The sequence below is a fragment of the Medicago sativa genome, chromosome 2 (assembly GCF_051527215.1).
Source record: "Medicago sativa cultivar Bolivia chromosome 2, Bolivia_mono, whole genome shotgun sequence".
NCBI lineage: Eukaryota > Viridiplantae > Streptophyta > Magnoliopsida > Fabales > Fabaceae > Medicago > Medicago sativa.
In genome coordinates, this window is record NC_140750.1 from 8,736,626 (window position 1) to 8,808,194 (window position 71,569).

Here is a 71,569-nt window from a genome sequence, read left to right on the forward strand (position 1 = left end):
ATATAAGTAACAAAAATATGGACGTAGAAATCAAATTTTTGCGATATTTTTTTCAGAGGACCTTTTAATAACGTTCTTAACACGCCTGTAAAAAATTGTTGAAAAACTTAAGAGTTTAAGCATAAATTAAACAAATTTGGATTGAGTAAGGACTAATATTGAGTGCAGAAATTTTTTATAGGGATTAAAAAAGCTATTAAAATTAAGTAAGGACTAAACTTACAAGGTCGCAATTTTGTATGGACAAAAAAACATAATTAACCCTAAAATAAAATAACTCTGATTTTCTTACGTAGTCTTTTGTATGAAAATTTTAATGAATACATTATAAATATTGTCCAAATCATAAATGAGACAAATATTTGAAATAGATAAAATCGAGGTTACAAATAAATAAAATTGATGTTACAAGTAAAATTACAGGGTTTGAGTATAATTTTGTAACTTTATGCTTTCTAATCGATGTTTCTAGATGTATTATATATTTTAGTGTGTAAGTATAATTTTACAACTTTATAATATTAATGGATGATTTTAGGTCAAATGATTGATCTCTATGTTTATATTGTCTTTTTATAATCATGTATAATGTGAAGAAACAGGGGAAAAGTTAAAAAATAAAATAAGAGTAAATTATTCGTCATTCCCCTCTAAGATGTTTGAATTACACTCCCCTCCCTTCTTATGTTAAAATATACAACCCCTTCCCCTCTTATTCAAAATATATTAGAAAACTTTTCACCCCCCTCCCCTAAGAGAAGCTTGAATTACATTCCCCTCCCCTCTTATGTTAAAATCTACACTTTACTCCCTCAATATTTTTTTTATTTCTAATAATCTAGCAAATATAATAATAATCTAACACACTTCGAAAAAAATTGTATTACGGGTCTATTTTAATATAATAAAAAATTGTATACATATTTTTCGCTATTTTTTATTCACAATTTCATTAACATGTAGTTTTAAACCCTATTATAAAATATGAAACAACCCAAAATAAAATTAAAATATGTAAAAAATTACTAAAGACAATAAAATAGGGTTATTTAAAAGTTAATTTTATACTCTAAATTATAAAATCAATAGAAAAATAATTAAATTTAATTATTATTGACATTTAAATTATAAAGAAATGGATTATTTTTTCTTAAATGGTGGTTCAAAATTATAATATATCATAAAAATATTTATTTACGTTAAATAGATTAAAGTGTAGAGCATATTTAATTATTAAGGGATGGGGTTGTAATCTAAGCATTTTATAAGGGCGGGGAGTATAAATTTTACTTTGCAAAGGAGGAGAGTGTATATTTTAACATAAGAGGGGAGGGGAGTGTAATTCCAACATCTTTGAAGGGAGGGGAGTGTAATTTACTCATAAAATAAATAGAATTTATACCAGGTGAACCTATTTATAGTGTGATTTTAAATCAGATAAAACTTGAATATTTTCTAAACAATTTTTAAGTGAGGCTGACCGATTTAATTAATAGACTTTAAATCGGTTTACCCAACTTAACAAAAATATTTTAAATTGGATCAACATAGACTTAAAAACGAAACAATTACTCAATCAATTACCTATAAGTTGGATACAAGACCGATTTGAAAAGTCATTTTCACCTGATTTAAAAAGTGTTATTTATACTTGTCTTGAGTGAGTGCATTAGAACAAGCCAGATACATTTAAGTATAATTTATTTTTGGGTCATGTTAACCGGTGTCTTCAGGGTACTGGTGAAGGAAACTAAAAAAAGAAATTTTAAAGTGGAAATAACACTTTTTTATGTTTTTTAGGAGTAGGCAACACAAGTTTCAATGTAAAATTTTCTACATTTAATTCTTTAACCGGTGTCCCAGGGACATCAGTTAACATTTCCTTTTATTTTTTACAAAAACATTTAGGTATGAACATTTCTTTCAAAAAAATTTTAGGATGAATGTTATCTGAAAATTTGACTTAGTATAGTGAAGTCCCCAAATCCAATTGTCAAATTCTTACTCCTGCGCTGGCGATGGGCCTCACGTTTTAATGCGTTATGCAATGATGCAAGTTGCGTATGGTGGCCAGGATTCAATTAATATTGTTGTCTATATGTTGATGGCAGCAGTCACGTGAAGGAACCTGATAAATGTGATGATACCCCCCTAGGGTGATGTTATTTACCTAGAAAGTTAACTTTTCAAATTTATTTAATAATCGGTTAATCTAATTTATATTAAGATTAATTTTTGACGGAGTTTATATTAAAAATTAGATACATTATTTATTAAATTAATTTGTAAAATGGATTTTTTTATCATAAATGAGATTGAAGAGCAATGTTTAGATGAATAAAACCATGTTCTATAGTGCTTGAGAGTAGTGTATGTACTAGTAATAATTTAAGCATATAATTGAAAAAATAATTGATTATAAGAAAACGATATTCATTTTAAAATAAATATTTTTTGTTAAAACGACTCATTCTAAAATGGATGGAATAAGTAATTTGATAAATAGAATAACACATTAGTTGAAAGAATGTTAAATCAGAGTGAAGCCTCAAATGGTCTAATTTTTACTCGTCCACCGGTGATGGGCCTCACATATTAATGCATGATGTAGGGGTGGCAAAACGGGTCTGACCTGTCGGGCCGGTCCGTTTGGCTCGCTATTTTTGGTGGGCTGAGTCGATGTTTTGAACTCGCTTTCTATAGTTGGCTCGGCTCGTCTCGTCTCGTTAAAATACGGGGCAGGCACGAGGCGGGGCGGAGCGGGCCGGCCCGCTTAACTCATTGGAAACGGGCATGGGCACGGGTGTGGTGGGGCCGCCCGCTTAACTCGTGTTTCAATTTGTTATTTCGAGTCTTATTTTATGTTTTTGGATTTATTTTGGTTGTTAGATATATTTTTAGACTTATTTTATGCTTTTGGATTTATCTTGGTTGTTGAGTTTATTTATTTTGAGACTTATTTTATAATTTAGTTGTTGGATTTATTTTATGATTTGTTTTATGTTGCGCATTTGCCTTATTTTGCTATTAGTTATGAAGTTGAATTCGACAATTTGATAATTATCTTGTTTTTCAAAAACTTACTTGTTACCTATTCTTTTATATTTTTTTACGATAAAAGCAACATAGTTTTTTTGTAACAATTAAGTTGTAAAAAAAAAATAAAAAAAAGTTTTTGTTTGCCCACCACTAAACGGGACGGGGTGAGATTTTGGACTCGGTCATAAAATTTGACTCGGCTCGCCTCGTCTCGTTTTTAACGGGCTTAGACGGAGCGGGCCTAAATGGGGCGGGCCGGCCTGCTTTGCCAGCCATCCCTAGCATGATGGGGAGTTTTTCAATTTTTTCCCTTGTGTATGTAGGTCTTGATCTGGAGAAGAAGTTAACTATCGTCGCAGCCGTTATTTATCATTGGGGCATTTTGGTCTTTTTTTGTGCCTGGAAGCAATTTTGTGTGACAAGATTAATTTTCATAAAATTTTCCTTAAAAAAAAAGTAATTTTCATATAATTTAGCAATGAATGAAACGTGATAAAAAAAAAAAAATTGGTAGAATGATAGGTGATAAATGATACAACGTAGCCGTTTCTTCACCCAATTATCATAATCATTTTTTATTATAGAAAGTCATTATCATATCCCATTTCGTCCATTGCCTATATTATTGTCCCTTGTTGTATGCTACTATGTCTTCCAACACTCTACTTTTGACATCAACGACAAAGAAAGGGAGCTGAGTGACATAACAAATAAATGGCAAAGTTTAGATTTCATGATTTCCTCTTTGGAAAGGTTCCTTTTCTTCTTCTTCTTCTTCTTCTTTTACTATCACATATTTGCTTTCAAGTTGCAACATGCGGCTCTATTGTAAAGTTTCTTCCTGGATTCCAAGGACCCCTTCCTTTTGTACTTAAAACCGGGTCAGTTTTACTTAGCTCTATAGTTTTTAAGTTTTTTTTATTTTTAATCTATGGTTTTCAAATAATTTTATATGCATGTTTGTTGATTAGGTATGTTGGAGTAGGTGAACAAGTGGATGTGCAAGTGTTCTACTACTTCATTGAATCAGAGAGGAATCCAAAGGATGATCCTCTCTTGCTTTGGCTAACTGGTGGACCTGGTTGTTCTGCTTTATCTGGCCTTGTGTACGAAATAGGTAATTCCAACTTCACTTTTGGATAGTCTTACACTTATTACAAAAAGTATTTAGATCCAAACCTTTGATGACAATGTGATAGTAATCTTATAGTGTGAGTAGTCTTTCTCATGAATTTTTCACATAGCATTAGCCTATCTCCTTCATGATTGGTGAAGATCTAGATAATAGATATAATTCATTTCCTCAAAAAACATCTAGATATAATTCACCTTTTTCGAAAAGACATTCTAATTTAATTTCATGTAATTATTTTATATTAGTTTAATTATAGTTTTGGTCCTCCTAATTTTACTAATTCACAAAATTGGTCTCTCAATCACAATATTATATTCAGAAAATGGTGAAATTGAATTTGAAACTAAATTTTTTAATTTATTTTCTTGTAATTGCATGAGTGTTGATCACTCCACATCATCATGTTGTATGTCACGTAATTTAAAATACATCAAATCACCAATTTTAAGTTTTAAAATAAAGGGATAAATTCGGTGAATGAGTGAAATATGAAGACTAAAGTTGTAATTAAACCTTTCATATTTAATTATTGTAAATTGAATTTAAAATTTAATTTAAAGCACCCAACTAAACTTGGTAAAATGAGACTTATTTGAAAGAAGTGTAAATAAAGGATACTCATTGAATCACTACCAAAAAAAAAAGGATACTCATTGAATAATTGAGGGTCAATGCACTTCTGATTAATATTTAGGCTTAAATGCACTTTTCACCCTATATGTTTCAAAAAGTTGCGATTTTGGCCCCTTTAAAAAAAATGGATATTTTGACCCCCTAACTTTTGGTCCTCTTTTCATTAGCTGATTTTAATGGAGATTATGACAATTTCTCAGTCTCTGATGGTGTAAACTGGCATGAGGATAGAAGGATGCTGATAAGTGGAGTTCAAACTGGCATGGTGTAACTTTTAGCACCCCTAAAGAAGGATCCACTTATCAGTTTGGACTCCATTTATCATGTCAGTTTGGACACCATGCAAGTTTGGACTCCACTTATCAGCATCCTTCTATCCCCATGTCAGTTTACACCATTAGAGACTGAGAAATTGACATAAAATCAGCTAATCAAAAGAGGGCCAAAAGTTATGGGGTCAAAATATCCATTTTTTTAAAGGGGCCAAAATCGCAACTTTTTGAAACATAAGAGGTGAAAAGTGCATTTAAGCCTAATATTTAAGAACTACATATGAGGTCCACATTCATGGATAAAACAATTGAAACTTGAGATATTGCAGGTCCAATTATGTTTAAAAAGGAGTATTACAATGGAAGCGTTCCTAATCTGATCTTGAGGCCAGCTTCTTGGACAAAGGTGGGGGTTATAAATCCACAATTTTTTCTATAATTTATCTTGGAAATTGGTTGGCTACCTGTACTTTTTAGGCTTAAAATTTGAATTTATTTTAAGATAAATTAATATAAAAATATGACATGATATTGAATAATTTAATGATTATTACATATCAATTAAACTTAAAGGGTACGCGAGCGTTCACCTTTATTGTATCTATATGTCATCAAATACTTTTTAATCATGTATATATTTAAAAATATTTATAATAATATTTTTTGGTAGGTGAGCAGCGTTATATTTGCAGATTTGCCTGTTTCCACAGGCTTCACTTATGCCACCACAGAATCTGGTGCTCAACGAAGCGATTTGATACAAGTTAACCAAGCCCATGAGTTTCTCAGGAAGGTACCAAATTTTTTGCCTTTAATTTTGTCAATAATCACTTTTTTCTTTGTTTTTAAATTTTGTTTGCAATTATGAGTCGGTCAACAAAATAAATAACAAAAATTACGTCGTAAATATAAATCTTTGTAGTGGTTGGTTGAACATCCAGAATTTCAATCAAATGAAGTTTACATTGCTGGTGATTCGTACTCTGGCATTACTATTCCGCCAATTGTTCAAGAAATTGCACAAGGTACAAAACTCATGGCTCAATCATATAGAAATTTGTTGTCACGAGGAGGAGTCGGGACATCAATGACCACCCCATATAAATTTGATGGCTAAAAAGTCATGGATTTAATTTTAATTGTGTACTTTAAAAAACATTAAACTTAAATTTGGATTATTTGATTTTGATTGTGTCGATTTGTGGAGCGCAACAACTTCAGGTCCTATCATGTATGACAAAGTTGGTACCATAAAACAATTTGTGTTACTATACCGATTCTTTTAAGGTAATATACCCATTTTTTGTATGTGTAAGGATTCACAAATTAATTAAATTGTTTGTAGGAAATGAAAAAGGGTTCCAACCAAAGATAAATCTCCAGGTTAGGGTTTTAAAGGATATCACTCTCTTACAACCCATATTTTATTCTTATCATGACTCCAATTCTATTGAAATAATATTTTCTTCAGGGATACGTGTTGGGGAATCCTCTAACAATTAGAACGGAAAAGAATTATCAAATTCCTTATGCTCATGGAATGGGATTCATAACTGATGAACTATATGAGGTAATTGAATTATATTTTCTCATTACCTTATTGAAGTAAAATTGATCACCGGTCTCTATTTTGTAGTCGCTGCAAAAAAATTGCAATGGAGACTATACAAATGTAGACCCCAAAAATCTTTTATGTTCCAGAGATATCAACTCATACGACGAGGTATTTATATGCACCCGTTTAATTTTTTTTTATCAAATTATACTTCATAAGTAGATTTCATTGGGAAAATCCGAGTCTCAAATATGAAATATAGGACTCATGATAACAATTTATAAAGAGAGTTCAATATAAAGAGAGACATTTGTCATCTTACAAGGTAGTTTTGTAAGGATGAGTTAGATCCTAATTTCAAAATGACAGTAGAGTCTACCGATTTATCAACCCATCATTTATATCATGTATCAAACCCAATGGTGATGGATGTGATGACTCAAATCCCACATAGAAAAGATAAGACTCTTGACAATAATTTATAAAGGAGAGACATTCATGACCTTACAAGTTAATTTTGTAAAGAAAAGTTAGACCCAAACTTTAATTATTTATGACCTACTACATGGATATTTGATAGGCAGTTGCGGATTTAAACTTACGATTCTCCTCTTCCCAACTCTATGTGTGAATTTTGTCACTAAAATATTAAAAAATAAATAATATCAATCACAAAGTCAAATGCTATTCTTGTATATTTTTTTTTTCAGGTAATAAAGGGAATTAATACAGCCCATATTTTATACCCGACCGAATGCCGCTGGCTTCGCCCTGAAAGTACTCCAAGGAGATCTCTAATTAAGAAATATCTCTCCAGAGTACCTCCCTTAAGCTGTCCGGTAATATTCATTCTGCCCTATTTAATTATTATAGATTTTTTTTTTGTAAGATTAATTATTATAGATACTTACTTAAGGATTTAATTTATACATATAGAAGTTTTTATAATAGCATTATCTAAATCACGACCATCAGATCATTACAAATATTCAACTTAATTTGATTGTGATTTAAAAATAGTGTAAAATAGTTTACACTCAATTTATACAAATTTATAGATATTATTAGATATTTACTTAAGGATTTAATTTATACATGTAAAAGTTTTATAGTAGCACTGTGATATTTTTTTTTGTCCGAGATTCGAACTCAGACCTTACATTTATTATGCATTGTTTTTACTAATTGAGATAAACTCACGGATCAATTGATTATGATTTAAAATAGTGTAAAATAGTTTACACTCAATTTATACAAATTTAAAAGTAATAATGAGAAACGAAGTTCATAAACTTGTGTAACATAGTTTAAATTGATTGTGTCATAGTATATTATAGGAGAAATAAATAAAAAATAAATAAAAATAAGACGGACAATCATCAAGGCCATTCCAATAATTTTTAAGAGTATGTGATAATTTTTAAGAGTATGTGAGGCTTCAAGAAAGTTTTAATATGAGTTTTTGTTTTTAAAATATAATAAAAAAAATTGTTGGTGGGCCTAAAATGAGGATTTTAGTAGCCTTATCCTTAGGTCGGCCCTGACAATAATAGTCGATCATCCATAACAAACTAATTCTTGGTTCTATCCAACTTTCATGCCTCGTCACTCTCTCCATTGTGATGGTTTTGAGTTATTCTTCTAAGGGTCTATTCGGTTCAACAGAAGGGAAAAGAGGAACTTTAATGGAGGCAGGGGCGGTTCCCTTCATTGGCATGAGGTAGCCATGGCTATCCCAAAAAAAGTATTGTTCTTGAATAAGTTGGTATGTTTTTATATTTAGCTACCCCAAATAAAAAATATTTAGCTACCCCAAACAAATTTATTTATTAAAAGTTAACATAAATAAGATAGTTAAGAAATTACTACGGGACTAATAGATTTATTTGTATTAGTTTAACACTTTCAGTCTCAATAACAAATTTGGAGAAAACTTTTGTAAGAATAAAAATTGTCAAAACAATAGTGAGAAACAAATTAAACATACAATGAGTTTTTTTGCAAATAACTTATTTGTTTACATCAAAAAAGACATTATTTGTCTATTCACTATACAATCAATTATGAATAAAATTAACTTTTTAAAACATGTTGTGCCCAACTTTTTTAAATAGTTATTGTCAATTTTATTTTCTTTGTTATTGCTTTAATTTACATTTCATGTAAGTAAAAATTATTGTGTATTTTTAACATATTAGTTAAGTTTAGGGTTAAATTTGGTTTTACTCTATAGAACACTCTCGATTTTTAAGTTAAGTTCCTAATATTTTATTTGATTATAGTCTTTAATTTTCTCTTATCAAGATTAAATGACCAAAAACAATCATTGTTTAGGCAAAAAATGAATAATTTTTTTGTAGTGACGAAACTTAAAAAATTATAATTTATTGGACTAAAATTAAATTTTTCTTTAAATTTAATATGTTGGTTTTAAAAACAATTTATTTTTTCTTTAAATTTGGCCCCTGCAAAAAAAAATTATGCTAGCTTCGCCGCTTTATTTTAAATAAATATATATTTAAACCAAAATAAACCCACTTGGGCCGGTTTGTGGTGTTGGCTTTGGACCTTAGAGTGTGTTTCTCTCAAGGTCTATGGTTCGATTCTCTTTGGTACCAATTTTGAGGGGTTGGTTTGACTTCTAAAAAAAAAAAAATAGAAGAGTAGATTGATTTTAGTTAAATATATGTTTGACATAAAGGAATAGAAGAATTTTAAAACTAATTTAGTGTTTTACCCTTCAAATCTTTCAACACTCGTGTTTTCATCCCATGTTAAGTAAAAGCCAGTTTTTGGATGACAAGGTTTTGCAGAGTAAGATGCAAAGGTTCAAGTTTGACGAGATTAAAAACATGTTTTTCTTTATTATTATTATTTTGATTTATTATCTCGTGAAGTTCACGAATTTTGACCCATGTAATGAAAAAAATTGAGTTAAAAAGAAAAAAGGAAAATTGACGTGAAACAAAAAATGGAAAGGAAAAGAAAAACGCAAGTTGAATTGATTTTGAGATGACAAAGGAAAAAAAAAATGAAGTTGACGTGAAAGAAAAAAAAAAAGGAAAGGAAGAGCAATTGGACATGAGACCTAAACTTTTATTATTTCAAAAACGATAAGATTTTAACAATAAAAATGAGGGTAATTTCACCAATATAGTAAGTTACAACTCCCCTCTAAAATCTCTCAAAAAAAAAAACTCCCCTCTAAATCCTTCCAACTTAATTTGGAGGGAACAAAAAAATGCTCTACGAGGGATTATTTATTTTTTTGGCCGGAGTTCGAGCTCCGGTCTTTACATATATTATATATTGTCCTTACTAACTGAGTTAAGCTCACGAGGAACTCTAGGAGGGATTATGACCGCCTCCCTTCCTCTCCCAAAAAATTGAATTAAAAAAATATTTAAAATATTACCCCCTCCAAAAATTCATAACCACACAACCCTCAATGTCGAATGAAAGGAAAAAATTGAGGGGAGAAAAGGAAGGTAATCTCATGACGGTCTTTCTTGATGTCAAAGTCACTTGATTATTTTAATGAATATAATTATCTCAGCCTTAATTTTAATCAAACGATCATGATTAATATTTTGTATTTTTCACGATAGGTAAAAGTTCTTATTTCATACACTCTAATCTTCCCCTAATCTATATATATAACCTCGAAACATTTTGTTAACTTGATGTTTGTTTCCTCGGATGTTAGAATTACCCACAATTACTTAGTGATTATTGGGCCAACAATAGCACTGTTCGCGAAGCCCTACACATACGCAAGGTATGTAGTTTTTATACCCATACATACATATATAGACACACACACACGATAATACTCGTTTGGTTGCATGTGTTGCAGGGAACTATTGGAAAATGGAAACGTCGTTCTGATAAAATACCTTATACGGGAGATATCTCTAACAGCTTCGATTATCATGTAAATCTCAGTGATAAAGGCTACCGTTCACTAATCTACAGGTCAATAATCTTTCTCTATGTTCATAAATTGCATATGGACGTATGATTGCATTAGCACTGATGAACTAGTTTCATAATCTCTCATGTCAATTTCTTATATATATGATTTGATTTGTTATATAAAAGTTTTACATTGTCACAATATGCAAATTAATCTCAATTTTCTAACGACAAATAGATTTTATATATTGTTAACAGTGGCGATCATGACATTTCTATTCCATTCTTGGATACAAAAGCATGGATAAAATCTTTAAACTACTCCATTGTTGATGATTGGAGGCAGTGGCATACAGAGGGCCAAGTTGCAGGGTATTCACATAAATTTTACTAGAATTATTCTATTTTTTCTTTAAGAAAGTGTTGCTAACATTTTTTTTTTCTTTTTTCTTTTCTGAAATGGTCTTTCTTAAAGTAAGAGTTTACAGTTTAATTCAAAAAGTGATCAATAATTTTTACTCCCTTCAACTATTTATAAGATATATTATATATATTTAGTCAACAAACGTTAATGTATTTGGTTCAAAATTTGAATCAAATATATCAAATTTTGTTGATTCAAATGTCATCTATCTAAAAAAAACAAATTAATTTAATATTTATTTTATTTTTGTGCAAGTATAGATACACAAGGACATACTCGAATGGGATGACATTTGCAACTGTGAAGGCAAGTCACTTGTACCTCAACTGCTACAACTATAATTTACAAACACATATTTCACTTGATTAGTCTATTGAAGATTTACAGCCACACTGAGTTTCCCTAAAAATTTAACAATATGCAATTTTTGGCTTGATCAAATTTACAGGGTGGAGGACACACAGCTGCCGAGTACCGGCCTGAAGAATGTCTTGCCATGATTAGTAGATGGATATCTAAGAGGCCTTTGTAGGAATAGCCAAAAATAAACTCATATGTCACATAAATGCAGATTATTGAGCATTATTTATTTTCTTAAATAAGAGGAGTTGGTAATTAATTATATTACCTTAACTCCTCATTAGTTTATTTCAGTTTTTATTCTTCGGGATGTTAAAAAAAAATTATGATTCAATTTGACTTATCAATAAAGCAAAATTGAACTTTTGCTCTTTTAATTGATTTTTTTTAATTAGTCCTTAATATATTTTTTTGAGCAAATATTTTTTTTTTTGTTAAGTTAATGTTTATGTTCCTAGACATTTACATAATTGGCGAGTTCAATTTCGCCTATCTCACAATAAAATGAACAAAGTAATATGAAGAGAAAGATACCACAATCTTCCTTAAAAGGAATTTACAAATCTGATAATGAGAGGGGTATGAGAAGGGTATATGTAATACCCCGTCCATTTATATTGCGAGTAACGTCAGTTAACGAGGAGAGTGCGCGCGTCTGAGTTTAGGGGCGTAATTGGAATTTGAGTTTTAGGGGTATTTAAGGGCAAAAGGTCCCAAAATATTCATTTTCATGGGAACTTTCTCTCTCTAGGTTTTCAACAATATTTCTCTCTTCCTTCTCTCTACAATTTCGGTCCCAAACTTCTCTCAAAATCACCCACTCTTTGTGATAATTCCTTGAGGCAAGCATCATGAAAAGGGATAAGAAGTTCTTGATGGAAAACACCTAAAGATTGTAGAAGCAAGCTCTCTCTTTTGATTCTTGTCTACCTAGGGTTTGGTTTAAGCTTAGAAACACTTGAATCTTATTTCTCTTGGGCAAGGTGAGTTCTTAGTTAGAAAAACCTTCCTTTGGTTTGAGCTTTCTTGGTGTGTAAGCTATGATTTGTGCTAGATGTGTTTATGAACTTCAAAGCTAATTCTTGATGAATATTTGTTAAGTTTGCCATGAAATATGTTATTTATTGCTTTGGTATGTTGCTGGATGTTTTGGTGCATTGCAGGAAGCATTAGGATGCGTTTTGGGTCAAAAATTGCAATTTTGGTACCACAGGCCCGAAGAACTACGCTATTAGCGAAATTCTACGCTAATAGCGTAGCTCCCCAGAAAAGCCACGCTCCAGGGGCGCTATTAGCGCAGCCTTCTGGAGTGGCCAACTTAATTTTGGCCTTTTGGCCCTCCCTTGGGTCGGTGGTGCGTTCCGAAGTATTTCTTTCATCGTTTTACGATCCTATAACCCCAAAACGACATCTAGGCAATGCATCTAACACGTAGCGATTCTCGAATTAAAAATCATGGCAATCATAACATAATCATTAAGGATTTCTTGTGAACGAATCACTTGAATGTGAAAGGGAAAGTAATAGTTTATCAAGGGAAGAAACATAGAGACTTGACATAATGTGTCGAGAATAGATTAGCATCATTTAGACTATGAATGATAGATTGTGATACGATTAGATATTTTTTTCACTAAGAATGTTTTAACAACATATATGTGCCGTGTCTCTTGCGATCACACTAGGTTGGTTTCAAGAGGTTTCCATTAGGTGAAACGGGAATAGCCGTAAGGGACCCACACGTCACTAGGGAGTTCCGGTGGTTTACCTTAGATAGGTTTCCATCGAGCAGATAGGGTTTGCGCTCGGGTTTACTCCACCCCGGGGCTTTCCATAAAATGAATTCAGATATTGTTGTTGTTCAACACTAACTCTTAATTCAATTATTGTTGACTATGATATGACGTTAGATACGTTTAAACTTCAGAATAGAACAGTTAAAGATAGTTTTGTCGATGACGATCGTAGGTTTTCCCCTAATCGTCCGACTTAGCAATGTGGCATATGTAAAGGCCTCGATGCTTAGAGAGTATCTTGGATTAGCGGACTTAGATTTACCCCTTAACCGCGATGTCACATTTAGAGATATTGAGCCTATAACAAGTAAGTTGAACCTATGACGGATTTAGCATGCACTGCCGTCTAGGAAAACAATCCCCACACACGTATAATCAACCGTCAGGTTGTAAAGTAGACACGTGGTAACCATAGGCCTTCCCCGAGGTTATCACTAGCTAGGGTTAGATAGAACTCACTGAGGCATTATGTCTCATCCCTCTCCTTATTTGTTCAGGTTCTCAGGCTTTCCGCGGAAAAGGTAAAGAAAAGGTTCAGGAGTGAGGTGCTTGCAAGGACTTCATCATGGTGTTAGAATAGTTGATGCATATGTATAATTATGACACTTGTTGTAAAATGGTTGTATATTTTTAGACTTGTACGACTAACTTCTAAGTGGAACAATGTATCTTAAAACTTTGGCCGTTGGAGTGGTTGATTTGTACCTTGATGACAATGTTGTATTGTAAAAATTAATGTATCCAATATCAGTTTTAACGCACTTTTGATTACTCTAGACACTATCAAAGTGGGCGTTACAATTTGGTATCAGAGCAGGTCGTTTCAGATCGTGCCTTGGGTCATTAAAATTACAATCCAAGTAGCCGTTCTTTTGAGTTTAGGATATTGTCCTCATTGTTATATTTGGTTGAAATTGATCACTTTGACTTAAATATGACTTTTAGAGAGAAGATGTCCGGAGCGAGAAGAGGACGAGGCCGGCCAAGGAATAATCAGAATGATCAGGAGAATGAGAATCCTAGTGCTCAAATGTGGGCACAGTTGATGCAGCAGAATCAGCAGATGATGCAAATGATGCAACAGCAGATCCAGCAGAATGCTCAATCCCATCAGCAGTGGGTTGCAGCTATGCAACAAGGTCCGGGAGTGCATCAACAACATCCTCCACCTCCAGTTGTGGGAAACCCGGCTTTCCGAGAGTACAATCGGAACCATCCTCCAGAGTTCGATGGTAGCGGTGAACCACCAGAGGCTAAGAGGTGGATTAAGCATATGGAAAAGATTTTCCTTATGGCCAACTGTACCGAGGAGGAAAAGGTGATCTTTGCAACTAATCAATTCCGAGGTGCAGCCCAGGATTGGTGGGAAACTGCTCGACGTAGGATGGAGGCTAGTGGGGTAGAGTTGACTTGGGAGAATTTTAAGCAAGTGATGAAAGAGAAGTACCTTCCTTTGACATTCAAGGTCAGAAAAGAACAAGAATTTCTTCACTTGAAACAGGGTAACATGTCCGTGACTGATTTTACCAAGAAGTTCGAGGAGTTGTCCCATTACTCAACTCACGATGAGTATGCGGATAATGAAATGTGGAAGGTTAATCATTATAAGCATGCTTTGAGGGGTGAGCTGTATACGGTGGTCAGTCAACAGAGATTGACAAACTTTGATGAGATGGTGCATAACAGCTTGGAAGCTGAAAGAGGTTTTGACAAAGCTGTTAAAGAAGGTACCACAGCCTTCGATAGAAGAAGAGGTAGCTTTGTTGATAGACATCATGAGAAGTTGAAGCCAAAGGGGTCTCCTCAGAGGGGTAAACAGTCGGGTTCTTTCAGATCCTATCCAACTTGTAAGAAATGTGGAAAAGCTCATATGGGGGAATGTAAGCTGGGTGATAACTCTTGTTATGCTTGTGGCCAGACAGGACATTACATGGCAAATTGTCCAAATAGAGGAGACAAAGGCAAAGGAGCAAGCACTACAATGACTAGAGGCAGGGTGTACTCATTGGATGGGAAGAAGGCTCAAGAAAATGAAGACTTGATTGGCGGTATGTGTTTTCTTGGTCAGAATCCCATTAGAGTTTTGTTTGATTGTGGTGCCTCACGTTCCTTTATTTCTTTTCAATGTGTGGAAACTCTTCAATTGTCTGTTTCATTACTAAATCCCCCTATGTTGGTGACTACGGCCACCGATGGAGGAGTTGTAGCTAATTATGTTTGTGAGAATTGTCCTATCACTGTGTCTAGCAAGACGTATTATATAGATTTAGTATGTCTCCCGATGAAACAACTTGATGTGATTTTGGGGATGGATTGGTTGTCAGCAAATCATGTGTATATAGGGTGCGCAGAAAAGAGTATCTATATGCCAACTAGTGATACGATGGAAGGAGTAGCCTTGTCAGAATTGATTAAGCACACATATCAGATGGCTCAGTTTATCTGTGCTCAAGATAAGAGATTTTATGTTATGCTCACTGTGACTCCAGAAACAGATTTAAGCCCTAGCGACATTCCAATTGTCAGTGAATATTTGGATGTTTTTCCGGCAGATATCACAAGTTTACCTCCTGAAAGAGAAGTTGAGTTTTCAATTGATTTGATTCCAGGAGCAGAGCCAGTATCAGTAGCACCTTATAGAATGTCTCCCCTAGAGCTCAAAGAATTGAAAACCCAGTTAGAAGAGCTTATTCAAAAGCATTTCATCAGGCCTAGTGTGTCGCCTTGGGGTGCACCTGTATTGTTAGTCAAGAAGAAGGATGGTAGCATGAGGTTGTGTATTGATTATCGCCAGCTGAATAAGGTGACTATCAAGAACAAGTATCCTTTACCAAGGATTGATGACTTGTTAGATCAACTCAAGGGGGCGTCGGTATTCTCGAAAATTGATCTCAGATCGGGATATCATCAGATTCGTATCAAGTCTTCAGATGTGTCCAAGACGGCTTTCAGAACACGATACGGGCACTATGAATTTTTGGTCATGTCATTCGGTGTAACTAATGCCCCAGCAGTTTTCATGGACTATATGAATCAGATTTTTCAGCCATATCTAGATCAGTTTGTCATTATTTTCATTGATGACATTTTGGTTTATTCCAAGAACCCGCAGGAACATGCTCAACATTTGAGAATAGTGTTGGACATTCTTCGGGAGAAGCAATTGTATGCAAAGTTCAGTAAATGTGAGTTTTGGCTAACGGAAGTCAGATTTCTGGGTCATGTTATTTCTCAGGGAGGTGTAGCAGTGGATCAGTCGAAGGTAGAGGCCATTCAGAATTGGACTAGACCAAAGAATGTGTCAGAAGTTCGAAGCTTTTTGGGACTAGCTGGTTATTATCGCCGTTTCATTATGAAGTTTTCCCAGATTGCTTTACCCTTAACCCGACTCACAAGGAAAGATATACCTTTTGAGTGGGATGAAGAATGTGAGAAGTGTTTTAAGACTCTGAAGAAGAAGTTAACACAAGCACCAGTCTTGACTCTTCCAGACCCGGAGAAGAGATATGTTGTGTTTTGTGATGCATCGTCTAAAGGACTTGGAGGAGTACTCATGCAAGAAAACAATGTGATATCTTATGCATCTAGGCAGCTCAAGACTCATGAAGAAAACTATCCCACCCATGATCTAGAATTGGCGGCCATAATGTTTGTTTTGAAGAGTTGGAGACATCATTTGTATGGAGCACAATTTGAGTTGTTTAGCGATCACAAGAGTTTGAAGTACTTGTTTGATCAGAGGGATCTGAATATGAGGCAGAGGCGTTGGATGGAATACCTAAAGGACTTCGATTTTGATTTGAAATATCATCCAGGAAAAGCCAATGTTGTAGCGGATGCATTGAGTCGTAAAGCCTTGATCCAAGCCGAAGTAAAAATGCATGTTTGCAAGTTGCACGAGGAGGTCCAAGACCTTAACCTTGAAGCCACAGAGGATGTTGATGGTATTTGGTTACACAAATTAGAAATCTCTTGTGATTTACGGTCAAGAATTGTACAAGCACAGGAGTCAGATGGTGACTTACGAAGGAGGATTGGTCATCCAGAATTTTCTATAGCTTCGGATGGGGCAATTTTATTCGAAGGAAGAATTTGTGTACCGAATGACGCAGACCTTAAAAGGATGATTTTAGGAGAAGCACACAAGAGTAATTTCTCGATTCATCCTGGTGTTACCAAGATGTATCGAGATTTAAAGAGAGATTATTGGTGGCTTGGAATGAAATTAGATATTGCTGACTTTGTAGCTAGATGCCTGGTGTGCCAACAAGTTAAGATTGAACATCAAAGACCAGCGGGGTTGCTACAACCGCTAGAGATTCCTCAGTGGAAATGGGAGCAGATATCTATGGACTTTGTGGGAGGTCTACCTCGTACTCAGAAGGGACATGACTCCATTTGGGTAATTGTGGATAGATTAACCAAGTCGGCTCATTTCTTACCGGTTAAATCTACCTACAAAGCATCTCAGTACGCAGACTTGTTCATTTCAGAAATAGTTAAGTTACACGGTGTTCCAGTGAGTATCGTGTCAGATAGAGATCCCATTTTTACTTCACAATTCTGGAAGGCTTTCCAAAGGGCTTTAGGGGCTCGCTTGAAGCTGAGTACGTCTCATCATCCGCAGACTGATGGTCAAACAGAGAGGACTATCCAGACTTTAGAAGATATGTTACGTGCTTGCATTTTGGAAGATGGTGGAAGTTGGAGTCATCACTTACCTTTGATAGAGTTTTCCTACAACAATAGCTACCACTCTAGTATTGGGATGGCACCTTACGAAGCTTTGTATGGTAGGAAGTGTAGAACTCCCTTATGTTAGGCTGAGGTAGGAGATAAGAGTATTCTTGGACCAGAAATCATTCAAGAGACAACCTTGAAGATTAAATCAATTCAAGAAAAGATGAGGATAGCTCAAAGTCGTCAAAAGAGTTATGCGGACAATCGACGAAGACCTTTAGAGTTCAATGAAGGTGATCATGTATTCTTAAAAGTTACTCCCAAATTGGGCTTGAGGGGTACTTTCAAGATTAAGAAATTGTGTCCAAGGTACGTAGGACCGTTCTTGATACTCAAGCGTGTCGGACCAGTGGCTTATCAACTAGCTCTACCTCCAGCAATGTCAGGTATACATGATGTGTTTCACGTATCCCAACTGAAGAAGTATGTACCGGATCCTTTCCAACCAGTTGAATTGGATTCTATAGAGTTGAAATCAGATTTGACATTTCAACCGGAACCAGACATGATAGTAGATCGTGATGTCAAAACACTCAGAAGCAAAGAAATTCCTATAGTGAAGGTGGTATGGAAAGGTTCACCGGATGGTGAAGCTACGTGGGAACTAGAATCAGAAATGTTGAAGCAGTATCCGCAATTGTTTCCAGGTAAATTCTAAATTTCGAGGACGAAATTTTTTTAAGGGGGGTAGAGTGTAATACCCCGTCCATTTATATTGCGAGTAACGTCAGTTAACGAGGAGAGTGCGCGCGTCTGAGTTTAGGGGCGTAATTGGAATTTGAGTTTTAGGGGTATTTAAGGGCAAAAGGTCCCAAAATATTCATTTTCATGGGAACTTTCTCTCTCTAGGTTTTCAACAATATTTCTCTCTTCCTTCTCTCTACAATTTCGGTCCCAAACTTCTCTCAAAATCACCCACTCTTTGTGATAATTCCTTGAGGCAAGCATCATGAAAAGGGATAAGAAGTTCTTGATGGAAAACACCTAAAGATTGTAGAAGCAAGCTCTCTCTTTTGATTCTTGTCTACCTAGGGTTTGGTTTAAGCTTAGAAACACTTGAATCTTATTTCTCTTGGGCAAGGTGAGTTCTTAGTTAGAAAAACCTTCCTTTGGTTTGAGCTTTCTTGGTGTGTAAGCTATGATTTGTGCTAGATGTGTTTATGAACTTCAAAGCTAATTCTTGATGAATATTTGTTAAGTTTGCCATGAAATATGTTATTTATTGCTTTGGTATGTTGCTGGATGTTTTGGTGCATTGCAGGAAGCATTAGGATGCGTTTTGGGTCAAAAATTGCAATTTTGGTACCACAGGCCCGAAGAACTACGCTATTAGCGAAATTCTACGCTAATAGCGTAGCTCCCCAGAAAAGCCACGCTCCAGGGGCGCTATTAGCGCAGCCTTCTGGAGTGGCCAACTTAATTTTGGCCTTTTGGCCCTCCCTTGGGTCGGTGGTGCGTTCCGAAGTATTTCTTTCATCGTTTTACGATCCTATAACCCCAAAACGACATCTAGGCAATGCATCTAACACGTAGCGATTCTCGAATTAAAAATCATGGCAATCATAACATAATCATTAAGGATTTCTTGTGAACGAATCACTTGAATGTGAAAGGGAAAGTAATAGTTTATCAAGGGAAGAAACATAGAGACTTGACATAATGTGTCGAGAATAGATTAGCATCATTTAGACTATGAATGATAGATTGTGATACGATTAGATATTTTTTTCACTAAGAATGTTTTAACAACATATATGTGCCGTGTCTCTTGCGATCACACTAGGTTGGTTTCAAGAGGTTTCCATTAGGTGAAACGGGAATAGCCGTAAGGGACCCACACGTCACTAGGGAGTTCCGGTGGTTTACCTTAGATAGGTTTCCATCGAGCAGATAGGGTTTGCGCTCGGGTTTACTCCACCCCGGGGCTTTCCATAAAATGAATTCAGATATTGTTGTTGTTCAACACTAACTCTTAATTCAATTATTGTTGACTATGATATGACGTTAGATACGTTTAAACTTCAGAATAGAACAGTTAAAGATAGTTTTGTCGATGACGATCGTAGGTTTTCCCCTAATCGTCCGACTTAGCAATGTGGCATATGTAAAGGCCTCGATGCTTAGAGAGTATCTTGGATTAGCGGACTTAGATTTACCCCTTAACCGCGATGTCACATTTAGAGATATTGAGCCTATAACAAGTAAGTTGAACCTATGACGGATTTAGCATGCACTGCCGTCTAGAAAAACAATCCCCACACACGTATAATCAACCGTCAGGTTGTAAAGTAGACACGTGGTAACCATAGGCCTTCCCCGAGGTTATCACTAGCTAGGGTTAGATAGAACTCACTGAGGCATTATGTCTCATCCCTCTCCTTATTTGTTCAGGTTCTCAGGCTTTCCGCGGAAAAGGTAAAGAAAAGGTTCAGGAGTGAGGTGCTTGCAAGGACTTCATCATGGTGTTAGAATAGTTGATGCATATGTATAATTATGACACTTGTTGTAAAATGGTTGTATATTTTTAGACTTGTACGACTAACTTCTAAGTGGAACAATGTATCTTAAAACTTTGGCCGTTGTAGTGGTTGATTTGTACCTTGATGACAATGTTGTATTGTAAAAATTAATGTATCCAATATCAGTTTTAACGCACTTTTGATTATTCTAGACACTATCAAAGTGGGCGTTACAATATATCCAAATCAAGTTTCGTGGTTAAAATGTAATGTATGATTTTCAAACATTATCTCTTAGTTACAACTTTTAAATATTTCTCTATCCATTCTTGTGTTTAAGATTTATTTTAAGTGTTTAAGGCTTTCTTGATCATTGTTTTTGTCGATGTTTTACTTTTGCTAAGGGTTTAAACTTTTGTATGATCTACTCTTTTTTACTTCACCAAAGTTTTATCTTATTAGATTTTTAACGAGAGTTTTATCTTATTAGATTTTTAACGAGACAAATATCAATTTATGCTCTTTACCGATTGAGTAGTGATATATGTACAACCATTTTCGACAACTTTGATGACAATTTTTATATTCTCTCGTCATTGATCCAAAATAATAGAGAAAGAAAAAGGAAGAGAGAGAATAAAAATATAATATGAGTATGAGAGATAAAACTGTCAAAAAGTTGTAGTAAAATGGTTGTACAAATATCATTTCTCAAAATATTTATTGCATAATCACGAAAAAGCAGTTGATTTTGGCGGGTATGAATCTTCTACGTACAATAAAAATAGAAAATATATTTTCCACCTTCCTTCTTCTTTCTTCTCATTTTCTTCTCTCTCTTCTTTCTCTCTCATCTCTTCTGGATCTACGGCGACGCCATGGCCACATCCAACGGCACCGACGACGGAACTCCTCCCTCTGAATCGGCGTTGATCTTTCTCGGAACAGGCTGTTCAAGTATGGTTCCCAATGTACTGTGTCTCATCAATCCCTCTGATCCTCCTTGTTCCGTTTGCGCTCAGTCATTGTCGATCCCACCGGAGAAAAACCCTAATTACAGGTACTCTCTTTCAATTTTCAACACATTCGTCATTGATGATCGCGATTCATCGTTTTTGTTGATGTGATGTTCGTTTTGTGGATTTGTAGGTGTAATACTTCGATGTTAATTGATTATTGTGGAAGCGGTGGTAATCATAATTATATATTGATTGATGTTGGCAAGACGTTTAGGGAGACTGTGCTTCGATGGTTTGTTCATCATCGGATTCCAAGAATCGATTCTGTGAGTTAATTCTGTCAACGTTTTTGTGTTGAATTTTCATTGTAGATTGAACTGCATTATTGTATTGAAGCTTGATTTAGTGATTGGCTTGTGTAAGTACTCTCTTTCCTTTTGACACGCGAGTCCCACGAGCAACTTTTCATAAAAATAGATAAATGACTATTAGGATCTGTAAAAATATACATTATTATTAGGACATTGTCTTCAAATGAGTCCAACAAGTCAAAAGATGAAGGATTATTAACGGGCAGGATGAAATCATAAGAGTTGGCCTGTCGCAGAGCATCTGATTTTTAAGGGATATTTCATTTCAGATGTATGCTGGTAAAGGTTTCTAGGGTATGCCATGAAGAGAAAGAAAAGGGCCATGGCTATAGCATCAAAATATTTCTTAAGGAAACACTCAGTAATGTTGTCATTTCTGTGTTGGTTATAAAACTGGTAAGGTGAGTAGACAAAGCAATAGACTGTACCACCAGTCCACCACTAATTAACAAAGAAATTGAAGCTATGTTACATGCTGTGAAAAATGAGAATGTCAATAACCAGAGCAGAACCCCTTAAAATTTCTAGTTGCCATTGGTTCATTTTGTAATCTGATTCTATGGCGCTGTTCTGTTCTGTACAGGCACATTAAAATTCTTCACAGCTGCACATAAAATCTTACATCCTCCCAGCTCCTGGGAAGAAATTCATTTTAGGAAAAACAGCATAAAAATGAATCATAAGTCATTAAGAATCGTATTGCTACTGACATGATATTCAAGAACATGGATTGACTACAATTTGTTTTTAGCCTAGATTTTCTTCCTTTTGTCTACGGTATGTTCCTTGAAATTTGAATTGACCTGAAATTTTCAGTCTTTGAGAATAAAAAACTAGTTCTTTGGTTGAGTTGCAGATTATTTTGACTCATGAACATGCTGATGCAGTCCTTGGATTGGATGATGTACGAGCTGTGCAGCCTTTTAGTCCAACAAATGATATTGATCCCACCCCCATCTACCTGAGTCAGCATTCAATGGATAGGTACCTCTAGTGACCGTTGTGTGTTTTGATATGTAATTGTCTTAAATAGTTAAATTACATGCAACTTCCCTCTATTTTCGAAACCTACATAAACAAATCTTAAGATCTAAGACATTAAAAAGCAACCTAACTATCAAATAGTCTCAGAAATAGTAAGAGAACCATTATCGTTAATATTAGTTATCTCACTTACTTAAACTAAAAGTTCTGGTATAGATCATTTGCACCCTAGATAAATGCTCTTAAAAGATATAGATAAGCACATGGATTTTTGTTGAAGTTCTTTGTGGTTAATTATCCCAATATGTATCTTTAACAATAAAGTTCAGCAAGTTGAATCACTTACCAATCTGTTAAAAGGTACCTTATTGATCAATGTTGCTCTATATTTTTTATTCTTTAATATAGATAATATAATTCTGTTGATATCCCAGGATATTATGTGCAGTATCGCAACTGTATGAATCTTTGAGATGAAACCACTGTGCCGTGTGTACTTCCCAATCACTGAACTCAGATGCTTGTATATTTGGTTAAATTGTTTTGATTAGAATGTGACTTTTTTTTTTATAAGCCAAATGAAAAGTTCATTAATTGAAAGAGTATAAGCCATACTAGAAAAATTCAATACCAAGTCCCAAATATAAAGCAGTAAGCACAACCAGTAACAATAAATAATTGAAACCAGTAAAAACAAAAGCCAAACCAAAACTTGTCCAAAAATCAAATTTAGCAGAACAATACTGGGAGACCAGTTATATTTTGAGCATGTGTTGATCCCTTAACCCATAGATTGCAATGTGACTCCTATCTCAGCATGAATTATGATGCACCTTTTCTTTGATTGTATGGGCTATCCTATGCTCTCAAGTAGTTGAATCCATGGTTTAAAACTTTGCAACAGCATAGAAGAGAAGTTTCCTTATTTGGTTCAGAAACAACGCAAGGAAGGACAAGAAATACGAAGGGTTGCTCAGATGGCCTGGAACATTATCACTGATGACTGCAATCAGCCATTTTTTGCATCAGGATTGAAATTCACTCCTTTACCAGTTAATTGCACTATCTTTTTCCTTATATTAAGAATGCTTTACTCCTTTTATACGAGGACTTTACTGTTTTTTGTGGATGTAGGTAATGCATGGAGAGGATTACATCTGTTTGGGATTTCTTTTTGGTGAGAAAAGTAGGGTGGCTTATATATCTGATGTTTCACGGATTCCCGCGAGTACAGAATATGGTATGATTTGAAATACCTTCGTGCTTGGACATATGTATTTCTTCAGTTCCATCTCCCAAAATTGGACTACGAGTGTGCTATGACATAACTTATCTATTTGTTTCATCATTTAGGGGGCTTTCTTACATATCGTCATTTGATTTATGATTTTTATATCTAACATTTAGCAATAAATTTCCTTTTTACAGTCATTTCGAAAAGTGGAGCTGGACAGTTGGATCTTCTAATATTGGATTCATTATATAGGGTCAGTAGTTCTGTTGTCAATTTTTTTTGGGCATAAAATGCAAATATTTAGATATTCATTATATAGGGTCAGATTCTCAGCATGCTTTATTTCTGGTAAGTTGTTCTTCTCAGATTCTTACTTAATGTCACTCTCTCTTAAGGAGGGGATTTTGCTTACTTGCTCTGTGATAAACTGCTTCTTACTTCCCTGGTGTTTCCTACAGCTAGATTTGATTCAACTATGTGTTATTTTGTTTAGTGGAATATCAGAGATTTATTTTGATTGTGTCTAGCACAAACCTTTGAAAATAGGAAAAATATAAAATGAAAATATATATCACTTTGTCAAACCTGATAGACTATAGTGTCTCTTTGCAGAAGTAAATTTTCTGAACCATATTTCGTTTTTCTCATACAAGAGGAACGTCTGTTCTTTGTTACTTGTTCAATAACATGACTGGAGAAGGCCATTAGATGATTACTCAGTGTGTATTTGTGCTGAACCTAGATGCTTTAAAAAATTTAGGGATATCGGCATTTCTTCAACTTCAAAATAATAAACCCCCCCGATAGAAAAGTCAAGTTACTTTATTGAGAATTTTCTGATACACAGTTGTCAATTCTGTGTTTTAGTTGTCTTATTTCCTTACTTTCTCATTGATAAATGATTCTAATAGAACCCAATTAATTATTGGAGTATTAACCATTATCATAAATGCGTAATGGAATATAGTGAATTTGGTCATAAGTGTGTAATGGAATATAGAAAGGAAATTGTGTTCGTTGATAGAAAATATCTGCTATGGTCCTGTATATAAATATCAATGGAATACAAGATCATAAATGAGGAGCAAGAGACAAGGATATTGCAGAGGACTCTAACCTTCTGGTTCCGGATGTTCGAGGAACGCAGGCTCTTATTCCCTAAACCAAAAACAAGCTTCTATTTTTATTTCTCTCCCTATAGTTTATATATCCTATCATCTATGAAGAAATAACCAACCATTTAAACTAATTAACTAATCGGGTATAGTTATCTAATAGTTTTTCTCTGTTTTTTTTTGTGTCACTACAGACTGGATCGCATAATGTCCATCTTTGTTTTCCACAGGTTTGTTTTCAATTTTGCAAATTGAATGTTACACTATCTCACTGGTGGTAAAATATTATTAATTGGTCATTTTACAGACTCTTGAAATTGTGAAGAGGTTGTGTCCAAAGCAAACCCTATTGATTGGAATGACTCATGAGTTTGATCACCACAAGGACAATGAGTTTTTGAAAGAGTGGTCCAGAAGGTATCCATTTGTAAATAAGTCAAATATTGACTGTTGCTAATACATTTTGTAATAATTGACCCAACAATCTGATAGTAGCATGATCATGTAGATGTAATATTTATCATTGTACTCCTCTGGTATGTTATGTATTTTTGAAAATGATAGAGTTGACTCTTCTATGAATGTGCTTAGGGAAGGAATTCCGGTGCAGCTTTCTCATGATGGTTTGCGAGTCCCCATAAACTTATAGTAAGGTGAGGTAATCCCTCCTGACCCAAATCATCATTTTTTTCATCATGAACGGTACATAGAGAAGTAGAATATGGATCCCTCATTCTAATCAGCGGCATGCATTCGTGTCCATGTCTCGTTTTTTCTTGATACTCCCTCTGGTCTTATGTTTTTTCTTGATACTATAATATTATTGGATTATTTAATTTTTTTCCCTGATTTTGTAAAATGTGCATTAATAAATTGTGTTGATTGACATTTATGGTGTGTTTGCATGTGGAGATAAATAGTGAGTAGGTATGAAGTTGGGTGTTTTGTAAAATGTGCATTAATAAATTGTGTAGTGATTGACATTTAGGGTGTGTTTGTATGTGGAGATAAATAGTGAGTAGGTATGAAGTTGGGTGAGTAGAAAACTGAGTAGGATGAAAGATAATTTTTCACTTTTTTGTTTGGTTAGTTGAAAAGTTGCTTGGTTAGTGGAAAAGCACTTGGGATATATGAATCATTCTTATAAAATTGAAGTTGATAAAATTTGCGGGGTGGAGTTTAAATAAGTGACACTACACTTTCACTGGCCCAGTATTTTTGTGGTTCCTAACCATTACTATTACGTAATCTTTGTGCCTCCTAAAACAGCATACCCTTATTTGTACTTTAGCCATACCCTTATTTGTACCTTGGCCATAATCATCATGAGCATAAATTTTACTTAATACTGACAGACGATAAACAATAATGTAATGCTTTTTATCCTCCCCTTCTCATGATCAGTAGTGATCTTGACTTTCAATGAATATTAACGACATTAAATCTTAATCTGTATTATTTTCCTCTTGCAGGGTAAAGCATGTGACAATCTATACCATATACAGTTGATCTTATTTAGATTCATTGGAGCCTTAATATTTTCAAAGATGCCCAGTTTCTAAAGCAAACCTAGGAACCAACAGTTTTGCTGGAAGGCGGTATTTGTAGACGTGACACTGATAACTTGTGATATTATAGTGTGAGGAAATCTTGATTTTTATGGTTAAACTCTTGAAAGCTGTAGAACAATTTTTTTTTGCAAAATTGTAGAACAAGTTGAGCATGAGTTTTAAGATCTCAAAAAAATCCAGTGTATCCTAAGAATCTTTTGCAGGGTCACTTTGTGCCCCCCACCAATATCCTAATTAGAGATGTAATCTTTTTTTTTTTTTTTTTTTTCTAATAAGAAATGTAATCTTCAAGCGTGTAGTGATTGTTATAAATAATAAATGGTCAACTTGACATTTGATTGTTATTATTTTTAGCCTCATTCTATGTTGCTTCTGCTAAAGATTATGCTGTTGTATTCTAAACCTTATTGCATTCAATGTTGATTTATATTCGATTGCTGATTAAAGGATATCAGAGTAAGCGAGTTTTTGACGTTTATTTGGGAAGGGGGGTTTGGAGGAGAAAGACGTGGAATTTCACTCGTAAAAATAAAAAAAAAAAAAAGAGGATTCGTGAGTAATTTGAAGAAAGGAAATTGGAGAATCGCTTTTACGATGTCTCAAAGAGTTTTAACTGTATAATCAAGATTGGGTTCAAACTTTAAAAGACTCAAATTATCTCGTCCAAACACTAATCATCTTGAATTTGATAAAAAATTTCCCTTGACATATATGAATAATAATCAATCATTGACCTATATTTTGCTAATGTGTCCTACCAAATTGAAATGTTTATTTATTTTAATTTCAAACTGTTCAAGTTAATTGAATTCTAACATATTTTCTTCGAGAAACTGATAAAAAAAAGTATATACCATAATACCAACGTGGATTTTCATAGAATCATAGTCATAGATGTAGAATATTTATTTGCCTTTTGGTTTTTGTTACAATTGCCGTGAGCATGAAGTTTGAAGTAGTCAATGTACGTGACCGCTTTACGTTCCATTTCCAAGTCTATTCATTTTATATATTTTTTATTATCTGTGGTTTGCAAAGAAACAAAAACAAACAACAGTGGAATTGAATTCCTTTACACCATAGTCAATATTTGGAACCGTTCTAGAAAGCAACCTTATAGAAGAGTCGAGTTTGCGTGTCTTATGGTCTTCTTCTCCAATTTGAACACTCTCAAATGAATAAATAGCATTAATATATATATATATATATATATATATATATATATATATTAGTAGAAGTAAAGTAGTAGGAAATAAAAGACTTTTGAAAGATTAAGAATATACAAACAAAAGGATATGGCATGTTCTGTGGCTTTTAACAACAAGAATTTGGAAATAAGTTTCTTTGTTTTCAAGCCAACAATTGTGATTATAGATGATCTTGTTCATGGTCTCAAACAATTCTCCTTAACTACTGAAACCCTTGGTTGTGTTCAAAGCTCTATATTTAGAAGCATCCATGGAAATATGGTAAATTCCTGTTTTCTTTCTCTGATTTCCAATTTTCAATTCAATTTTACTAGTTTATTTATTCTAAACTAATTGTCTCAATTCTAAAGTGTGTATATATATGTCCCTTTTGTTTGAAACTTTGCTGAATATAGTTTGTGAAATCCATTTCTTCCATTGTGAATTTATGCTGCAAATTTGCTTGGAAGTTGGAAAACATTAACTGAAAGATTGATCATATAATATCATCTTTATTTGGACTCACAAACTCATGTTCATCAAAAGTTTAGTTTGCTGGCAAGTTTTATCCTTCAGCAAATGACAACTTCAGATGCCATTGCTCCATGGTAGTTCATGTTTGGATTCAATTTTGGGAGAGTCAAAAGTGATTCTGAAGACTAAAAAATGATTTTGGTATGTTTGGAGATTCGTGATTAGAAATTATCCTAACTTGAATTTAAAAATTGTAGCTTTTGCCTCAAAACGTGAGCTTTACACACAAACTTATTTATTGTTCAACTCACTTTCAACTAAAATCATTTTTCATCGCCGTAGAAACAAACACGCATTGTTATCGTTGCTCACTTTCATTTCATTTGTTTCATGTAATCAGATCATATGGTATGGAGCATGGCAGAAGCAATCTATTAAGGAAAAAGAGCTTCTAACTTCAACTCTTGTAAGATAAATTTATTTTCCTTTCAGATGTTTTGTATGCATCTTTTCTACTGATTTGTGTTATCTTACAGATTGATTAAGCATACCAAATCAATTATTTCCCTCCATTTTAATTTATTCTAATACAACAACTTTTTGTGTAATTTACAGAAATCAATGTTAACCAAGGTATCAACCATGGCAAAATTAATTGAACATAGTTTCCTTGAAGCATATGCTGGAGAATCAAGAGATGGCTCATCAGCTGCAAAATTCTCAACTGGAGACATATTATCTATCAACTCAGCCGGCACGAATAGTAGAGATGACCTTAATGACCTTTCTTACGCCGTGTTAGCTCTTTTCAGGTCACGCTTTGGGAAAATAGAAGGCATGACTTCAGGTCTTTGCTTGAAAGGACAAAGCAGACCAATAGTTGTGTGCATTCATGTGTGGAAATCTCTTCATTTTTGTTACTCATGGATACTTAATTCTGACCATAGGAAATGGATGATGCCTTATCTTGAAAAATTCGCGATCGATATGAAGTATGATATTTTCAAAGTAGTGTATGTTAGTGGTGACAATGTTGTTGATGTTAACTATATTTCTCATCATCAGATGTTAGAAAATGGGAAAGGGAGCATAGAAAGACAGATAATGCAGAACTGAAACTACTGTTAAAGATTTCAAATTTTGAACTATGTACTCCTCTGCTAAGTTATTTTTCACTTGTAAATATAGTTAATTACTTTGTCAAGATCAAATTATGATTAGAAATGAATGAAAGAATGAATAAATATTAGTCATAAAGAGTGGATTAGTGAATGAGAGAGAACATGTTTTGATTGTGGAGGTACAAAACAAAGGTGAAAAATAGAAGTGTCAAGACTAAAATGTTGTTATATGAGCGAGTCCCACATCGACTAGTATAGCAGGTAATGTAAGGTGCTAGTGCTATAAATTGAAAGAGATACATAGGAAAGAAATCACGGAACCGTGTGATAAGCACAAAGCGAACTATTCTTTCGCCTTTTACTAAAGAATACCGTGTGCGTGTCACTTTAAGCGGTATACGCTTATTTTTGGAAGGGTTCTTGAAAAGAGAGCCCTGCAATATTAGTTCAAAGCTTTTTACGTGTTGTAGTGCCAATATTCTGGTACAATATACAGCATTCATTGTGTTCAAGAATATTAATATTAAAATTACCTTGCTTAATATATTTTTTGTATTTGAAAAGAACTAATTTTATTCTTTACAAAAATTTAAATAGTTTAGTTTATTTAGTAATATTATGTTGATAAATATGTTTTTATTGTTTATTAGTCTTTTTAATATACTTTACTTCGACCTTTAGTTCTTTAAAGTTTTTCATCCTTGGTTCCTCTTCAAGTTAAGCAAACTTGGTAAAATAAAAAATTGACAGAGCAAACATGGTAAAATTAAGTTTATCTGAATTTATTTACCAAATTCACTGCAAATCCATTTGTGTAAACTTGGTTTCATTTGTGAGTTCTCTGAAATTCAAAATCAGTATCTAGACTCGAATAGTTGTATTATTCCACACGTTAACTTGCAATTTATTTTTTTTGAAAAGCTAAATTAGCCCACTTAAATTGACACTGGAAATAATCGAACTTAAGACTTCAAAAAGGAGCACACTCCCAGGTCCCAAGCTAATACCACCAGGACAACCCAAGTGGGGTTAACTTGCAATCTTAGTAACCATGTTCTACCAAAACTTCCACATTTACAAGATGGATTGTACAATAACAATGAAATTTGTTGATTTGGAACTAGTTTGAACTTGGTTGACAACTAAACTAGTTTTGCGAAAAAAGTTGGTTATGTTTTATTTTGGGGTCTAAAGTGACATTATTATTAATCAAAACAGAGCAAGGTCAAAAACAACATAACCACAAACGGGTGTGGTATTGAAATGGTTTTTCTGCTGGTTTAATACCATGCACACATGTGTAGCCTACACCAAGTGAATTTTTCATGATGAATATTGATGATTGAAATTCATTTTACAGATTGATCTCTCCCGGCATATTGTCACATTAAGTAATTTTTCTCAGGTTTGATTCACAAAATGCTAAGGATTCCTATGTAAACCATTTCATTCAAGGCTTTGCTCTAACTTCAATTGAACTCCCCACAAGTAACGTGGTAATCACGTTCTCAAACATCATTACCGCCACCCTTCCATAACAAGCAAATAGCATAGTTCAATCGCACACGATTTCCTCGGCACCTACTTGTTCATTTGTTTCTATAATTTAAAAATCCATTGTCTCAAACTTAACTTATGCAGAATGCAGCAGATGTATCATGTACAAAAGAATCCATTGTCTCAAACTTAACTTATGCAGAATGCAGCAGATGTATCATGTACAAAAGATTGAGAGAATTGGTCCGAGGACAAACCACTCACAGAGAAGCCTTTAACTCTCTAGATTCGATTACTCAAAGCTGTAACTAAAAATGTCTATTTTTCTCCTCCCCTAATATGTGCCAATTTAAATAAATTAGTGTTTGAAAATCTGCTATTTAGAAAAGAACTAGCCAAATACCCCTGTAAAGATTGTTTTATAAAACTCTCAATATTATTAGTTGCTATTGTGTTCATCATTCAAATTCCAAAACTTATCACAGAAACAAAGTAAAAATAAAACAGAGAAGATAATTTCACGTCTATTAAGCCCATAGCACTAAAATATTCCATCAGACATAAAAATCTTTCATTCATTACAAAAACCATTTCCTGGCTACAATCTCAAGTTACAAGATGAGTTAAGATCCTCTCCATTTGGTATTCTCTCCATTTCATCCATTTGGAGAGATATAGATCCATTTGGAGGATCTTTACCCTTACAAGATCAACTCACAAAAATTCAAATCTTCAACTACAGAGAAACAAATATCACAAGAATGAAACAAACGCCTCTCCTTGATTTCTCATCCAATACCTCTAAAGGTCTTGAACACTCAAACCTGAAAACATCAAGAGCATTGTGACACACAAAACAACAAGATTACATATAGCACAAATTGATATGGTTAAAGAAGGGCATACATAATCCATTTTAATTTTCCAAAAGGAAGACATAGAAGAAACATATAGCCAGTGCTAATGTTAACTTTATCATGTTACAATATTTGGTTACTATTGGCAAAAGGGCCGGATTGAATTGACTTATTTGAGGAACATATCTTGGCATAAACACTTGTGAGACTGTTTGGAAGAACTTATGAAAACAGCTTATGACATGTTCATAAACTGATTTCAGCTTGTTTTTATAAGTTCTCCAAGATAAATTGAGTTAAAAATTATAGCTTCAACGCAAACAATTTAACTAATCTATCTTCTGTTATAGAAATAGCTTATACATAAGCGCATATGATGATAACTGCTTAAGCTGTAAACTACAAATTAAACTGTTGATACAAACAGGGCCTAAATATAGACAATTGAACTAGTTGAACTGTTGGTATCCTAGGCTAAATAAATATAAAATCTCAAAATGTAAATCCAACTACAGACCTGGAGGAAGTGATTGCTTCAATTTGTCAGCTTTCTCAACGTCAAACACACTAAGTGTGTAGAGGTACTTGGAACACCTGACCTTGAACTTAACCACATCCTTACTCCTCTTGATTCTCACTGACCTCGCATCCTTCCTTCTGGCAGTGAGAAGGAAATCCTTAATCTCGTTGATTTGCTTAGGCTATGTACAACAACAAATACATCGTCAGAACAATCAGCACAAATAGACATAGTAATACATCAGCAAACATGCTTCAACAATAACAAACAAAAATTTGGATAAACAGCTTAATTTAATGCTTATAGAACAAGCGTTTATTATATAAGTGCTTATGCATAAGTTATTGCTATAACAAAAGATAAAATAAAGTCAAAATGATTTTATATTAAGCTATAAGCCATTCTGGGCAGCTGATGAAAATAAGCTGAAAACAGTTGATGGACTTTTCATAAGCTCAAATAAGTCAATCTAAACAAACCCTTGACATGATAAAAATAATGGTTACACAAATGCAAATCCATAAAATATCACAACGCAAATAGTATCTATGTTATAATTGAAAACACTGATCTCTTTACAGTTTAGATTCTTAAACAAAAGTACATCAAATTAATTCCTAAAATTCTAAGACCTGTTTGGATCGACTTATTTTTGAGCTAATGCAAGACGACTTATGCAAATAAACAAGCATTGATGTATTATTCATAAGCTTGTCGAAGTAGTTTATGAAAAAACAGGTTATGAAGATGCAATTTTTGTCAGTGAGAACTTACGAATTAACATAAAAGCTTATTTATTTGCATAAGCTCAAAAATAAGCCAATCGAAACGGGTCCTAAATCTAACATGAGTATTTATCTCTTTATCATGATTAAATTATGACCCTCTTAACAAATCAATTAATCAAGTGCTACACTTTGACTAGCTTATTTGTAAAACCTAACTTAACCCAGCTTCTTAGCATCGAATAATTCAACATAAAATCACCGAAAAAATAGACTTTATAACAAGATTAACATTCTTATAAACGAAATTAATAAAAATATAAAATGGGTCTTGATTAATTTGCGTTGCAGAGTAATCACTGAATCCAATTAACAAAAAAGAAACATATAAATAGAATGTAATATTCGATAATTGAAGAAGAAATGCAAAAACAATTGAGAAATTAGAAAAAAGGGGGAATGAGAAAAATCACCATTGTTGCAAGAGGCAGTGAGTTCGAACGAAGTGTGAAATGTTGCTGCCGCTGATAAACCCTAATCCTAAACGTTTTCGTAGTTCTTTGATTTCCCCGAAAAATACCCATATCATTTTGGGCCTATTCTATATGACCCAAACCCATACTCTTTATGCACCCTCTAATTGCTCAAAAAATGCAACTACCGTTGGCCGAGCCACATTCAACTCTCGTGCCAAAAACGGTAGTTAAGTGTCGTTTGACACTTTCTAGATCGTTTTAATCACTTTTTAAATTGGTTTAACCAATTTAAATAGTCCCCTCAACCGTAGTTATCTGTCAATTCACGGTGCCTGAAAGCAAATGGTGAATGTCAAAAAAGCAATGTTCAACAAAAAATGTAAGAAATGTGTTGATAATATTAATCTGTCACTAAACTTTTTAAGTTAAATTATATTTTTTTCTTAAGGGTAAGTTAAAGTTACATGTTATTATTATTCAGAATTTAAATTGAAGAAGTTCGATTCCTTTTTCAACAATCCGTTTAAAAAATGTCCTTCCGCAATAATAGCATAAGCAAATGAATTATCATTCCAAAAAAGAAAACAAAAATTATGTTTGTAGTTCACCCAGACAAATGCTCTTTCTTAATTAATCTTGAAGGCCACAAATTTCTCTTCATGCTAATCGTAAATTCGTAATCTTAACATTATATGCTTGCCATCGTGAGGCCTACATTACCCCCTCTTTATTAGGGGGTAATTTACTTACTTGCAATATTGAGAGAACAATTTGTTGCTCTTTACGTGAAAACTGTAATGGCATTCCAATACTTACTTTTTGATATAATGATATATCATATTATCTTAATCTCAGTATTATACTCAAAGAGCACACTTTTAAGTTGATTGTTGCCACACCGCCTTAAAAGATCATTTTATTTCTACCAACTTTAGTCTATACCTTTGTCAATATTAGTGATATAGTAAATTACATCAATCGGGCCTTTAGCCCTCTTTTGTACCCAAAAAAAAAAAAAAAATACATCAATCATGTTACATGAACAAGGAAAATTACCAAACATTCCTGTAGTTGTAGTAACATATTGTGATAGTTTGGTCTCTTTCCCATAGCATTTGTGACCAACTCATTCACCCATAATAACTACAGTCGATAAATGTTTGAGTATATACCCCTTGAAACGGTAAGGGCCAATCAATTTAGCCTATCAAATTTATGAAATAACAATTTAATTCCTTAAATTGAAAATTGTCGGTCAATTTAGTTATTCCATCAAAATCAATGAAAGACATACATATTAACTTAAATAGTAATTTGTTGGTGCATCAAAATGAACATATAACCTTTAAAATTGTGGTTTAAATTTTGAGAAAATGATAAAATCACCAATTTTTTGTATGAACGAATTAAATCACCATCTTAACAATTGAGTTTACACAAATAAATAACTATTACATTAATTTATCATGTATATATATTAAAAAATTACATAAGAATGGAAGACAGACAAACAACAAATTGTATCCTTAACAACAAATTGATATTTTTCAAAAAATTTTAGAGAAGATTGATATTTTTCAATTTAAGAGACTAATAAATCGCTCTTTCACAAATTTGAATAACTAATTTGATCAACCTTTAAAATTTCAATCAATGATTAAAAGGTCCATTTACTCTAAATATTTATCTACGTGGGATAAACCCCTTAAATGATTAATAAATTAAAACAATTGAACATACTTTAAAGATATAAGGTTTTTAAAGAGGCGCATGCATGTATAAACATAACTATATGACAAACTAATATGAATGTAGATACAAATACAACTTCCACAAACAAGAAGCCATAAGATCCATGCACGTGCTAAATAAGTTTATCACAATCACTATCTTTTTGGTCAAATTGTGGGTGACAGAGCAAAACCAGACAGTAGAGTCAGTCCCAAGAAATAAAGTGATAGAAAGAAAGCAAGTAGAAGAATCAAGAGTAACTCCACACCTAAAAAATATGTATAAAGTGGGGTTATTGTTATTGTAGATAGATAGATAGTGCCCTACCTTGTCACCATTCCATACCTTGAAAAAGCCCCCAACAAATAAGGCAGCCCCACATAACATGCATCAAAGTAAATTGCACAAACCTATACTCAACTCCAACTTCTTTAGTGCCCGTTTGGTTCAGCTTTGAATATAATTGATTCTGAGAGAATTGATTCTGATAGAATTGATTCTGACAGAATTGATTCTAAGAGAATTGATTTATGTTTGGATACAATTATGTAGAATTGATTAAACAAAATGATTTATGTTTGGATGCAATTATGTAGAATTGCTTTTGAATGTATAATTACTAAAATATACATAGCTAAAGGAGAATTGATAAAGGGCAATAAAGTAAAATAACATGTTGTAATAATAAAATATACAAACCTATACACGTTGTTCAAGGAGAATTGATTCTAGAAAAGCTAGAAGCTAGGATTTGTAGCTTCATGGAGAATTGCTTTTGGAGGATAAAAGCAATTCTGAAAAGCTGAACCAAACACGTTGTTTTTGGCTAGAATTGCTTTTGGCACTGTAGAGAATTGATTTTGGGCTAGAATTGCTTCTCAGAAGCCAAACCAAACAGGCCCTAATCACATATTCCCACTTGGAATGCTAGCTAGTGTCACAACTAAATAAGTGACCTCAATTACACTCTTTTCTACCACCCTCTTCCTTAGATTCTTTAAATGTGTAATACAAATTTCAGTGGAAATTGCTAAGATTAGAAACATATATCATTACATGAACTAGAAGGATCCCTATTACCTTATATGATAAGAATAAGTGAGAATCTATAATAATTTATACAAAAATGGAAGGCAAATGAACAATAAGTTGTGCCGCTAATCCTTGTATTAAATTAAAATAATATTTAAATAATAAAATTGTATATTGAAATATATCATATATGACTAAAAAGGCTTATTTTCGTTTTATAAACTTAATTTTGATTCTAAACTTGCATTTAAGATAACTTAAGTTTAGAATCAAAATTATCCCAATAACAAACTTTATATAAATTTCATCATAAATTCTCATTGAGATGAGTGGTGTTCCTTCCCCCATTCAAATTCTCCTATCATAGACTATGTATAATTTCATCTGACAGATAAGTGGTATGCCTCCCTCAAAGATTCAAACATAATTAGTTCACATCACACTAACTTGTAACCTTGCCACTTACATCCTTTGAGGTTACGACTTAAGTCAATAAGGATATACTAACGCAAAAGACAAGTTCATTAGGTAGCAGAGCCTCGTGGCTTAAGTGGTATTCAGTGGACTACCTAATTCAGTCCATAAGTAACTCTTTCCGTAGCTCAACTCTCAAAAAAGCACAGATGGTTATGACTTAAGTTCATAAAAAGATTTCAAACCAAAAGAATGTTTATATTAATAAGTGCCTTGTGGCTTAAGGATAACATTGAGTTTTCTTATCTACTTACTAATTAGGTTTTCATTTCCACGTCAACTTAGACAAAGGAGTCAATGCACTTTGATGTTCTACAAATTCCAAATACTTTGGACACGAGGGCATGAAGCAAGTATGACCAAACAAGATGGAAATGGACAAATGTACAGCTTTCACTTTACCATTCATGTAGCAAAAGCATTGCATCAAAGGTGAAAAAGGGTGGCATGGCCAAAACCAACAAACAACAAAAGAGGGCCACTTTCACATTAAATAGAAAAGGAGAATGAGACACATCACATGCATTTGGTGTCCTCTTCATGTTCAAACAGTCACATCTCTTTTTCACCAAATGGTTTCTACCCATCACTATAAGGTCCATAAGTCCAACATCATCTGAAATATCAACTGGCCATTTATTTTCATGCACATGATACAGATTTTGCCAAACAATCAATTCAATCGTGACACATCAAAGGTCAAAGTTGTTCGATGTACTCCATTAGTAAATTCATGCATCCCAAAGATTTTGAGCCAAAAGCAAGACTAAAAGTAATGAAGTTTGGTATGAGTTGAATTCTAGAGAGATCTAAATATCTGAACTTCACACATTGATTTCCTAACGGATTAAGTATTGTATATAATTGTAGCTAGCACAATGACAAGATACCATATAGTTACAGTATTAGTTTATGAATAGTCCTAGCATGAAAAACATGTAAACAAAAATAAAAGGCTATATTATATAAGATAAACACATTTAGATAACACTTCCCATAAAAAAATGCAGACTATTAGCAGTCACATCTTTTAGTAGTCTAGAGATCCCACGGTTGTTATCCCGCTGCTTAGATTTCTTGAATCTTGACGGCTCACATAGTCATCACAAATGCTATTTGAGAGCCTTTGAATTGGAACCGAGTTCAAAAGCCCGAGGCCAGTGTTGCCCATTTGCTGCACTTCCTCGGGCGAAAGTATCTTGATGCACCATACACTATTCACAAATTCCCTGTCATAAGAGAGATTGCATGTAAGCGACGTAAGTGTACAGAAAAGAGGTGCACAATAATCTAGTTTCCAATTTAGCATTAAAAAGAAAAAGGAAGAAAGTAGAATATGGGATACTTACGGCCAAGGGCCATCACCGAGGAGAAGAACATCATTCTCTCGGTCAACGAATACAAGCTGCCAGCCTGATCTCACAGGGTCCTCCAACTCGCCTTCCAGTCCGAACATTCGGGCGAGCTCACTACGCAGCTCATTGTAGCTGCTGAATTTAGTGATATCCAACGATCTTCCGAAGGACCCTGATTTATAAACCTGCAACAAGAAACATACCAAATAAAATGTAAGAAGTGGTGAATGATGATCAAGTTCTTATTTGAGAGATGATAATAATTCCATGAGGAAAATTCACCTTCACAAAGGTCTTGTTCAGTGGGTTGTTTCCTTGATCCCCGTTTTCCTGGGTATGCAAGAAACCAGGTTCACCAATACCAGGCGTTACTCCATGATTCAACGAAGAATCAGCACCTGTGGTGTTCATGTAATTAGAAGATTGATGGTAGGACATGGTTGAGGAATCATTGTTGTTGCCACTGATCCCCTTAAAGTTCGACATCCCATTATGCATTAGAAGAGATGAGGGATCTATATTGACACCGAATAAAAGATTACTTTGCGGATCATTGCTCCCTTCTTGGTCTATTGGGCACTCCCTACCAGGAAACGGTGGCAATGTAATAACATTTTGAGACAATGAATTCTGTGCCTGCCCTAACTGCTCCACCTGAGGCAGAATACATTGAGATGCTCCCGAAGAGAGGAGTGGATCCACCGCAATGCGCTTCGACGGCCAACCAGTTGAATTTTGAACAGGAACCCAAGAGCTTGTTCTTGGAAGACTCATAAGGTGGGATGATTCATCATGCGGAAACGATGAACCCATGATACTGTGCAAAGGAGAAACAATAGTAGTTGAAGAGTTCACATTTGAATCAGAAAAACTCTCCTGATGGCATAATGAAGAGAGAGCTTGCATGGGTGGTGGTGATTGAGGTTGAGTCGCTGAAACAAACTGAGACATTGTAGAGACCGAACCAGAAATCTGCTGATTATTATCCACCACTTGCTGTTGAGTTTGTTGTTGCTGCTGGTTATGATGACGGAGTGGATTATTGAATGAGTGCTGATGCTGTAGATGCTGTTGAGGATTAGTCTGAGCTTGTGGCTGAGATTGCGACAGATTTTGACTCTCCTGATTATTATTTTGAAAGGCCTGTTGAGGCTGCGACTGTTGCAACATCTGCGCCTGCATTAAAGCAGCGGTCCTGTTCGGGAAGTTCGGTGGTTGCTGAAATTGAAGCAAGGAACCCAGAAGCTGTTTGGAAGGATCTACTACAGTCCTCATGTCCTGAAGTGCAGTAGCAGCCACAGCTTGATACATATCGGTTTGCATATTAAGCATGGCGGGATCAAACCTTGGCTGCATCCAAGAATTAACCCCAATCCCTTGATAATTAAGAGATTGAAGCCCTCTATCCGTGTCTCGGAGCCACAACAAAGGAGAATTCATGCCAAAATCATCATCTTTCATGCCTGCAAGCAGTTAAAGTAAAGAAAACTCTGATGCATAAATGAAATAACCTTTGAAATGTAATTAGCTTAGGAAATTGAAACTAAATTATGTGCTAGAAAAAATAAATAAATCATGAATATTTTCGATTCTAAGATGACATGAAGCTAACCATGGAACGAAGGCAATCCAGGAGGCCACGGTCGTTTAAGCCTGAGAGGGAATGGTGACGGATACATAGGAAATGTTGTTAATGGCTCGATTTCCCACAAAGACACTCTAGGTTGCCTTTCTCCGGCAGTGGATTCATCCCAACCAACCTGCGATCCAAGTCAAAAAGCTGCATTTTAATTTTTTTAATCTTTTGTTAATGAAAAGAAACTGTGCATGAAAAACATATCATAAATTATACTTCAAAAAGGCAAGGGGAAAGTCAATGTAAAGGTATAACTTGGGAGAAATATTGAAATATCAACAGCATTTTATTACGAACCTTTACCGAGCGCCAATGTGAGTTCTGCCACCGGACAGAATCCAGGTCACAAATGCCAGTTATTGTACCCATGTATCTGTGCAAGAAAAATATATTGGTGTTATATAATCATATTATAAAAATGCATCAGTTTTCAGTAACTCTAAATTCATATTTTATATAATCTTTCAATTCCACATAAAAAACTAAAGCATTTATAGAATATTATTTTGAACAATAAATTTGAAAGACCTACCGTCGCACACTAGACTCCTCTGTTTCAAAGAGCATCCTGAAACGCATACCAACTGAAACTCGAGTATGATACACAGCTTTAACATACTTCGCCAAGGGTATGACAAATTCGGATGGACACGCACTGAATATAAAAGAATAAAATAATGTCCATCAAAAGAAATATATCATGACTTAAAAGTTCGAATGTGTACTAGTTATTATTGCATACCGTGGGTTATAGAAAATAGTGAAACGGCTATTGGTTGCAGCCGCATGAGCTGCTGCAGCAAGAAGTCCCAAGTGCATACTATCACTTGACAGTACTGAGGAAGGCATCACAGTTTGTGGTCGGCTAGCACGGCGGATACCAAGAAGCAATTGGTTCTTTTCATTCCTATTGAAGAAGATGCACTTGAGTTACACCATTGATAAGATATCACATAATCACATACATACCAAAAAATCAACAATTCTCGTGTATCATCATAATAAAGTAAGCAGATGCAAAAAATATGAATAAACCGCACTTCTCAAAGCCTGAAGCACTTGTCAGTAAGAATGTTTTAGTATTGAAGGCATGACAGATCCAAGGTAAAGGAATAGAACAAATTAATGAGGTCGAGAGGAGAGAAAGCGCCACTTTGATAAGCAGGACACAATAAAATCACTTGCCAGATAAACAGCACAGAATCACCAGCAACAAGTCTTTTAGCACTCACAAAAACACTCCATCCAGTTGTAAGTAGATGCCTTTTGGGCTGGCCTGCAAGAGATAAAAAATTATAAAAAAGTAACGACATATTTTCAGCCCTCAACAAGAAACATGTTCATCTCAAACTGAAAGAGAAACTCCGACATTTGCAATTAAAGTGAAATTCAGCTTTGTAACTCGCCTCGGAAGATATGTCTGAATTTCCATTCGTTACCATGCAAATCCCTTGCTATTAACTCTTGAGCAGGAGGCTGTTGGGAGAAATCCTGCAGGTCACAATTACGAAGACTTGAGAAACTGATAGATTTGGTAGATAAATTAGCATGACTTTTCGACAAATATTTACCAAAGGAGGAAACACTTTTTCAGCCGCCCGGCGAGGCACGGAGAATCCCCCATGAGTGCTTGTGTCACTAGCAGTCAAGGTCTTGCAAAAGTAGTTTGTCGGCTGTTTACTTGGAGTTCCCAGCTCTGCTGGAAGGTAAGCCTCTTTTTGCTCTTGCTGCAAACGCATAGATGATTAAACGCTTGAAAATGCATATACCTATCTAAATTGCAAAACCAGTTATCACTTAAGGCAGTGTGTCATACAGCATTCAGAGGTTGCAAGGTCATCTGCGCATACACCTCATCGGTCTCCACGTCAGCCTGGATCAAAACAAGCAATTGGGTAATGAAAACATGGTGCCAGACACAAAAATCAGGGAAAATGAATCAAAACGATACACTAAGAAAAAATAAGTAAACAAGTCATACATGCATAGTCAAATTATGAAGTTGACAAATAAGCTGAGGAGGTAAGCTTGGATAGTTTGGGATATGTGCATCGACTTCCTTGTTGGTTGACACAGCCACCTGCGCAGAAAAGCACCGAGTTAGGATATATGTGTCACATATGCAGAAATGATATGAAGAGAGAGATACTTTAAAAATAATGGTCTACGGCCGCAATTTGGGCTGCAACAACAAACTTTTTATGCCTCTTCAACTACAATTTGGGTCATATCAGCCGCATTTGAACGCAATTCTCCGAATTATTAAAGATTTTGACGCAGCCGAAATTTAAAACAAAAGTAAAAACAGAAAAGGAGAATGAAGAGACTGCATATGATACTCATGACCAGAAACAAGAGATTCCTAGTATTACTTTATTCTTACTGTCTTCCCCTTAGTAAAAGAGTGTAACACACATGTCCACCATGATTTTTCAAAGGGAGCACTACAAATACAATAATAATCTAACATCATGTTATTTTACTACTCACTTGTTCACTGTGACCTTGTGGAAAGTACACAACTCTACTTCCAACTGCTGGCAAAGAGACAAGAGGGCCAGCACATGCATGCCAAAGTTCTGAATCTAGAACTCTCTTTTCCCCTGCAAAATCCATCCCAATGTCATGTATTATAAAAACCTCATAATTGTCACAAAGGACAAATTGATTATGGGGATACTCTTAGTAAATCCAAGATCTTAAAGGTGCTTATTTGACAAATGAAACAAAATTACTTTTCTAATTCCTTAGCTATGGCAAAAACAAGAAGAAAAAAACATAGCCCAAAAGATGAATTTTCACATCCTCCACTTCAAAAAAAATTAATTAAAAAATATATTTATACACTACACCCTTCATGTTAGATAACAAAAACTTCAATGCTTAAATAATTAGCAAAAAAAATGCAAAATGAGAACTTAATCCCCCAAAGATTAAATTAGCAATAAAATTAGAAAGAACAAGTTCAAATCCTGGCTGGAACAATCCAGAGACAATTTTTATTTACCTCTGGACCGAACTCGAGATTATCACACCCAAAAAAATGTAGCAATAACAAATTCAAGAAAAATTGTGAACAAGGAAAGATAGATGAAAAGAAAAAGGAAGAAGAATCTGCAAGAAATTGTTAAGTGTGAACAAACACATACCTTCTTGGGGTGGAGGACTAAAACCAGCTGAAGAGAGTCTCATTGGAACAAAAAGTTATAAGAAATTTGTAAACTCAAAAATTGAGCCCACAATCAAAAACACTCTCTCTAAGTAGACAAATTAAGCAACAAAATAATCAGAAAATGACACTCCCACCAAAAAACAATCCTATTATTCTCTTTCTTCTTTCTACTACATAATATCATTCTTTGTTACACTCTACACCCCCCTTTCACCAACCAAAAAACTGGTTAAAATCTTAATATTCGTCAACCAAAACCAGTTTCACAACAAAAAACAATCACTTTATTCCTCATTGATTCTTCTTCTCCTTAACCCCCAACACCCCATGTTCCATTCTTCAACTACACGCTTCATTGCAAACAATAATCTGAAGAAGAAGAAAAGGCAAACAAGAGCCAGAAGGTGAAAAATGAAAAAGATGAAAACTTGATAAGCAAATAGATAGATCTTAAGAAAAGAAAAGTGAACGGATCTCACAAGAAGAAGAGAGTATGTTTAAGGAAAGGAAAAATGGAAGATCAAAAAGAACAAGAGTGGTGGGTGAAGTTACTAGTTATAGAAAAATGAGATGAGAAACAATGGTTTCTTGTGATTGAGCTACTGCTACAAGTAGTAGTAATTGAAGTACAGTAGTAACTTGGAACACTGTTGCTTTACCTTAACTTCTGATTCTTTCTCTCTCCTCTGTCTTTTTTCTCTCTCTCCTCTCAGTTTCATTCAATCAATCAGAACACAACCGTCATTATTTTAAGAGAGAGAAAGAGACAGCATTTCATTTCATTTTCGGACAACCAAGGAGGGAAATTTACATCTGCCTAAGATTCACTGTTCCTTCTACTCCCTCCGTCCCAATTTATCTGAGCCCTTGGCTCATTTCACACAGATTAAGAAAAATGTATAAATAAAAGGGAAAGTGGAATATATTGTATTGGGAATGATAAAAGTAGTATTATTTAGTGTTATATTGTATTGGGAATGATGAAAGTTGTATTGAAAATTAAAATGACTCAGTTATTTTGGGACACTTTTTTTTAGAAAATGAGTCAGATATTCCGGGACGGAGGGAGTATCATGTTTATTGTTTTTCCCTTATCATTAAATTCTCCTTCTTTTACTGTCACTGTATATAGACTGTCTAGGCAGTACCTTGTCAATTGCCTGACTTATACTATTTTTTAGTCACTTTACTCCCTAAATAGAAAAGGAGTCGTCACTTCAGTCCTTGAATGCAGATAAATTGTAAAATAGTCCCTGAATGTAGACTCTGTTAGCCAATTTAGTTCCTAAATGCAGACTCTGTTAATCAATTTAGTCATGAATGTAGACTCAGTTGATCACTTTAGTCCCTGAAATTGACGAACAGAGTTTAGGTGTTTTGCAATTTCTCATTCAGGGACTAAAGTGACTACTCATTTCTCATTCAGAGACTAAAGTGAATAATTCCCCTTTTTCTTTCTTTCGCACATAATCTCTGCACATATTTTTTTTTTAATTTTAGTCTTTTTTAAAATATTTTGTTGATTTAGTGTTTAGACCAAAAATAATAAGGGTTAATTAAGTTTTTGGTCCCTATAAATATCCGCAGTTTTGTTTTTAGTCCCTATAAAAACAAATCACACTTTTTAATTCCTACAAAATTTTCAGTTAGTGTTTTTAGTCCCTGTTAAATTAAAATTTGTTTAATTAAGCTTAAAATTTTAAATTTTTTAATGATTTTTTACATACTTGTTTAAAACATTATAAAACAATCTGCCGCAATAAGTTAGCTCAAAATTGTATTTTTAGGTCCAAATTTTCGTTAGTTTTATCTTGAATTTTTGGCGATTTAAAAAAATTATATTTAATTCATTACATGTTAAAAAAAATTAATTTTTTATAAAAGAGATTATTATAATGTTCTTGACATGTCTGTTAAAAATCATTTAAAAATATAAAAGTTTAAGTATAATTAAACAAATTTTAATTTAACAAGGACCAACACATACTTTTAGTCCTTGTAAAACTAAAATTTTTGAATTTTAACATATTTTTTACAAACTTATGTAGAACATTATACAAAGTTCCTCCGCCAAAAAGTAACATTATATGTTAAAAAATTAAAAGATTTTATAAAAGAGTGTCTTACGATGTTATGAACATGTCTGTAAAAAACATTCAAAAATTTAGAAGTTTAAACATAATTAAGCAAATTTTAATTTAACAGGGACTAAAAATACTAACGGAAAATTTTGTAGGGACTAAAAAATGTGATTTGTTTTTATAGGGACTAAAAACAAAACTGCAGATATTTATAGGGACCAAAAATTTAATTAACCCAAATAGTAATAATTTTGTTGATAAACCCAAGCATTTAATTTAATTTAATTTAGTGGCAAAAAGATAGATTTTGAATATGTTCGCGTCTATCTTCTCAAACATATGAAGTCTGGATACTGCAGAACAAATATGTATCTGTATCAGATACATATAGATATTGATACTTCACGGATACATACAGATATTGATACTTCACAGATAGGCAAATACACTTATAAAATACTTCACAGATATGTATCTTAGAAAAGATGAAAGGTAAAAAAGTGAGACAGTATTGTGAAAATGTATATTGTTTAATTTTAAATATGTATCAATATAATTGTTTCTCGATCAACCACTTAAAATTATATTCTTAAGGATGAAGGTAACGAAAGGAAGAGATTCAATTAATTAACATTAGACAATATTTGTGTTGAGTTCTTTTTATAAGAAAACTTTACATTTTTTATTTTGATCACATGTATTATTTTTATATTGTCTTTCATAATAATATAATAATGAAGCTGGTTGTCCTCGTGAGCTTAACTCAGTTGGTTGGGACAATGCATAAAATATGCAAGGTTCGGGGTTCAAACCCAGGCAACTACCAAAAAAAATAATGAAGTTGGTTTTCTTCAAGTATTTTACATGTATATACGTTTTAATATAAAAAATTTGTTAACATATCTTAGTTGTATCATAACATAAATTTTAAAAATTTTGTGTATCCGCATAGTATCGTATCGTACTTGCACGTCTTGGGGCATCTTATAAAGCTCACGTCTGCGTCTAGTACACGCCCTGCCAAACACATGTTGAGAAGTTCTGGGTTCGAGCTTTGTTATTGGTTTTATTGGTAAAAATATAGATTTAGTGGTACATACCTTTGTATTGAAAATACTTTTTGAGCTCGAATGTTTTCTCTACCATGGATTGAACACCATTTCATTTTCGGACAACCAAGGAGGAAAATTTACAATTGTTTAAGAGCATCCATAATGACAATAAACTAACAAGAGTTTTTAAATGTGTCTCATATGTATATGTTATTTATTTATAATTTTAAATAAAAGTATTATTTCTTCAAAAAATAAAAGTATTATCAAAGACTCGATGACTCTGATGATACTAAACTAAAAAAAAAAAGTTCTTAAATAGGTCCATTATATATGTACTTTAATATCTACATTATTTTTTTATAAGGCAAGAGCAAAATGACATTAGATAATGAGGTTCCAACTAAATTGACACCCAACTCTAATGTTTAGTCAAATGCTCATAAATATTATTGAGCCGGGGGGGGGGGGGGGGGGGATTACATAAAAACTGATGGGACATAAATTTAACCCAGTAAAGCCACACAAGAGTGTAGGTCGACCCAAACAGATGATACAAAGATTAAAACAACACACAAGTGTATAAGTTTATCAGCCTCTAATTAATCATAAAACTAATTAAAGGTTTTCGATGCGGTGATTGAACCCTCGGTCAACACTGAGGCGGCTCATGTACCATCAACTCCCTGCAACAATGGCAGCAAGCTAAACGACTCTTTCGAGCCTCTCAGTCCAAATCAATCAAAAATGAATGGCGGATCCTAAGTTGTCGTATGAATTGTCTGCAAACACAGAGGCAATTCAAGAACCATCAACTCCCTGCAAAAATAGCAACAAGCTCTACATGTCTCTTTCGAGACCATGAGTCCAACATCAGACAGACAGAATGATGAGGATTTCAAATCAGTCCGAAATCAATCACGAAAATCGATGCGGATATTAAGGCGGCAGCAGTTCGGAGGAGGCAAACCTTAACCTTGACACCTGCAGATCTCAACAGATCTGGACAATGATCAAAGAGTCAAAACATTGGAACGCCCTCCACGAATCGATGACACACCTGATAAGAAAACAGCAGGGCGACCGCCGCCACAGACGACGCTGTAGCAACAATCGACCCATTTTATAACGACAGACAACAAACCCACCTCTGAAGCTCAGAAACCATGAACTGAATGAGAAAGAAGGTCGCTGTCAAAACAAGCAAAACGACGGCGGCGTGGGAAACTCATTCCGACAACGACGATGATTTCAAATCTCCCCATACGGACATCGCCAGACAGGGAGAGGACATCGGTGGTGCGGGAGGTGAAGCTCGTCACACCACCATCCATATAGACTACAACAGAGAAGATTCGATTTGAATTTGGAGGGGGTAAGTGCGGCGACAGAAGAAAAACAAATACATTTTGAAAATAAATAAATAAAAATTGAAAAGTGAAAGAATTTGAGATGAGGAACCAACTTTTATATATTTTATTTCTTATTTTAACTATATGACTCGTTAGTTGACGAAGAGAGAAAGAGAGTCTTCATATAGTTGTCAGTAACTAATACGTACTCATTTTTTTCTTCCCCAATGAAAGTCTTTGATAAATTGATTTTTTGTTAAGTAAAAGATTCATCATTAGAGATGCTCCAAGATTCACCGTTCCTTCTACTGTGTTTTTCTCTTATCATTAAATTCTCTTTTTTACTGCCATTGCACTTTGTCTAGGCATTACTTTGTCATTTGCCTCGTTGATAATTTTTCTTTAAATATTAAATGTTTTTGCTTTAGTCTCTTTAAAGATTTTTGTTCATAACTCAAAATATTTAGTTTAGTGGTTAAAAAAATTGAATTTGAGCATCCTGATTTTGAGCTTTGTTAATGATTTTGGAGTGAGTAAATATAAATATGTTTGTATCGTATTTTCTTTGAACTTGAAGATCTTCTTTATCTTGAACTGGACATCATATTTTCACCCTAAATTTATTTCAACAAAAAAATATTTTGTTGGTTTTAATCATTGCAAATATTTTTGTTTTTGTAATTTCATGTAAAAATATGAAGATTACACATGAGTTGATTTAAAAGTAGAGACCAAAAGTGATGATTAAAAATTTTTGGAGACTAAAAATAATCAAAGAATTTTTTAGAGGGACTTTTAACAAAAATTTGATATATTTATATGACCAAAAACATATTTAAATCTTACAATTTTTTAGAGGGACTCTTAACAAAAATTTGATATATTTATATGACCAAAACTATATTTAAATCTTACAGGAACCAAAAAAAATTATATATTTGCAATGACTAAAACGAAAACAGTTTTTTATGTAGCGACTTTTTGCATATCTAAATTTATCTATTTTTAACATAATTTAACTTTAAGTTGACATATTTAAACACGTCAATATTTTCTCTTTAGTTTTTTATATTGTCTTAAGGGTATTTAACTAATTTTTTTATATTGTCTTAAGGGTATTTATTAGTTTTTTTTTTCATAGCCTAATCACCAAAATCATCATAAAAAGGGTCTTGTTAACCAGTGCCCCCGGGGCACTAGTTAAGGAAACAAAAAAGGAAATATTTGCATTGAAAACATCATTATTTACACTTTTTAAACTTTGACTACACAAGTTCCAAGGTACTTATGCTATATTTGGTTTCCTTAACCAGTGCCCCGGGGGCACTAGTTAACATTTTCCTATAAAATTTTAATAAAATAGAGAGGAATAATATCAAAGAGAAAATAGAGATAGATTTGGTATTGTCACCGACCACGTAATTCATGCGACCATTACTGGGACAAGTCCACATCAAAATAATTTAACTCATCCATTAAATAGTTAAAATATCACATTGTGTTGAACGTTGAAGAAGTTTTCTATGAGTTAAATTAAGCCAAACCCAACCCAGCCCAACCGTTAACGCATTATTGCAATTTGCATGGTGATGATGAAAATGAGTGGTTGAGTGTGGATGGAGAAAGGAGTAAAAAATGGAAGAAAAAAAATATGGGACCCAATTGAGAAAAGATTTGGTGATGGGACTAGGCACTTACTGCATGTACAGTTCTATTTTTTTAGTGCTACACCACTTTTTATATTGCTCTGCTCATTTCATTGTACGACTATCGAATCATTCACACAGTACCTTCCTTCATCCTATTTCCCCACGCATTCACTCCTTCAACCTAGGTAGGGTAGGGTAGGGAGACCGTGTTGAAAACGCATATCAACGGTGTGTAAAATGATTAAGATAAAAAAATTAATTATAAGATAAATATCGCAGTTTTGTAAAAGGGTTTTGCTAGAAACCATCCATGAAGGTGTCTTTTAGCAATCCATACTTTTGTTGGAACAAAATGTGTTTAACAATGAACCTTAAAGGGTTTTGATGATAACAAGGTATTAAAAATTGTAAATTGGACTAGCTAATATTTGTTCAAGTGTACAGGACCATAATTATAAAGTTACATCATCATTGGTTCTTAATGAGCAAATAAAGAGCTATGGAAACAACAAAAATTTGAAGCTTGGACGCTCCTGAAGGCAACTTGCTACTGAAGAGAAAAAGCGCTCCTGAAGTCAAGCTGCTCCTGAAGAAATAGCGCTCCTGAAGTAAGCTGCTCCTGAAGAATAGTGCTTCTGAAGACAAGAGGTCCAGAAGCCACATCATCAGAAGCTGCGTCATCAGAAGCTGCAGAAGTCATATCATCAGAAGCTGCATCATCAGAAGCTGCCTCATCAGAAGCCATTTCACCAGAAGCTGAATATCAACTGGATTTGCAAAGAATCAAGAATTGAAGAATTATCAATGCAAAAGCTGTCTATTGGATTCGAAAACACAAACAAAGGATTAGTGGAGTTTGCAACGGTCATTTCAAAGGTGTTTGAAGGCGTGTGTTTGCAATTTGGACGAAAGCGTTGACATTGTACTTTGTACGAATTGTACAACCACGTTCTCCACTACTCTGTTTTGTGTCCGCGCTACAGGACAAGAAAACAGCTCCAGAATACGGTTTCGCCTGCATAGATGTTCCTTTGGATAAGGAATGGATTTCAAATTTGTTCTTCATAGGACAACAGCCAAATCAGGCAAAAGATTATTGGTGAAAGATCAAGCTTCAACAACGACTCTTTGGTGTGCTGGCAATTTCACAACGTCTCTTTCACACCACTATATAAAGGAGTGAAGACCTAGAGAATTGGTAATGCATGAACTCTGAACGAAAGACTCACAAAGATTTTCACAAGTACCAAACCTCTGCTGAAATTGTTCTGCATTCACTTAGAATTTCTGTGTCTCAAAGTCATATCTTAGAAATTCTTAAGTCCATTGAGTCTGTATCTGATTTGTATTGTGAGCACCTCTGATTGTATATCAAGTGTTCAACCTTAAACAATTTTCTGTGTAATTTTGTTTAGTTAGGAAGTCTCTTGCTTGTGTGCTTGAGCATTGGAAGTCTCTTGCTTGTGTGCTTGAGCCTCTTGCTTGTGTGCTTGAGCATTGGAAGTCTCTTGCTTGTGTGCTTGAGCATTTGTAATCAGATATTACTCATAGTGAAATCTCCTTGGAAGTGCAAGGGGGACTGGACTACTTCCGGATTGTGGAAGGAACCAGTATAATTGCTTTGTGTCGTTCTTCTTCTCTCTCTCTCTGTTTTATTCCGCTGCATTTAGATTCTGATTATCACTTCAGAAGCTGTCTCGCTTAGCTTCTGATCAGTGTGTTCAGTTTTTAGGAGAAACGAAGAATTTTTCTAAAACACAATTCAACCCCCCTTCTTGTGTTTTTCTCACCTTCAATTGGTATCTAGAGCCTTGGTCTGTTGTGTAACACTTAACCGTGCAACAGTCAAAGATCTGAGAAAAACATGTCTACTCCTACTCCTACTGGTCCTGGTGATACTAGCTATAAACATGTCTTACATGATTATAGTGATAGTAAGAAAACCAGTATTGGAAAAGTTCCAAAGTTCAATGGAGATGCTGAAGAGTTCTCTTGGTGGAAGACCAACTTTTACAGTTACATCATGAGCCTAGATGAAGAATTATGGGATATTCTGGAAGATGGTGTTGGTGATTTAGTCCTTGATGAAGAAGGAGCTGCTGTGGATAGAAAGAAACATACTCCAGAACTGAGGAAACTTTACAAGAAGCATCATATTATCAGAGGAGCTCTTGTCACTGCCATACCCAAAGCAGAATACATGAAGATGAGTGACAAATCCACTGCTAAAGCTATGTTTGCTTCTCTCTGTTCAAATTATGAAGGGAGCAAGAAGGTCAAAGAAGCAAAGGCTCTCCTGCTTGTACATCAGTATGAGTTATTCAAAATGAAGGATGATGAAACTATTGAGGAGATGTACTCAAGGTTTCAAACCTTAGTTTCTGGTCTACAGATTCTAAAGAAGAGCTATGTTGCTTCTGATCATGTAAGCAAGATACTCAGAAGCTTACCTGCCAGATGGAGACCAAAAGTGACTGCCATTGAGGAAGCTAAAGATTTAAACACTTTAAGTGTCGAAGATCTTGTTAGTTCTCTCAAAGTTCATGAGTTAAGTCTTAATGAACATGAGTCTACTAAGAAGAGTAAATCAATAGCTCTTCCATCCAAAGGCAAGTCATCAAAAGCTCTCAAAGTGGTTGAATCTGAAGAGGAAGAACAGTCAAGTTCAGACTCTGAACCAGATGCTGCAGAAATGGCCATGCTCTCAAACAGACTTCAATATCTGGCCAAGAAGAACAGAAAGTTTCTCTCCAGAAGGGGTAACTCCAGAAGCTCAAGGAAAGAAGATCAGAAGGGATGCTTCAACTGTAAGAAGCCAGGTCACTTCATTGCTGAATGCCCTGATCTTCAAAGAGAAAAGTCAAAGGACAAGTCAAAGAGGTCTACATTCAAACCAAGCAAATTCAAGAAGCAGATTAAGCAGAGTTTAATGGCAACCTGGGATGATTTGGGTAGTGAATCTGGATCTGATAAAGAGGAAGCTGATGAAGATGCAAAGATAGCTGTTGGGTTGGTAGCAACAGCAACTTCAGAAGCTGGGTCAGATTCAGACTCAGAAGATGAAAACGAGGTATATTCCAAAATTCCCAGAGATGAACTTGTTGAGTCACTTAAAGAACTTCTTACACATTTTGAAGTAAGAACCAATGAGTTGAAGGATTTAAAAGAAAAATATGCTGATTTGGTACAACAGCAAAAATCAACTTTATTGGATCTGAAAGCTTCTGAACAAGGACTTAGGGGCTTTGACTTCATGTGTAAAACATATGAAGATCAGCTCAGGTTCTTATGTCAGAAGCTACAAGAAAAGTGTAATGAAAAACCTTTAAGTAACCATGAAATTGCTCTTGAAGATTTTATTATATCTGGCATTGACAGAAGCAGAGTGGCTTCTATGATTTATAGCATTTACAAGAACAATGGCAGAGGAATTGGTTTTCCAGAAGTGAAACTGGAGAAAACCAATCTAAAGTCTTGTTGTGAATGCATCAAGGAAGGTCTGAAAACATTCTTTGTACCAGAAGGGGCTGAGTTGGAAACTGTTGTTCAATCAGAACCTGAAGCTTCTAGTTCTAAGGCTAAGATTACTTCAAAGCCAAAGAACTCTAAGTCAAAGGCTATGATCAAATCTGATTCCAAAACTTCAAAGGTTAGGATCCTGAAAAGATCAGAACCTATTCCTCAGAGTCTGGTGAAACCAAAATCTGGGGTTCTGAAGTCTAAGTTTCAGAAGAAGACAGTTACTGCTTCTGAAGTACCAAAACCTAAGGTGATGGTTAATCAGAAGCAACCCAACTCACAGCACAAGGTACAAGAAGTGAAGAGTAAAGCCTTAAGTACTAACCTTCCAGGACCCATAGAACAATGGGTACCTAAATCTAAAAATGTCAATGATGCAGGTATGTCTAAGAGCAGTGCCAAAGCAAAGATCATGGTACCTAGACAGTGGTTGCTCAAGACACATGACAGGAGACAAGTCCATGTTCCTCAGCCTAACAATGAAAGAGGGAGGAAATGTGAAATTTGGAGGCAACCAGTCAGGCAAGATCATAGGTACAGGAACTATTGGTAACTCCTCTACCTCAATTAATAATGTATGGTTGGTAGATGGTCTTGAACATAACCTTTTGAGCATTAGTCAATTTTGTGATAATGGTTATGATGTGCTTTTTGAAAAACCCAACTGTACAGTAATCAACAAGGAAGACAAATTCATTGTGTTCAAAGGAAAGAGAGTTGACAATGTCTATAAAATCAATTTTTCTGAACTGGCTGATCAGAAGGTGATGTGCCTACTATCAGTGAATGATAAGAAATGGATGTGGCACAGAAGGTTGGGACATGCTAACTGGAGGTTAATCTCTAAGCTTAGTAAGTTACAACTTGTGAAAGGGCTACCAGACATTGACTATTATTCAGATGCACTCTGTGGTGCATGTCAGAGAGGGAAAATTGTGAAATCATCTTTTAAAACAAAAGATATTGTTTCAACCTCAAGACCTTTAGAATTACTCCATATTGATTTATTTGGACCAGTAAGTACTGCATCCTTATATGGAAGTAGATATGGATTAGTCATTGTTGATGATTACAGCAGATGGACTTGGGTGAAATTCATAAAGAGTAAAGATGTTGCGTGTGATGTATTCAGTAGCTTCTGCACTCAAATTCAATCTGAAAAAGAATCAAAAATTTTGAAAGTCAGAAGTGATCATGGTGGAGAATTTGAAAATGAGCCATTTGAAGCTTTTTGTGAAAAACATGGAATTTTCCATGAATTCTCTTCTCCTAGAACACCACAACAAAATGGGGTTGTAGAGAGAAAGAATAGAACTTTACAAGAAATGGCCAGAACCATGATTCATGAAAACAATTTACCAAAACATTTTTGGGCAGAAGCAGTGAATACAGCATGCTATGTTCAAAACAGGATCTATATTAGACCTATTTTGGAGAAAACAGCATATGAACTCTTTAAAGGAAGAAAACCCAATATCTCTTACTTTCATCAATTTGGATGTACATGTTACATTCTGAACAACAAGCTCTACCTAAAGAAATTTGATGCCAAGGCCCAAAGAGGAATCTTTTTAGGTTACTCTGAAAGGTCAAAGGCATACAGGGTGTATAATTCAGAAACACTCTGTGTTGAAGAATCTATGCACGTTAAATTTGATGACAAAGAGCTTGAAGATAAAACTTCAAAGCAAGGTGAAAGTTTTGCAGAGATACAGGTTCCTGAAGCTACTCCAGAACCTGATCAGATAGCTGAGTCTGAAGATAGTCCAGAAGCTGAACCCACATCAGAAGCACAAGATGAAGCTGCTTCTGATGAAGCACAAGATGACTCACATCAAGAAGATCCTCCCAGAAACACATTCAAACACAAGTCTTCACATCCTGAAGAGCTAATCATTGGAAACAAAGATAGTCCAAGAAGAACAAGATCACATTTCAGACAAGAAGAGTCAATGATTGGACTAATCTCAATGATTGAACCTACAACAGTTGATGAAGCACTTTCAGATGATGGATGGATCCTAGCTATGCAAGAAGAGTTGAATCAATTTCAAAGAAATGATGTGTGGGATCTGGTACCCAAACCTCAGCACAAGAACATTATTGGAACAAAATGGGTATTCAGAAACAAGCTGAATGAGCAAGGTGAAGTAACAAGAAACAAAGCCAGACTTGTTGCACAAGGGTATAGTCAACAAGAAGGCATTGATTACACTGAAACGTTTGCTCCAGTTGCAAGATTGGAAGCAATCAGGTTACTTCTTTCCTATGCAGTTAATCATGGCATAATATTATATCAGATGGATGTCAAGAGTGCATTTCTCAATGGTGTCATAGAAGAAGAAGTGTATGTTAAGCAACCTCCTGGATTTGAGGATATTAAATATCCTGACCATGTTTTTAAATTGAAGAAATCACTATATGGCTTGAAACAAGCTCCCAGAGCTTGGTATGATAGACTAAGTAATTTCTTAATCAAAAATGATTTTAAGAGAGGACGGGTTGACACTACACTCTTCAGAAGGACCCTTGGGAAAGATACTCTTGTTGTGCAAATATATGTTGATGATATAATATTTGGTTCTACTAATGCATCTCTTTGCAAGGAATTTTCTGAGTTAATGCAGGATGAATTTGAAATGAGCATGATGGGAGAGCTGAAGTTCTTCCTTGGCATTCAAATCAATCAATGCAAAGATGGAGTCTATGTTCATCAATCAAAGTACACAAAGGAGCTTCTGAAGAAGTTCAAACTTGAAGATTGTAAAGTGATGAACACTCCAATGCATCCTACGTGCAACCTGAGCAAAGAAGATGAAGGAACTAAAGTAGATCAGAAGCTGTATAGAGGTATGATTGGTTCTTTGTTATACCTCACTGCATCTAGGCCAGATATTTTATTCAGTGTATGCTTGTGTGCAAGATTCCAATCAGATCCTAGAGAATCTCATATGACTGCTGTCAAGAGAATCTTCAGGTATTTGAAAGGAACAACCAATCTTGGACTCCTTTATAGGAAATCCTTAGATTATAAGCTAATTGGATTCTGTGATGCTGATTATGCTGGTGATAGGATTGAAAGAAAGTCAACCAGTGGCAATTGTCAATTTCTAGGTGATAATCTTATATCCTGGGCTAGCAAAAGACAAACAACTATTGCTATGTCTACAGCAGAAGCAGAATACATTTCAGCTGCAAGTTGTTGTACACAACTACTTTGGATGAAACATCAGTTGGAAGATTATCAGATAACTGCTAACAGTATTCCCATTTATTGTGATAATACTGCTGCTATTTGTTTGTCTAAAAATCCAATTTTGCATTCAAGAGCGAAGCACATTGAAATCAAACACCATTTTATCAGAGATTATGTTCAAAAAGGAATTTTAGATATACAATTCATTGATACTGAAAATCAATGGGCTGATATATTTACTAAGCCTTTAACTGTTGAAAGATTTGATTTTATAAAGAAAAATTTGAACATGCACTTTGTATCTGATGAAATGCTTGCTTGCTCCTGAATAGGATTTTAGGTTCTGAAGTTAGTTCAGAAGCAGTAGTCCATCAGAAGCTCTTTATTGAGGTTCTGAGGAAAACTCGCTTCTGATGATGACGTCAGCATCTGAAGTCCAGAAGCTGGATTTATTGCTTCTGAATAGTTGAATTAGTGGAAACGTTGGAAGTTACCTTTTAAAAAGTAACTTTTGGCCCACTAACTTGGTAGTTACTCTGTGAACTTCTTACGTGGCCTGTATGTGTTGGTGTATAACTAAAAGGGCAATGATGATTTAAAAGCTTTGAAAGTACTTTTCACGCGCCCCCAATTTTGTCATTAATGTTATGTTTGTTTGTCTCTTTTGAATTGCAATCGTTTTACTTTTAACACTTTGTCAATTCACACACTACTCACTCACAACAAACACATTTGCTCTCAAACCTCTTGCGAAGTAAGCGCATTCTCTCAACCTTAGAACCCTAAAATCTTCATCTTCTTCAAATCTTCGTAAATCATCAAATGGCATCATCAAGCTCGCAACGAGAAGATTCAGTATCTACTTCACGAATGGTCCCTGAATATGACTACAGAGGAAGAAGCATGAAATTGGAAGAATGGGATTTGCAGGTTCAGATAGAGAATCCAGTGGACTTTGATTCTCTGAATTTTCATAGGTGTTCAATCAGAAGCTACTATGAAGAGCAAGGACTCATGGATTATTTCAAAATGTTGAATGGACCAACATATGAAGCTCTGGTTAGACACTTCTGGGTAAGAGCAAAATTCTACAACAAAGCGGCATCCTTAGCTGAGGAAAGTCAGATGGTGCTAATGTATCCTGAATTAGAAGGGAAAACAAGAGAAGAAATGGGTCTTGCGCCATTTGTTGAAGATGAAATCAGGTCCAGATCTGTGGTATTCCAGTAAGACTTGCACAATGGCACATAGAGTATGTTCTCAAGACTGCAGCCTCTGGATACTACTCTGGAATTGATCTTTCAGATGCTGCTGAAAAACGCATTTGGAAAAAGCAAGCCAACTTGGTGATATACAATTCTGAGAAGGAGAAGAAATATGCTGAATTGAGCATGGAAACTAAGATGCTTCTGAAGATTCAGAATGAGAACCTGTTTCCAAGTGGTGACTGTGTGAAACCAAATCTAGCTCAGAAGGTCTTTCTCCAGCACTTCATCAAGAAGGAAAAGGTGAATGTGCCCAAATACATGTTCAAGTACTTGGTAGAGTGTTTGAAACAGAGTCAGCTACTGGATAAACCCTTGGTTCCTTATGGAAGACTCCTCTCAGAGATATTCTATCAAGGAGGTATCTTGGACAGTCTCAGTCAATCTCAAGGCTTCACAGATCAGCTACTTGACACAAAAACTGGAAAATTCATTAATGCTCATACTCTCTTGAATATGAAGCTAATCAGTGAAGTCACCAAACTTCAAACTGATTTAAGTGAATCATTTGTTAAGTCTGATCTTATGAAGGACTTTCCACCCATCTGCAAGAAGGATCCCATTGAAGTGCAGATGTACTATATCAAGGAACATTTTGAGGCAACCAATGAGAGAATCAGATTGGAAGATATTCCAGAGGAAATGTATGGTGGTGCTCTGCCACGAGCCAGAGGCATAAAGTCAAAAAGGAAGATAACTGCAGAGCAATATCTAGAGGTTGAACAACCTGCTAAAAAGGCAAAAGTTGCTACTGACAAGCTCAAAATTGGTAGTTCATCAGTACCTTCTATTGAAGAAGCCATTGAAGACATGGATTCCAGGTTGATCATGGATGTTGGCATTTCTCTTGATCAACCTGCTATACCAAAGAGGAAGAGGAAGCCAGCCTTGAGGAGGACCAAGGATTTTCCTCATATCACCTCTACAGCTCAAGATGCTTCTGATTTGGAGTTAAAGGAGTTACAAGAGAAGAAGGCAGCAGCTGAAAAAGTCTTGGAAATTGCTGCTGAGCTACAAGAGTCTGTAGTCTCAGAAGCCAAGAAAATGTTGCAGATGACCAGTGAGTTTGCTCAAGAGGATTCTGATCCTGAACCAGAGAAGGTAATTAATATATCATCAGATTCCGCATCCAAATCATTATCAGACTCTGATGATTCTGATGATGATATACCCTTAGCTCAACTGTTTCGAAAACCAGTAAAAAGCCAATCAACATCAACCAAAACCAACGATAAGCCCTCTCAGTCAACTACTTATGAACCAGTTGGTCACATAATTAATGAGAAGTTGGCTGAACTGGCTGAGCAGAGAGAAAGAGTCATTGATACTATTTTTCGCCTTCACCCTCAACCTCTTAACATTCAACCTCTCAACATGATTCCTCCAGAAAATGTTGAGTCTACAACAGAAAAGGCCTCTGAAGCAACTCCAGAAGCAGCTGCTTCTGAAAATGTTGTTTCAGAAAACCCCCATCAACAAACACCTGAACCACAAAAACCCACAACACCCCCACAATCACCAATAGCCATCATTGACCACCAACTCAACAATCAAACAACATCTTCACCACAACAACCATCAACTGAAACTGAATTTCAACCTTTACCTGAACACTCTCCAGAACCAACTCCCATGGATGTTGACATCTCTCAAGTCAATGTTCAAGACTCAACCTCCACCACACACATTGATTCTGACCAGCCTTCGTCTTCAAACACACAAACACACCTTACCTTTCCAATTCCTAACCCCATTCAAGATTTAGAAATCAGTGATTCTGATCTTGAAACCCTTGATCATCCACCCACAAACATCCTGGAATCTGGATATATTAATTCTGAGCTTCTCACAATCTTGAGTCAGATGCATAATCTGGTGGATCAAAGAAGGACAATTGATCTCACAGGTGCATATGAAGACTCCTGGGCATCTCTTCAAAACCGGGCAGCTGGGGTTATTGAAGAAATCAAGGCCAAATGCATCAGAGTCAAGCAAGCTTCAGTCAGAAGGCTAATGGAGCAAGTGAATCAGAGTTTTAAAGTAAGAAGTTCTACACTGCTCCTGGCAAACCAGCCTTTCTTCTTTGAAACGGATTACTTGACCAGAGAAGCAAGGCTGTGTAAGCTTCTGAAGAAACAGATGGCACAGCAGCAGCAAGAAGCTAGAGAAAGGGAACAAGCTCTTCTTCAGAGGCAACAACAACTTGAAGAACTGTTGAAGAAGAAGATTGAAGAAATGGAAGAGATGAAGAAACAACAACAAACCAACCCTTAGTTGCACACCCTTGTGTTTTTCTTTGTTTGTTGTCTGTTTTAAAATTTCTTAGTCCTTGCTTCTGAAACCATCTTGTCTTATTTCTCTTGCTTCTGAATGCTTACTGATTCTGACTGTTTAGCTGCTTCTGACAATTGATATACATGTTCATATATTTTGCTCTGACTTATTTAGTTCACTTTCTTTTGTACTCTCTCCTGTTTGAGTTTTTCTCATATCTTTTTGTCTTTTATGCTTAAATTTATTTTAATTTTTTTTGATAATGACAAAAGGGGGAGTATATGTGACAAGTATTTAAAGGCTCTGAGCCCCATTAATGGCTCTGAGCCCCATTAATGGCATTTGAAATTTTTGAAAACCTTCTATCATTTTTTTTACCTTATTGGTATAAGCTATGAACGAACGAAGGAGTATCAAAATTCAAGTAAAATTAATTGAACCATTCTTCTTATCTATAAGTTAATTCTTTCAATGATTCAATTTTGTTTTTAAGCTCTGATAATATTATTGCGCGAAAAATGAATTTAATTAACCTGGATAGAACTTAGGGGGAGCTTACAAACCTCACCTTAAAGACTATCAGACTCAGGGGGAGTTTGAGCTTACAAACCTCAGATTCTGAGCTTACAAACCTCAGAACCCCAAAGTCAACTTGTTAATTAGATTAACAACAATTGATCAATTTTAAATACTTTTGTTTGTCATCATCAAAAAGGGGGAGATTGTTGGAACAAAATGTGTTTAACAATGAACCTTAAAGGGTTTTGATGATAACAAGGTATTAAAAATTGTAAATTGGACTAGCTAATATTTGTTCAAGTGTACAGGACCATAATTATAAAGTTACATCATCATTGGTTCTTAATGAGCAAATAAAGAGCTATGGAAACAACAAAAATTTGAAGCTTGGACGCTCCTGAAGGCAACTTGCTACTGAAGAGAAAAAGCGCTCCTGAAGTCAAGCTGCTCCTGAAGAAATAGCGCTCCTGAAGTAAGCTGCTCCTGAAGAATAGTGCTTCTGAAGACAAGAGGTCCAGAAGCCACATCATCAGAAGCTGCGTCATCAGAAGCTGCAGAAGTCATATCATCAGAAGCTGCATCATCAGAAGCTGCCTCATCAGAAGCCATTTCACCAGAAGCTGAATATCAACTGGATTTGCAAAGAATCAAGAATTGAAGAATTATCAATGCAAAAGCTGTCTATTGGATTCGAAAACACAAACAAAGGATTAGTGGAGTTTGCAACGGTCATTTCAAAGGTGTTTGAAGGCGTGTGTTTGCAATTTGGACGAAAGCGTTGACATTGTACTTTGTACGAATTGTACAACCACGTTCTCCACTACTCTGTTTTGTGTCCGCGCTACAGGACAAGAAAACAGCTCCAGAATACGGTTTCGCCTGCATAGATGTTCCTTTGGATAAGGAATGGATTTCAAATTTGTTCTTCATAGGACAACAGCCAAATCAGGCAAAAGATTATTGGTGAAAGATCAAGCTTCAACAACGACTCTTTGGTGTGCTGGCAATTTCACAACGTCTCTTTCACACCACTATATAAAGGAGTGAAGACCTAGAGAATTGGTAATGCATGAACTCTGAACGAAAGACTCACAAAGATTTTCACAAGTACCAAACCTCTGCTGAAATTGTTCTGCATTCACTTAGAATTTCTGTGTCTCAAAGTCATATCTTAGAAATTCTTAAGTCCATTGAGTCTGTATCTGATTTGTATTGTGAGCACCTCTGATTGTATATCAAGTGTTCAACCTTAAACAATTTTCTGTGTAATTTTGTTTAGTTAGGAAGTCTCTTGCTTGTGTGCTTGAGCATTGGAAGTCTCTTGCTTGTGTGCTTGAGCATTGGAAGTCTCTTGCTTGTGTGCTTGAGCATTTGTAATCAGATATTACTCATAGTGAAATCTCCTTGGAAGTGCAAGGGGGACTGGACTACTTCCGGATTGTGGAAGGAACCAGTATAATTGCTTTGTGTCGTTCTTCTTCTCTCTCTCTCTCTGTTTTATTCCGCTGCATTTAGATTCTGATTATCACTTCAGAAGCTGTCTCGCTTAGCTTCTGATCAGTGTGTTCAGTTTTTAGGAGAAACGAAGAATTTTTCTAAAACACAATTCAACCCCCCTTCTTGTGTTTTTCTCACCTTCAACTTTGAGGTGTGATTTCCTCTTTTTAGTTATAATTTTGTTAAAAGATACCTTCATAAAAATTAGTTAGTGTCTTTTAACAAATACTCACAGAATAACTTGCTAAAAGACACCTTCATAAAATGTGTCTTCTAGCAAAACCCTTTGTAAAATTAGGGTGATATGTGAATTATCGTGATTTTGATTAATAGAGTGTGATTAAAAGGTGTCTTGTAGCAAAACCCTTTGTAAAATTAGGGTGATGTGAATTATCGTGATTTTGATTAATAGAGCGTGATTTTTAACACCAATAATTAAGTGATCTAAGTGGTAAGATATTTGAACTTCTTAAGTATGAGATTAGTGTTCGATTTCTGACTCATGTATATAAAAAAAATCTAATTAAAAAGGAAGAACATACCTTATGTACTTTACGGATTCCTGGACGGAGATTGTTCACCACAAAATAAGATAACATGATATTTAACATACTGAATATATGTCAAAATAGTTTTAAATTTTGTGATTTGATAAATACAAACTTGTATAAAAGAAAACAAAAATACATTTAAAAAAGGATTTTGCTAGAAGACACCTTTTATGAAGGTGTCTTTTAGCAAGTTATTCTACAACCATTTGCTAAAAGACACCAACTAATTATCATTTGCTAAAAGACACCAACTAATTTTTATGAAGGTGTCTTTTAGCAAAGTTATAACTAAAAAGTGGAAATCACACCTTGAGGTGTGGATTGCTAAAAGACACCTTCATGGATGGCTTCTAGCAAAACCCTTTAAAAAAAATTGTATTAAGAAGAGCGTATTTTACTTTTGTAAGAGATTACTATACAAGTTTTTAAATAATTTTACTATATTCCGTTTCTTACCTGACAAGTAACAAGTTCCTTAAGACATTTGTTGATATTTTCTTTAAAATTATTATGTGTCAATAGTTGTATTTTAGCTTTTATCATCATAACACCTTAATCAAATATATGGTCGCTACTTTAGTTTTTACACATCTTAATCGAATATATGGTCTCTAGGGGTGTATAAAGGACGATTTTTATATGACCTGAATTCAGCGATTACTTTAGATCGTGCCATTTTTTAGACTTAAACCTGTCCATGAACCCGATGAGGTTCGAGTCCAACAAGGATGGAACAATACAAAGAAAAGATCGGGTTTTTCCTAAAGCAAGTCACCACTACTTGTTAAAAAAAAATCACCAATGCTTACATTTTAAAATAAAAAAAAATTAATCAACCACTTTTTTTAATCTTAGGAAACGACACATAATCAAAAGTAGCATATGAAACAACAACATAATCATAAGTAACACAATCGTAAAAAAATAATCAAAAGTAGCAGCAACATTGTGTTCATGGTTGGCCATTGCATGCCCAACCAACTCTATGGAGCTGGGTCTTCAATTTACAAGGGCTTCCAATATTTTGTTATATGGTAGGTATGTCCAATCCAAACACTTACGATGATTGCTCCTTTTACCCCTTATTTGCCCTTTATCCTGAAGCTTTTAAAAACGGAAAAAAATATCATTTGAGGGTTATCTCCCAAATGGTTTGCACATTTGCATGGGGTAAAAAGGAACTCTAAACACTTATTATCTCGTAAAAAAAAAGAGTAAATAGACAAGATAAGTCCAACCCAACACCACAAACAAAACAAAAATCAACAAAGCAAACTGTAATCAAAACAAATCTTATAGTTAATTTGTGATTTTAATTGCCAACTCAAATTTTCTAATTATTAATTTGTAAATGTTCAAATTGCTCCTATTGTTTTTTTATTAAGGGTTTGTTTTTAATATTTAAGGAGGGCTCCAAATTGATTGGGACGACTTTGATTGTGTCACAAATTAATTAACATTTTGTATTCTATATAACCAAAATAAACGGTGATAAATTAAAGAGTACAATCGTCTCAAAAAACAACGGTTTGCAATGGTGTGAGCCTTAGTTGGAGAGGCGACGACACGAGACTGAGTCTGAGGAGGCAATGAGAGGCGACATGTGAAGTGAACCCTGATGCACGTAACAAAAAGTGAGTATTGTGGAAGTGAAAGAGTGGTGTGTGAGAGACAGAGTCTAAGAGAGTATGTAAAATAATATTAAAAAAAAACTTTGTCCTAAAATTAATTTGGGATGGGACAGGTAACTCGAGGTTAACCCGAACCTGATCCCTGTTTCAATCATGTCTCTATCGTGTCCCATATTTTTTGTCCCTGTTTTTCTTTTGATCGAGTCAGATCCGACCCATTGCATATAGGACGAAACAAGTTGTGAGATGGGGTCGGGTTTTGTGCACCCCTAATGGTCTGTGTGTGTGTGTATATCACATTGATACTGCCATACCAAATTGTCTATAAATTTTAAGATCCTCAAAAAATATTTTTCATGTAGTTAATTATTTACAACTGCAATTGTTAACAGAATTAGTTAGAAAACTATTAAAAATGGTGTGTGCTCAAACTATTAGACATGGTGTGTGGATAATATGAAGAGTAAACGTAATTTGTAAGGATAAATTAGTCTCCACCTAAATATTAAGATGACATCGAAGTTTATACGTTATTCCTTTCCTTGATCCACCTACTATTGGATCACTCGTGTTAACACTCTACGAGAAAAAAAAATCAGTCACAAAGGTATGAAAATCGGTCACTAATATGTTTAGTGACAGAAATAGTGACTAAAAATTCAGTCGCTAAAGTAAAATTCGGTCTCTAATACATAAGCGTCAGAAATAGTAATCAAAAATTCAGTCGTTAAAGTATAAACTATTAAAAATTGATAATTATTCCAGTTGCTACTTATTTAGTCACACTTCCCTCAAAAAAAACTTATTTAGTCATACTTGAAATTTATTCCTAGATGCGTCCCTGAACTTAGACTCATCCTAAATTTTAAGATAATATAAGAGTCTATCGAATATTCGAATATCATCCACTATAGGGCTTCTAAGATCATGATCCCAATGGTCATGGTATGAGGGGTGGTGTTGAAGTTACACATTGGACATATATAATCTTAAAAATATGCTTATAACGGATAGATATTTATCATTTTACAAGTTAATTTTATAAGGATGAGTTGGGACTTCGGATAAGTTAAAATTTACTGATTAACATATATTTTGAATTGCAGTAGTAAAAAAGCTTAAGCAGTGAAGCATTCTGTACACTTTTCAACTAATTTAATTGATTCACTCCAAAATTCCAAGTGCATGCATTACTGAGCTCACAACACACATGCAAAATTCACCTAGGTAATTCCAAACCTTGTGTACACACAAATAATGTCCTCTTCTGGATTATATTCAAGCTCATTTCATTATTTATAAGTCGGCTTAATTAGTACGTATAAAATTAAAAAAACCAAAAAGCAACTATAGTACCACTTTATAAGACAGTCTAGCTAGCTTGTGCACAGACTTTTCATAACATGTACGCCCAACTATGATTTTCTTTTATACTGTTGATACGAGAAGTAGAACCAATGTACTACACACGTACCACCATGATTTTCTCATTAAGAGATTCACTTATTATTACAAGAATATGTTCCTCATCATATCATTAACATATGTAATGTAACCAACCAAATAATATATCATACCACATGTACATTAATTCCACTATAAGATGAGTGAGTTACTTAATTAAAATGTCGTGTAACGTTATATCACCACTAAATTTATACCACGACATTGTTGTTGCTTGCCTTGTTTCATGTCGTTTTGCTTCACTTCTATATTGCTTTGTTGTCTTGTATCTCCACCATATTCTCTTGTTTTTCTCTGTCCATCGTCTGTTAAATCTAAAATTATGTACCTTTATTACCATGGCAGTTAGTCATTCAATTAGAGTTTGGTACTATAGCCAACTAATCCTAACTCAAAGCAATTAATTAACTCTTTAATTAGAGGAACTGATCGTAATTACACCCTCCGGTCACAAATATAAGCAAAAATTCACTTTTTAGGTTCATTCAATAAATGATGTATGTGGACTATTAAATAGACCACACACATCATTTATTGAATGAACCTAAAAAGTAAATTGTTGCTTATATTTGTGACCGGAGGGTGTATAACTGTTTGTTACATAAAAAAAAATGTTTTTTAGATACAATTTACAATCCTTTTTTCTAATACAACAAGTTAGTTAAGGTTTTTGACATGAATTAGGTTTTTAATGGGATTGAGAAAAACTCAAATCCCACTTAAGAAATACAGGACTTTTGATCAAAGTTTGTAAAGAGCGACATCCATCAGTTAATAAGTCTATTTTGTAAGGATGATATATAGACAAATATAAAACCCTAATATGGTATCATAGTCAATCAATCGTACCATCCATTAATTTATATATGCATCAAACTCAATAGTGCATAAAACCTAATATAGTATCAGAACTATCGATCAGATCACCTAACATTTATATACACGCACAAAGCTCAATAGTATTGAGCGTGGGGGGATGTATTGAGAAAAACTTAAGTTGCACAATTTTATAAAGATGAGTTAGACTCAATATAAAAACGTAATAAAAAGGTATTTCAAAAGCTTAGAACTTTTCACCTATTATGAAATTAATGCTCGAGTCCATAGCAAAATATTACTTTTTTTATATGGAGTTGGTCAGTCTCATAAATTATATGGAGTTGGCCAGTCTCTCAAATTAGCTACTTCAAATTTCGAATTCAGTTTTTTTCTTTTTACGTGCAAGAGCGATGTTAACAATTCTTTGCACACCATGTTAGTTGTTTGTTACATAATGACTAACTGCTAAAACTAAAATTGGTAACCTTAAAATAAACCTAAGCGCATATTGTACCTAAAAGAAGCTATATATTAAAATTATAGATTATGAAGTACAACTTTCACATTAACTAGAAACCCAAATGAAGTGAATGGGAGCATATATAATAATAATAACAATAATATAATTAGTTGAAACATCAATGTCCATTACAGCCCCCCCACTGTGTGGAAGATTTTGGTCGTAGGCCACATGTGAATGGATTTTTCTTCACATACACATGGATAAGATCTACTTTTTAATTAGGTCATTCCTTCAAATGTGCAAAGCAACCAAACATAAACTAATTATTGTAAAAGCTTTTGGCTTTTTGTCTCGTACATATATAACTTGTTAAAAATTCTCACTTGCCAAAAAATTAACTTATTAGTGGAATGGAAAACGCAAAACTTCACTAATATTTTTTTTTTATCATATAGTTTAGTCGCTAATTTTATTTTGATTTTTTAGTAGTGGAATTTTTTTAATAAGACAGGGTGATTATAAATAATGGTTGCGACTGTCAAGCGTGTGGTTGGGACATTGTCAATATTGATTTACCTGAATTCTGTATCATGGACCATTGTTGATAGGGACTTGACAAGTCTATAGAGAATGTATCAGAAAAACAAGCCTGTGGTGGTTTGATGCTTGGACTATATATACCCTGAAAATCTGATTGAACTAACTTGCTAAAACCTACGAGAGGTTCAATTATACATTCTTGGTATTTCTAACAATGAGGGTTGGAAATTTGATGCCTAAATTTAGATTTGTATTCTCTATGCAATGGTGAATATAACATACTATCTTTGTTTTTAATTTTCCATTTTACCATAGGTTGACATCTTTATCCGCAAATATATATATATATATATATTACAAATTAATAAGAAATATAAAATTAATACATGTTATAATTAATTAGTCAATTTCAAATATAAAAAAATTATAGATTGACGGGTTATGCAAATGTACCGAAACAAATTAGTGCAGGTTAAACTGGTCAACTACTAAACTTTGTTTCTTTTGAAGATGTTAAACTAACACATTCAAATTGACACCGAGAAGAATCGATCTAAGAGACCTTGAGAAGGAGCAAACTCCAAAGTAAAAAAAAAAAAAACACCACCAGACCAACCGATAAACTTTGTTCATGTTATCATCCCTGCCTAACTAGATATCAATTCCTTTTATAAATATCAATACCTTAATTAATAGTCAATAGACTAGTCTCTAACTTTTTGGGTAAGGGATACACAATTCAAAAACAAATGTATTTATTTTTAATTGTGGTAGGTAGCCCAGTATAATCTATTTATAAATATGATATAATTGGTGCCAAAGCAAAGGATTGAGTTAGATCTTTTTTTCAACAGCAAAAAATCATGAATGCATGTGTGTTGTACTTGTACATGAGAAGGAACACGTCAAACACTTATTGCATGTAATATATCATTCAAGTATATAGTCATAGAGGTGTGGATCCCTACAGCTGTTGTTTTTTTTCTTGGTGTTGTCTTTGTTTCTTTTCTTGATTTATTTTTCATTGATAAAAAATTTCTCGTATATGTACAATATATTTTATAAAATGCATGTGAATAAGATTATATGTTTACATATCGATTTTTATAAAAATGGCGACATGCATATCAATAACGCCATTTACCTGAATTTTACGAAGATATTTTTCTTCATTAATTTAAGAGTGATATATGTGTATAAAATTTCAAGAGAAGGGAAGAGGGGTCGCAATGTATATGGGGGAATTTATGGAGTATGGGACTTCGATTTGTGGCTTTGAAATCTGCTATTCTAATTTTATGGTTACAAAACTTAGTGGGACAATGATTAGATAATACATTTTTGAAATTGGTAGGGGTGGGGCAAAGGATCCAGCCATATATTTAAGGGGTGGGCTTCTCCAAGATAACGTCAAAACAACATTATAATATTGCATCAGGGTATCCCACCAAATTTGTAAATTTATGCTCAACTAATCACATTATAATATGTTACCCCAAAAAAAATCATTTTATAGGATGTTATATTTAATCACATTATAATATGTTACCCCAAATTTGTAAATTTATGCTCAACTAATCACATTATAAAGTTGGGTTTGATTACAGTCAGACCTGTCTTCGTTACTTTGGTGTCGGTCGTGGGGGCATGCCTTTGATTTCTCTGATTATTACCCAGAGCTGTTGAGTTCTGCAGGTGTCAAAGATATGGTCACGCGTCGATGCTGTTTGAATATCTGTCGCAGTCGTTTGTGGCTGACTTCAGACTGACTTGGAATCCTAGTCATTCGTATGATTGACATTGGACTAATTGGACTCGAAAGAGTCGGTGTTGCTTGTTGCTTCGCTGCAGGGAGTTGTTGGTTCTTGGACTATGCTGTGTTGACGGTTGGTTCATACACCAAAGCGCTGACCTTTGTTTAATTAGGATTAATCATTGGAGGTTTCATTTGTGTGGTTTAAAATGTTTGTAATGCCCGTTTGGGTTGTCTGCACTTGTGTATTTTTACTGGGTTAGGTCTATGTCCCCCCAGTTTTTTTCTGTACTTTTTCCTTTTTTTTAATAATATATATGGGCATTAGACACAAGATTAGAGTATAGTTGAGAAATCACCTGTTCTCTTTCTTGATGTTTTTATGCTCTGGCCTTATCAAAAAAAAAAATTTAAGGTCTGTCATTGTAATAAAATTATAATTTTTTTAAGTTAATTATTAATTATGTATATTTTTAATTTAATATCAATTTCTATTTTTGTAAGTTATATTATGTTTTATTAGAAGTAAAATTTATATTTGAAAATTATAATTCATATTTATTTTATATTTATGATACTTGAAATTTATATTTTCAATTATTAATTCATATTTCTTATCAATCCATCATGTTAGTTCCTCAATTATTTTTAAAATAGGAGAGAAAGTATAGTTTAGTGAATAATTCTATAGATAAAAAGTAGTTTAGAAACTGTTCATGATTTTTTTTGGTTTAGAAGTCAAATGAGATAAAAAGATTATTTAGAGATTATGTATTATAATGTTATAGTTTAGAGATCATATAAGAGGGAAAAAGTACGTGGATTAAAAACGGTTCTGTTATTTGAATGGAAAATGCTAGATATCAAAATATAGATATCAAATTTAATATGATATATAAAGATGCTTTAATTATATTTTTTATCCGAGGTTTAGCAGTTCAACTGTTTTGCCCTAAGAGATTAAAAGAATTGAGGAGTTAAAAGTTTAGAGTTCAAATCTTGGAAAAAAAATAGTATTAACATAACAATCAACATACTAACATTCATCATTCAATTTTTATTTTTTTTATATTTTTTGTCTCCTTATATTCATTCGTTTGTGAAATTGGTTCCTTATGAGGGTTGACCATTCCACATTATGAGATTTTATATTATACATTTAAAAATGAGAGAGTTTAAATAGATGATCAATTTCGTGAACAAAATAAGAAAATCAAAACTATAAATATTAAAATTAAAGATACATTTTTTTAATTTTTTTCTTATTTTTATATTTTACATATTACATGTATAAATTTCTAAGATATATACGATCAAATATATCATACTGGATATCAAAATTTAAAGTATGAATTTGTCAAAAAAAATTAAAGTATGAATTTCCCTTTGAAGAAAAGTTTGTAGGACATGGGTGAAGAAAAAGATAGAGCAATGATAGTCGAACAACCATTTAGTATAATCTATTTGACAACCTTCATTTTCTCTTTTTTCATTGGTCAAAAACAACGGAGAGAGAAAAAGAAAGAGAGAGAGTAAGAATATAATGTGAATATGAAAGAGAAAGTTGTTTAAAAATTGTCATAAAATGGTTGTACAAATATCATTTCTGAAAAAGATAAGGTAACAGACATTTTTGCATGAATCATAAACAGCTAGCTAGCCTTTCATTTTCGTACATCCACTATTAATTTATTATGAATGGAATAGGAAGAATAATGAAATTTTGATAGTCACTTTCTTTGTGAGAGTTTATCTTTCTCGTTGAGTGGTGAGTGCAAAGAAAGAGAGAGGTGTGGAATGGAAAAAAGGGAAAAATGTCAAAAAAGCAACAGCTCAGGCTAAGATTTGAGGGTCCCGCAAAATTCTCTCTCTAATTTTTTTAGTTTCCCTTTTTGACGCAAAGGCATTCGGTTGGAATGGGAATATGGGATATGGGGTCGGGGATGGAGTACGTAGCATAACTCTTTCCATTTAAAAAAAGGCTTAATAGCACTTTTAGCCCTCTATGTTTGCAAAAATTGCGATTAAGGCCCCCTATCTTTGAAAACTATAAAACTGCCCCTTATGTTTCGTTTTCGTTGCAGTTTTGGCCCCCATGGTCATTTTTGATCTGGTCCACGCTGACATGGCACCAACATCACTTATATGAAGGGGCCAAAATCGCAACTTTGGCAAACATAGGGGGCCAAAAGTAATATTAAGCCTATTTTTTATTTTTTTAATTCATTTTTTTTCCATTTTTTTGTTTTGAAAAAATTAAAAAAAGAGGGAAAATTAATAAAAATTGAAAATAATGAAAAAAATACTGAAAAAATTTAAAAAAATTGGAAAAATTAATAAGAATGAAAACAAAAATCAGAAGAAAAAAAAATTTCGCATGACAAGTGTGTATATACATACCACATCATTAAATCATTTTAATAATAAAAAAATTAAAAACTGAAAATCTTTTAAAAATAACAAAAAATCAGATTATTTTTTTAAAAAAAATAAAAGATTGATTTTTTTAAAATTTTAAAAATAAAAAAAATAAGATTATTTTTTTCGAAAAATAAAAGAAAAAATCAGATTATTTTTTTCGAAATTTAAAAAATTAGAAAAAGTTCGGATTTTTTTCGAAATTTAGAGGATATTTAAAAATAATGGAATTTAATTTTCAAAATAAAAAATTTAGATTTTCTTGCGAAATAAAAAACTGGAAAATATTTAAAATTTTAAAAATCTGGATATATATTTTTTAAAATCCAATTACAATATGAAAATTAAATTTTGAAAATCATATAATCTCAAAAAAAAAATCAATTTTAGTTCAAAAGAGATTGGAAGAGCAACTTGAGGTACTCACTTTTTAAATTTTAATGTCTCCTAAATAAGACACTTTTTAAAATTTTACACGCATTAGTAATTCTTTTTACAAAAATATTCCTATGTAATTCAAGCTTCTCAGATTTTTTTCCTAAATTTTTAATTAAACTAAAATCAATTTTTTTCTTCAGATCATATGATTTTTAAAATTTAATTTTTCGATTGTAATTGGAATTAAAAAATATATATATCCAAATTTTTAAAATTTTAAATATTTTCCAGTTTTTTTATTTCGCAAAAAAATCTAAACATTTTATTTA

The 71,569-nt window shown here is 34.0% G+C and overlaps 5 protein-coding genes and 1 non-coding gene across 8 annotated transcripts; 4 read left to right on the forward strand and 2 right to left on the reverse strand.

Moving 5' to 3' along the window:
• The first annotated feature begins 3,688 nt into the window (after positions 1-3,688).
• LOC146944246 (serine carboxypeptidase-like 12) lies at positions 3,689-11,710 on the forward strand. Its single transcript, XM_085742647.1, has 14 exons — positions 3,689-3,920; positions 4,011-4,156; positions 5,409-5,485; positions 5,750-5,872; positions 6,002-6,104; positions 6,425-6,462; positions 6,551-6,649; positions 6,716-6,802; positions 7,345-7,473; positions 10,341-10,412; positions 10,491-10,609; positions 10,808-10,921; positions 11,234-11,279; positions 11,422-11,710. The coding sequence occupies exons 1-14, from the start codon at positions 3,754-3,756 to the stop codon at positions 11,503-11,505; spliced, it is 1,404 nt and encodes a 467-aa protein (XP_085598773.1). The 5' UTR covers positions 3,689-3,753; the 3' UTR covers positions 11,506-11,710.
• Positions 11,711-21,148: 9,438 nt separating this feature from the next.
• On the forward strand, positions 21,149-26,909 carry LOC146944247 (putative hydrolase C777.06c). 2 transcript variants are annotated; one of them, XM_085742650.1, is made up of 10 exons: positions 21,149-21,388; positions 21,478-21,613; positions 22,515-22,642; positions 23,547-23,694; positions 23,777-23,882; positions 24,071-24,129; positions 25,186-25,221; positions 25,299-25,408; positions 25,583-25,649; positions 26,464-26,909. In XM_085742650.1, the coding sequence occupies exons 1-9, from the start codon at positions 21,207-21,209 to the stop codon at positions 25,638-25,640; spliced, it is 963 nt and encodes a 320-aa protein (XP_085598776.1). In that variant the 5' UTR covers positions 21,149-21,206; the 3' UTR covers positions 25,641-25,649; positions 26,464-26,909. The 2 variants fall into 2 exon arrangements, with proteins under 2 accessions (XP_085598776.1, XP_085598775.1); XM_085742649.1 differs by having other exon boundaries at positions 25,583-25,644.
• An 892-nt stretch (positions 26,910-27,801) lies between these two features.
• Positions 27,802-29,784, forward strand: LOC146944248 (uncharacterized). Its single transcript, XM_085742651.1, has 3 exons — positions 27,802-28,031; positions 28,624-28,689; positions 28,839-29,784. The coding sequence occupies exons 1-3, from the start codon at positions 27,858-27,860 to the stop codon at positions 29,337-29,339; spliced, it is 741 nt and encodes a 246-aa protein (XP_085598777.1). The 5' UTR covers positions 27,802-27,857; the 3' UTR covers positions 29,340-29,784.
• Positions 29,663-29,779, forward strand: LOC146944249 (U5 spliceosomal RNA). The gene has a single exon (XR_015029361.1). It is a non-coding gene; the product is annotated as a U5 spliceosomal RNA (small nuclear RNA).
• A 1,556-nt stretch (positions 29,785-31,340) lies between the features above and the next one.
• Positions 31,341-33,571, reverse strand: LOC146944250 (large ribosomal subunit protein eL38z/eL38y-like). Of its 2 annotated transcripts, XR_015025885.1 has the most exons (4): positions 33,417-33,571; positions 32,216-32,399; positions 31,543-31,665; positions 31,341-31,452 (listed from the first exon to the last, which is right to left on the reverse strand). XR_015025885.1 is itself a non-coding variant. In XM_085742652.1 (3 exons), the coding sequence occupies exons 1-3, from the start codon at positions 33,525-33,527 to the stop codon at positions 31,643-31,645; spliced, it is 318 nt and encodes a 105-aa protein (XP_085598778.1). In that variant the 5' UTR covers positions 33,528-33,571; the 3' UTR covers positions 31,341-31,642. The 2 variants fall into 2 exon arrangements, 1 of the variants encoding a protein (XP_085598778.1); XM_085742652.1 differs by having other exon boundaries at positions 31,341-31,665.
• Positions 33,572-37,470: 3,899 nt separating this feature from the next.
• Positions 37,471-43,401, reverse strand: LOC146944251 (auxin response factor 6-like). Its single transcript, XM_085742648.1, has 14 exons — positions 42,797-43,401; positions 42,138-42,250; positions 41,629-41,727; positions 41,464-41,520; positions 41,219-41,374; positions 41,054-41,138; positions 40,833-40,923; positions 40,390-40,554; positions 40,180-40,302; positions 39,945-40,020; positions 39,624-39,771; positions 38,294-39,474; positions 38,006-38,196; positions 37,471-37,885 (listed from the first exon to the last, which is right to left on the reverse strand). Exons 1-14 carry the CDS (start codon positions 42,837-42,839, stop codon positions 37,687-37,689), a joined length of 2,727 nt encoding a protein of 908 aa, XP_085598774.1. The 5' UTR covers positions 42,840-43,401; the 3' UTR covers positions 37,471-37,686.
• Positions 43,402-71,569: the final 28,168 nt, after the last annotated feature.

Bases quoted from the DNA above. Each gene is read 5' to 3' on its own strand.
- LOC146944246 (XM_085742647.1), top strand. From the start codon at position 3,754: ATGGCAAAGTTTAGATTTCATGATTTCCTCTTTGGAAAGGTTCCTTTT. The intron at 4,157-5,408 runs GTAATTCCAACT...GAGATATTGCAG, and splicing joins TGGCCTTGTGTACGAAATAG to GTCCAATTATGTTTAAAAAG. The intron at 10,610-10,807 runs GTCAATAATCTT...TATTGTTAACAG, and splicing joins TACCGTTCACTAATCTACAG to TGGCGATCATGACATTTCTA.
- LOC146944247 (XM_085742650.1), top strand. From the start codon at position 21,207: ATGGCCACATCCAACGGCACCGACGACGGAACTCCTCCCTCTGAATCG. The intron at 23,883-24,070 runs GTATGATTTGAA...TCCTTTTTACAG, and splicing joins TCCCGCGAGTACAGAATATG to TCATTTCGAAAAGTGGAGCT. The intron at 25,409-25,582 runs GTATCCATTTGT...GAATGTGCTTAG, and splicing joins TTGAAAGAGTGGTCCAGAAG to GGAAGGAATTCCGGTGCAGC.
- LOC146944248 (XM_085742651.1), top strand. From the start codon at position 27,858: ATGGCATGTTCTGTGGCTTTTAACAACAAGAATTTGGAAATAAGTTTC. The intron at 28,032-28,623 runs GTAAATTCCTGT...TCATGTAATCAG, and splicing joins GAAGCATCCATGGAAATATG to ATCATATGGTATGGAGCATG. The intron at 28,690-28,838 runs GTAAGATAAATT...TGTAATTTACAG, and splicing joins AGCTTCTAACTTCAACTCTT to AAATCAATGTTAACCAAGGT.
- LOC146944250 (XM_085742652.1), bottom strand. From the start codon at position 33,527: ATGGGTATTTTTCGGGGAAATCAAAGAACTACGAAAACGTTTAGGATT. The intron at 32,400-33,416 runs GTGATTTTTCTC...TGTTGTACATAG, and splicing joins CACTGCCTCTTGCAACAATG to CCTAAGCAAATCAACGAGAT. The intron at 31,666-32,215 runs GTCTGTAGTTGG...TGATGTTTTCAG, and splicing joins GAAGCAATCACTTCCTCCAG to GTTTGAGTGTTCAAGACCTT.
- LOC146944251 (XM_085742648.1), bottom strand. From the start codon at position 42,839: ATGAGACTCTCTTCAGCTGGTTTTAGTCCTCCACCCCAAGAAG. The intron at 41,521-41,628 runs GTATGACTTGTT...GTTTTGATCCAG, and splicing joins TTCATAATTTGACTATGCAT to GCTGACGTGGAGACCGATGA. The intron at 38,197-38,293 runs GTGAATTTTCCT...TTCTTGTTGCAG, and splicing joins TGAACAAGACCTTTGTGAAG to GTTTATAAATCAGGGTCCTT.